Source organism: Toxorhynchites rutilus, chromosome 2 (genome assembly GCF_029784135.1).
Source record: "Toxorhynchites rutilus septentrionalis strain SRP chromosome 2, ASM2978413v1, whole genome shotgun sequence".
In the NCBI taxonomy this organism is placed as follows: Eukaryota; Metazoa; Arthropoda; class Insecta; order Diptera; family Culicidae; genus Toxorhynchites; species Toxorhynchites rutilus.
In genome coordinates, this window is record NC_073745.1 from 139,666,355 (window position 1) to 139,738,443 (window position 72,089).

General features: G+C 39.1%; 3 protein-coding genes and 1 non-coding gene across 5 annotated transcripts; 2 read left to right on the forward strand and 2 right to left on the reverse strand.

Moving 5' to 3' along the window:
* Positions 1–6,768: 6,768 nt before the first annotated feature.
* LOC129764943 (PHD and RING finger domain-containing protein 1-like) lies at positions 6,769–34,193 on the forward strand. 2 transcript variants are annotated; one of them, XR_008741303.1, is made up of 7 exons: positions 6,769–7,440; positions 11,905–14,368; positions 22,968–25,550; positions 25,610–25,668; positions 32,634–32,762; positions 32,822–33,122; positions 33,218–34,193. XR_008741303.1 is itself a non-coding variant. In XM_055764616.1 (6 exons), exons 1-6 carry the CDS (start codon positions 7,189–7,191, stop codon positions 32,987–32,989), a joined length of 5,655 nt encoding a protein of 1,884 aa, XP_055620591.1. In that variant the 5' UTR covers positions 6,769–7,188; the 3' UTR covers positions 32,990–34,193. The 2 variants fall into 2 exon arrangements, 1 of the variants encoding a protein (XP_055620591.1); XM_055764616.1 differs by having other exon boundaries at positions 32,822–34,193.
* Positions 21,377–21,481, forward strand: LOC129772424 (U6 spliceosomal RNA). Its single transcript, XR_008742620.1, has one exon. It is a non-coding gene; the product is annotated as a U6 spliceosomal RNA (small nuclear RNA).
* Positions 34,194–39,898: 5,705 nt separating the features above from the next.
* LOC129764952 (dehydrogenase/reductase SDR family member 7-like) lies at positions 39,899–46,970 on the reverse strand. The gene is made up of 7 exons (XM_055764636.1): positions 46,592–46,970; positions 46,354–46,530; positions 46,131–46,280; positions 45,692–46,047; positions 45,391–45,504; positions 40,447–40,613; positions 39,899–40,387 (listed from the first exon to the last, which is right to left on the reverse strand). The coding sequence occupies exons 2-7, from the start codon at positions 46,478–46,480 to the stop codon at positions 40,333–40,335; spliced, it is 969 nt and encodes a 322-aa protein (XP_055620611.1). The 5' UTR covers positions 46,481–46,530; positions 46,592–46,970; the 3' UTR covers positions 39,899–40,332.
* Positions 46,971–59,612: 12,642 nt separating this feature from the next.
* Positions 59,613–61,947, reverse strand: LOC129764951 (dehydrogenase/reductase SDR family member 7-like). The gene is made up of 6 exons (XM_055764635.1): positions 61,554–61,947; positions 60,994–61,499; positions 60,616–60,729; positions 60,390–60,556; positions 60,248–60,322; positions 59,613–60,043 (listed from the first exon to the last, which is right to left on the reverse strand). Exons 1-5 carry the CDS (start codon positions 61,696–61,698, stop codon positions 60,253–60,255), a joined length of 1,002 nt encoding a protein of 333 aa, XP_055620610.1. The 5' UTR covers positions 61,699–61,947; the 3' UTR covers positions 59,613–60,043; positions 60,248–60,252.
* Between the last annotated feature and the right edge of the window lie 10,142 nt (positions 61,948–72,089).

Below are 72,089 nucleotides of genomic sequence, written 5' to 3' on the forward strand. Positions count from 1 at the left end.
ATTGTTCCGAATCTGCCAGGCCAAACATATTTAATGTTTAATACTTCCTGCGATTCACGAAGTTCGCGAAGAAGTTCAAAAGAAAGCGGAGTTAATTCATCACGAATGGAAACAGAAGTTGGTCTACCATTCAACAGTAAGGATGAATCAATTTCTGTTGACAATAGTTTACCTTTCTGTTTCTTTCTTTCAAGCACCATTTCTTTATCGGCTACATCATTGAAAACCACTTTGATGGGAATCAACGCTGTATTATTGTTCTTTTTTGTATGAAGCCTGGTGGCTGATATTATGGATCCTGTTTTCAAAGTTACGCCAAGAGACTGTATTGATTTATCAATTAGTTGAACTGCGTTTTCATTGTGTGTTGTAGGTATGCCCATAAACAAAGCATTTTTTTCGTTCATTACCCGATTTGTTTTATCCGTGTACAACTCAAGTTTATGGACCGTCTCAATTAATGCAGATTGCGATTTCCTCAAACTGAGAAGCTCCAGCTTTAGCTCGTCATTTTCTACCTTTAATTTATTGAAATCATTTACAATAGCATCAAATTTGGCCGATAGGAATTCCTGGGAATTCTCTATAGCAGTGGTTATCAGTTTAACTTCCGATCTGACATTTTGCATTTCAGTGGACACTGCGTTCTCGATTGTTGTTTTTAATTCAGTCGCGAGCGTTGCAATTAATGCTTCTTTGTTATTGGACATCTCGACAATACGCTGGTATATTTTCGCACAGTCGGGAGTACAAAAATGCGGCTTTTCACGCGCACGACGAACCGCATTTCCGATTATGTTTTTACATTTCAAATGTGCACTAGAGAAACAGTACAAACATGTGATAATTTTATTTGAGTCAAGTTCTTTCCGTTCACAAATCACACATATAATTTCGTCATCCATGTTAAAAATCACAAAAGAAAAAATAAATAAAAAATAAAATAAATAAATAAATCACAGGTCAGTTAACATAGGACAGAGGGAGTATGATGGAAAAACAAATATAGCCTTGCGATGGCTTCAATGCTTTCCCATTGCTGTATGCAAAACCAAGAATGAGTCCAGCTGAGTTTGCGAGCGAGCTATTGTGAAACACGCTGTAATTGATTCGATCAAAGGACAGACAGCACCTACCTTGTACTACACAAGTGTTTTTTATTTTTTTTTCCACATCAAAGCGACGTACAGAGACTCACACTGTGATATTCATTATTGTCTAGACTGGACTATATCGGACAAACTATTAGTTACTTACTTCCTTGTCGAATTGCATGCAAGTCAGAGGCCGCACGCTTGCACACAATCTATTAGGTGTATAGTTGTATGCAGCAGCGCTGGACTCTGACACTTATAATCGGAAGGTAAACTAGGGCGATCTGTAGCAGCCCAACACAATCATGAAGCACACAAGCAGAGCCAATGTAAGAACACTCTTCCAACACAATTACAAGAGGCACGACAATATTTGATCTACACTAATACAAGAGCACTATTCAAAGTTCAAACGATGAACAATTTGCTCGATGCTGTTTTTCTGTTTTGTCAATTTCACTCTAAATAATGCACGAATTCACCTAAACTCAGGTCTCACAGCAAACTCAGACTCTTAAATTAGGAAAAAACCACACCACATCGGAAGGAAATACACTTATACACATATATTTTAAGAAACTTTATGACGAAGACAAGAAGAGCCGTATCAACCACAACAATTGAAAGCAAGTTAGCCTGACGGGGCCGAGAGTCCAATATTTTGACAATTTTTGTCTTACAACTATGTTAGTAATATGTAACCGATTACTCGCGGTTGGCTCGAGGTTAGTATTACAAAGATCTCATAATTGGGATGTTGCAGTCTCCAGTACTATGTATGGCCGTGGCCGACACGGGATACTTCCTATTGAGGTGTAACTGACCATTGATCAGCGACGCACCCCAGGAGAGAATGTTTATGATTATATATGATTTATCGTACGATTTAATTGAATGCATAAAAGTTGTCAACAAAACTGGAGTTAAGCACATTTTTAAATTTGAACAAATATTGATAAGAGATTCCCAGCCATTCTTGATGTTTATAAAGTTTAAAGTCTCTATAATACAAGACCTTCCTTGACCTTGATGTTTATTGCGTGATTTGGTAACTGTATAAGTTCTTTGAAATGAAGGTTTAGTGTAATTATTTTATTTTGAGGATTATATTCACAAACATACAAGTATGATTAATATATATTGCATGTATATGATGCGCCTAGCCAGCCCATACATGCAAACGTAGAGGCGATATACATACATCCTAGAAAATAATAAATCGTATAATTATCGTTTATATTACATCATATACCCCATATACATGGATATGGCCTCCAATTTCATATGCATATGCCAGTTAAACACATCATACTAGTAATCTGTCAAAGATGTATGTATATCGCCTCCAATTTTAGATTTTTGACGTAGGACTACGTCTTACATTAAGGGTGCCAAATCAGAAAACAGGTCACTTTTTTATGAAATAAAGTTAACGTTAATAACTATTTTTTGCTACGAACGGATTTAAACGTTTTGTATACCAATCGAATTGGAAATTTTTCTAAGATTTTTTTTGTTTGATATGCTATACATTACAATCCCATAGTCTGTATATGGTTTGAATTGATGAAAAATGGAAGCATTCCCATTTTTCCATACATTTGTTCTGTCCATTTGTGTGCTTTCCCGAACAGAACTGTCAATAACGGGTAACTTTTTCCGCTAGAACAGAAACAACGAAGGGGGATAGCGAAAAGAAAAAAATTGCGAAGTAAACTCTACCCTTGCATAGTATGTAAGCTGTCGCTAGTGTATAAGTACTGCATCTCCTCTGAGGAAAATTCTCAGAATATTTCTGTGCCCGAAACAACAAAGGTCGCTTATTCTGCTCGTTTTGTGTTTAATGTATCCCTTCGAGCTGTGAACGCTAGTGAATATTTCACTTGAGGGTGCATCTGGCATTGCAATTAACACAACCATCCGAGGCATGGCAAAGCAGGCGAAAAAAGAGAAGAGTACAAATGATTTTAGGTCGCTTCTAAACATCAGTGTTTGGTTTTTTTGTGTGTAGCTTGCTTTCATTACGCAAAACATAGAACTTAGAAACTTTGTTGACGGTATCGACCGAGAGTCGAGAAACGATTTTTCATAAACGGTCATTCTTGCGATGTTTCATTTTTATCACTGCAACTGTATGCATCTGTTAGACGCGTGTTTGATGCTTGTTGAATGGCGATACACTTCTTCTTCTTCTTTTGAATTATCGACACTTGAAGCTCAGAAAGTTCATTCGTCTTCGATGGCGATGCACGGAAGATACCACTCGTTAATATTCAGTGCAATGCGTGCATTGATATAAAGAAACGAATTGCGACATATGACCATAGCGTATTGTTCTCGCAAGGGCAAAAAATGATCGTTACTTCTCGAAATGAGTCTACAAAACTACGCAAGCCATTAAACATTTTCAGGGTCCCCGGAACTTTTTACTAAAGAGTTATTTATGAAATTTCGACGTATTCGCAAATAATATTCGAAATGATAAACCATCAAATTTCAAAAGAAAAAAGATTGCGTAGTCCTGCGTTCTAAGCGGTCGTGTCTCTGATACAACCCCTCGAATTTTTTTTACGATTTAATGTTTGCTGGGCAGGCCCGAAGGCAGTTTTAAATTGTTAAAATATGAATGAAATTTTTTACTTCATGTTATTTGATTACTTGAAACATGTAGTACAGAATTTTATTTAACCATTTCTATATAAATTTAGCCACATTTCCACTAAAGCACAATGAACTATCAGGAATGAAGTATCCGAGTGCAACTCTTTCGTATCATATGCAAGAATTTTAATTGCCCTAGAATCATACGTCAGGTAGCCATACGAGATAGCTGCGGCATGATAATCCAAACAATCGGAGTTCAAATCCCATCGGAGCAATTTTATAAGCGTGGCCCCACTCATATCAAACATTTATATCCCTGAAAGTTAATTGATTAGTTCCTGTTTGTACAAACATAATGTTTATAAAGGTTCTATATACATACAAAAATGGTAATTCCCTGAGCCGAACATTTTACTTTAATATTTTCCGCCATTTTATGGCAGTGATGAATCGTATATTCGTATGACAACAGACTTATTATGTTATTAGGTATTGCCTAATTAACTTGCATGTACAATAAGTTACCTCTAATTCGACATTTAGTTAATTGGACAGACCTGTAATGGGATACAAATAATAGGACTTTTCCATCTCTAATTGGATATTTTGTAAACATCGAGTTTGGTACCCGAAGTATGGCCCCAGATTGGAAGTCGCCACAAGACGTCGACATTGTACCACTATCATTGTGAATGTCCAATTACAGGCCAATCACCTCTAATGCGACACTGAGTAGTGCCTCGGTATGTCGAGGATTAGAGGTAACTTACTGTATATGCTATTTGGGCGCATCATATACCACCCAAAATATCAGATATTCGATGCTCAATATACGATAGTAATACGATTTAATGTTTGCTGGGTTGGAATACTTGGCAGCTTGGTTTGTCAAGTTCATAATCTCATGTCTACAGTTTCGAGTTAAGTGCAATTGAATGACGAAGTTGAACTAATTTATTTTTGTCACTATGTTTATCAGAACTCAAAAGACCGGCAAACAGATAATCTTTCGTTCTTAAAAGTTAAAAATAAAAAAAAGCAACTTTAACTTTTTAAGCACTCGCCGTACTTCCTTGAGAGAATACGAGAAATTTTGAGTGCTTTATCCAGACGCTGTTATGTCATTACCTTTGTCTGGGTCCCTTCACATTGCTCAATTCCGGGTAATCAGAGGGCTGACTCATTGGCAAAGGTAGGTGCAATTGAAGGCGATATATACCAGCGTCAAATCGCCTTCAATGAAATTTATTCTTTAGTCCACAAAAATACCATCGCTAACTGGCAACGCAAGTGGAATGAAGATGAATTGGGCCGGTGGTTTCACTCGATTATCCCAAAGGTTAGCCTCAAACCGTGGTTCAAAAGTTGGGACTTGAGTCGGGACTTTATTCGCACTTTCTCCCGACTCATGTCCAATCACTGTTCGTTAGATGCACTACTCTTCCGTTTCAATCTTGCCAGCAGCAATCTCTGCGTTTGTGGCCATGGTTATCACGACATCGAGCACGTTGTTTGGTCGTGCGAGGTGTATCTGGTCGCCAGATCGAATTTAGAAAACTCCCTTCGGGCCCGAGGAAGACAGCCCAATGTGCCGGTGAGAGATATGTTGGCTCGGTTAGACCTTGATTACATGTCCCATATATATGTTTTCCTTAAAGCTATAGATCTTCGTGTGTGATTGCCCCTACATCCTTATACCCTCCTTTCCTTCCTTTGCGGGTAATTCGTCCCCTTGCTATAAATAGTAGAATAAGTTGAAATGTAAATAAACTATAGATATACGAATAGATTTAAGAATTGAGTGCTCATCAACATTGTTACAATTTCCTTATATCCCATCCTTCTCCTAAAAATATGTCACCCTTCTAAACTCGAGTACACCGCGAGTAATCGGTTTTCCACCTTACTAACCATAGATGTAAGAAAATTGTTTATATATATATAAAGTTTTAAAAATATATTTAAGAATTCGGCTCCTTCAAACTTAAGTAACTGAGCCTGTAAAAATAAACGAATTAATTAAAAAAAAAAAACTTTAACTTTCACTTTTCATAAAACCGGAAATATTCTGACTTAAAAATAATTTTTAACGTAATATTCCAAACATACATGTATTGACCAGAATCTATAATAATTATCATAATTATCAAGAACGCTTTCCGCCATTCGTTTTTGGGTTGTCTGTAGTAAATCGTATATACGCATGACAATAGTCGTACTAGATGCATGTAGGAGTCGTATATCCATCCATCTAATCATCGTGAATACTGTTGCAAGTGGAAAATAAATGTGTGTTCATTGCTTATGACATTATGCATTATGACATAAATAACAACATAATACAGTAATTTGAATTTAATACGACATGTCGAGGCATCACTCAGTGTCGCTTTGGAGGCGATTTTGGCCTGTAATTGAACATTGGCGATGTGAGTGGTACAGTGTCGACGTCTGGTGGCAACTTTAATGTGGCGCCATAATTTGGTCCCCGAACTCGATGTTTACAAAAATGTCCAATTAAACGTGTCACATTACAGGTCTGTTCAACAATCTAAACGTCGCATTAAATGTAACTTACTGTATATAAATAATATTTATTCCCAGCTGTTTTGAGGCATTTCGCACAAATTGACAATATCTTTCAGTTGTCAGTGCAAGTCGGTTCGATTTTTAGAGTGTAAAAAAAAGTTCAATGTTTACATAAAAGCAATCTCGAATCGGTCCCACTTTTTTGCTTGAAGTTACTATCCCCTGATAGAAGTACTAAATATTTGCTCGTCGTGTTTTGTGTCGAAAATATTTGATCAGTACACATTGACCAAATTTTATCTGTTAAAAAAAGTGAAATATTTGGCTTCGGTCAAACAGTGTATGAGCACCCTATGTATTAAATATATGATAACGCATTGCATCGTATCGGAATGACGTATTATAAATCAGTGAACGTACCCCACTGGTACTTAACGTTAAAAAGAGACACCGCTATCACATAAGCCGGTCGTGTGAGTGAGATGACGTAGCAGATTCGTCTCTGACTCGCCTTCATCCTAGATGTTATTTGGTTTATCGTTTCGAACGAACTCTCTCAAAGTCGCCATTTTTGTCCTGCCTCTCCGGTGTACGTCAAGCCTTTCTTTCTGGAATTGCCTAGGGTTTTTCAAATGTGAATTCCTGTTGAAAAAGTGAAAACTGGCCGGCAAAAAGTCCTCTAAACGGAAGTCTACATTGGGGAGCAGTGTTTGGCGATAGCTGACGGTTCGAGCGCGGCTAGTGCGGAGCGTTTAATTGGTTTGGAAAGTTGATTTTTTTTTCTTCCGTCCCAACCGATTGGAGAGTGGGTGACGAAGAGAAGAAAAAAAAATCGAGTGTTTATTAAGCGCAAGCGATGGTGGCCGACAGCAGCGGCTAAGCGCGGACGGCAGCCAGCTCCAGCATTTCCTGTGAGAAGCATCTCTGTGACTGTGGCTGTGGATTACGAAGCACGACAACAATGAGCGATTCTGAGGATGAAATTCTAGCCGGGAGGAACAGCAATGGCCGGCGACTGAGACGTAGGATGGGTGCACGCAACGCAGTTGTCAGATCCGGTGCACGATTACGGGATGGTAGCAGCGAATCGGCGGAAAGTAACGGAAGCGATAGCGGCAGCGAAATAGAGCAGCCTGTGCGAAAAAGGAAAACCAACAAGGCGATGGTGGAGGAGGATGATGAAGCAGGACCAAGCGGATTACAACAGCAGCAGGTACCGGAGCAGGAAAGAGAACAAGGCTGAAATCTTGTTTCGCCATTTGTACTCGCAATTCAGTGATTTTTACGATGTCTGTATCTTAAAAGTGTATATTGGTCGCTTTGCAATTTATTGGTGATACAGATTTTTAATATTGTTTGAGTGTATGTGTGTGTGTGTGTGTGTTATGCTCCTGCGAATTTAAATACCCTTTGATGACTTGTGATTTGCGATACAGATATGCGTTTATGTAAATTATATTCCTTCAAGCATTTATATAAATAATAATGAAATAATTTTAGTCCTGAAGGACATGTTTGACATGTATTCGGATTAACGGAAGTGTGTTGGTCCTGGTGCTCTCTTTGGGTTTCAGTAAATCCGCTTTGTCACTGATGGCACTGCTCCCATTCCATTACGGGATATATTGGTGTCGGATGATAATTGTTAGGGGTTTAATTGAATACCCCGACGATAACGGAGCCTGAGGGGTACCAAGGCGCCCCCACACTACTTTCTGTTAATTTAAGCCGGTCTCTGATGTAGCGGGACTCGTTGGACTTTTGTAAACAATTCTATCAAGATTTTCGTGTTTCGGCGGCCTCTCTCTGAAGAATGGAGACGAACGAAATGCTGTATAAAATAATGTTTATTCAGGTGAACCTTCATCACGCTAATGGAGCAATCAGTGTCCTATGCAGGAGATTCACTCTCGAAACTCTAGGTGTGGCTTTTATTTAAGCACCTTGGTTCAATAATTTTAGGATTCAAGCAATTTCTACACAAAAATGTAAGCACAATTGAAGGTTCCAACGACCCGAGGGAAAACCATTATCGTCGCTTCGGCTTACTTTCCAGTAGACAACGTTAAAGTTTCTTCATTTGAAATTGCTACGCTGATCCAACACTTCAGATACAGTTCATCATAGGATGCGACGCCAATACCCACCATACTATCTAGGGTAGCAGCGACACCCATCAGGGTGGTCAACTATTCGGGAAATCCGGGAAAGTGTCGGGAATCAAAATCCATCGGGGAAAAATCCGGAATTGCTTCCCGAAATTGGGATTTTTTGTTCGGTGTTTTTTTTTTGACGATCTAAAATGTTACTGTATGTGTTTTAGCGTGTTACGTCCTGCTAAGCAGCGTGAATCTGTGTTTCCAAAAAAATCCTGCTCTTTTGAAGGAAGTAATTCAATGTTCCACGGATGGACCAGCAGTAAACTGGGAAATGTTTAAATTTTTACAAGCGAGGATCAAGAATTTACATCAATCCCGTCGTACGATATTCTCAACATTGGAAGCTTCCAAGCAGAGGCTGAGAAAAAACCGAATCGAATTTGGACGACTTTTTGAGAGCATTGTACAGTCTTGTTTAAAATTGTTTAAAAACATTCCTCTGAGATGGTCGTAACTTGTTCAACTGTATTTCCGTTAAAGCTTTGTTATGTCCGTTGGGTGGAGAACGACCGTGTTGCTGTACGTGCAGTTCAAATGCTACCCCACCTCAGACGGTTTGTCGGTGAGGCGAAGAAACAAGAAGAGAATACGTTTAAGGATGGCCATCCAAACTTTAAACGGAGTTTTACATCAGTTTTCCGGTCAAAGGTATTCGAGAATGTCGCCAATGATGTGAATGACAGGCTGCTGGGTCCGATATTTACATTTTGTACTACGGCAGAATCGACAGTAATATCGTTTTTGCATGAATGTCAGACAGAGGCACCGATGGCTCCCTACTTTTCGATGGCCTAACTTGTTAATGAAATAATTGAGATTGGATTCAAGTAACCTAATCACTCAATTATATTACATTAATTGTAGAGTTACGATTGCATAGTAGCGTCGTATTATGGATTTTTAGTTCACCTCAGAAACTGATCATAGAGGATAACCGAAAATGCTCGTAAAATGTTTGGATTAAATCAATGAGTTCAGTTATTCTAAAAAATGAAACTTTTTGAATTACGAGTAAGTTATATTATTCAATATTATTAAATTTTCATTTTGGAGAGTTATGCATCCTCAAGTGGAATAACACATTTCTTTTCATTTATTATTATAGAGACTTAAAATTACGAAGTTCATTCGGCTTTAACCTTGAAAAAGACTAGTTAGACGATCAATCATTGAATAGTTCTGGGATCAAACCCACGAACAAGCGTTTAATTAGAAATGTGAATGTTCAAATGTATTCATGTAAAAAATTTTGGACGGGACGAGGTTCGCCGGATCAATTAGTATAATTGCTTTTGTTTACGTGTTCCGTTTTCAATCATGAACAATTTGGTCAGCCTAGTGTTGAAGAGTGAGGTGAAGAAATGGGCTGTACAACTCAACCAGTCAAATAAATTTATCATGCCGAGTTTTAAAATTGATTTAAAAAAACCTCAGCACATTAACTGGTCTCATAACAGGACACTGTCCAAGCAAATATCATCTTTGAAACATAGGCTTCGTGCGATATGATATTTGTCGGTTTTTGAATGCCGAAAGCGAAACCTCGGAACATTTGCTCTGCAATTGAACCGCTCTAACAAGACGGTCTCCTCCGTCTTGCACTATGGTAACGCGTATTCTAGAGCTTGCCGCTCAGAATGCATTCAAGGCGTGTTATTTGTAGAGATGGGCAAACCGTTCATGAACTGATCAAAAGAACTAGTTCACCAAAAAGTGTAAACGAATTGCCGTTCTTTTTTGCTGGGCAACAGTTCATATGAACTGTATACCCAGTTCAGAACGAACTGTGTACGGTGAACGATGAACTGATAATACAGTTCAGAACAAATTGACCGCTGACTGAACTGTGTATACAGTTCAGAACGAATTGCGTATGCAGTTCAGAACGAACTGTATATACAGTTCAGAACGAACTGTTTGCGATGACCGCCGAATGAACTGTGTATGCAGTTCAGAACGAACTGACCGCTGGTTGAACTGTGCATGCAGTTCAGAACGAACTGTGTACGGTAAGCGGTGCATAATAGGGATTAGAACAAACGAGTGATAGATGAATGGTGCTGCAAGGTGAATAGTTCTCAAATTAACGAATGGAAACAAACGTTAGCCTCATGAAACAACAAAAATTATATGTCGGTATTTTCGCTTTCATAAAAAACGCAACATTTCAGAATATGATGGTTTTAAATTGGATTGTTAAATTATTTATCAAATAAAATTTAAATTTCATATTTTGGAGTTCAGGGTAAATATTTCAGTAAGTTGAAATCTACCTCACTTAGAAAATATATTTGAAAGCGGAAAGATTTAAACAGTCTTGTTAAACAGTAAAATTCGCGTCGCTAATATGAAATTCTGAAATTGTGTTCGATAATTTAGAGATGGACGTTCGCGGTTTGGGTACAGTTTTGCTGTAGCATTTATTGCAATACATCGTAAGCACAATGCTAGTTTATGCTGAAAATAATGAATAACGACTCAAACAAAATCAAAATTTCAAAACCAAAGTTTGATTTTCTATTGTGCTAAGTTATTTCTAACAAAAATCGGACGAATAATGATTAAAATGACATTTTATGAATAATCAGTCCTACATCCCACACTTTTTATACTTGCTTTGACATATCCCTTCACTGTACAAAAGAGTGAGTGAACTGCTCAAAAGAACTAGTCCACTTACGTGAACGGTTGGTCACTGAACGGTTCATTAAAGTGTTATTTGGCATAGAAATAAGCAAGGTGCTTATATCAATGTATAACAGGTGAAGCAACATCATCACTTCAATAAGAAGGTGATTACGGTTTGTGGAGCGGGGGTTGTTTGTTTTGTCATTGCTAGGATACACTATTTTTGCATTTTCACATGCGAGAGTAGTGGAAATGAGAATGAAATTCTACAAAATCATCCCTTCTTTTTCACATAAATTCGCGAAAGTCGAACATAGTAGGCATCGTTCGAATAAGCATCGTAGCAGTTTGTAGCGAGCCGCCGGCAGCGTTCTGATGCTGTTTGTAAACAATACCGACAGCAATTCCAATATGGCTGAAAGTGCATTTCATATGATTGTTTCACCTGGTATATATAGAGGCGCCTTGGAAATAAGTACTAACAAAAATGACGCAAGCAAGGTGCCTCTATATATACCAGATGAAACAATCATATGAAATGCACTTTCAGCCATTTCAGGAGAAAACAGGCCAATCAGCTCAAAGGGAACTTAGTTTCCATAGCATCTCACACGCCTTAATAAGGATTCTTCTAGCACAGTTGGATTTTGATAGAACTGCAGTTTTTATCTTGCGAGTGCAATTAAAATCGGACCACTAAGCACCTCTTTAAATCAATAAAAGAACGGCAGAACTTCGAACACAATCCCTTTTTGGGTTTGAATCACTGCTTCCATTATTTTGAACTATTGTGGTATGAACACAATAATCGGAGTGCCAATAAAAATATAAATTCTCCATGCCTCATTCCGTAAAATCACTCACGACTAAATTTATTCTTTCGTTTGCAGCCCGCCGTCGTGGACAGTTCCGAGTGGGAATCGGACTGGAACAGCGCCGAGGAGGAACAGATGCTCATAGACGGGGGCCAGAAGGCGGCGGTAGTTCTCGCCAACAAGCTTGGCTACGCGTCGGACTCTTCCAGCAGCAGTAGCGACAGCGAAAAGTGCCCTATATGTTTGCTTTCGCTCAACGACCAGGAGATTGGAGTGCCGGAGGTCTGCGAGCATATCTTCTGTGCGCCCTGCATCGAAGAATGGTCCAAGAACGTAACGACCTGTCCAATCGATCGCAAAAACTTTGACGTGATCAACATCTACAAAGACGTGGATCGGAAGCATTTGCTGCGTAAAAACCAGGTACAGAAGAAAGCCGCTTCGGACGTTCCAGCGCTAGAGGATCATGAATTGACTTACTGCGAAGTTTGTCGTAGACCGGATCGCGAGGAGACAATGTTGTTGTGCGATTCATGCAATCTGGGTTATCACATGGAATGTTTAAGTCCTCCACTGGAGGAAATTCCCACCGGGTCTTGGTATTGTGATTGCTGCTTTGCGTCCGGTTCCGAGGAGGATGACAATGAAGTACAAGATCTGTTGAATGACCTTGATGAAATGGGGGGAATGCGACCTACACGAATGCGTCAGCGCATGAGCAGTCCGCCGAGAATTGTCCGCACCCGACAAAGCGAGCGAATTCGCGAGGCAATCCTAACGCGCACATCAACCCGTGTTCGGCTCAATGTTGTCGAAAATCCCAATCAACCTGGACCGTCGTCCAGGAGGGCGGCCGATGCTTCTACTTCAGCCATTCCGGCGAGGGCGAGAGCAGTACGGAAGCATCGGAAGCGTCGTACTCGACGAAAGATTCTGCGTATGATCATATCTGAATACGATGTGGATAATGACAACGAAAAGTTTGCTATTAAGCGCAAAAAGATCTACAAAACCCTCAAAAGATTGAGCAAGAAACGATCAGCTCGTAAGCGAACTAGGAAGAGTAAAAATCCCGAATTGACGCCTGGCTTGACACAAGGAGGTGCAGATTTGCAGAGGCAACGTTTCAGTACTGGAATCCCTTCTCTGAAACTATTCGGAGGAGGAGATTACGATTTGGAATATTTCTCGGATGAAGGACCAATGGAATCGGATATTTCAATCGGTGGTCGGGGAGAAACAGCAGTTCAAAGCGTTCGCTCGACTTTCAGAAATCCGCTCGGCCAACGCCGAGCATTGAAGACTGGGTTTGAACCGAGTTCCAGCAGTGGACCCGTTGATATACTTGGCAGCATTATGGAAAGTCAGCAGCGCTGGCATTCTAAACAGGGGTTGAAAGATGTCAAAATTGATAATGGCAAAATTGTGTTTCAAAACGATAGCCCACGGAAAGCATGCAATCCACCACCAGGTGCGAACCAAGCCGGAGTAGGACAGAACACCCAAAACAACGTCAGTCTTTCAAATTCAAGTGCTGGTGCGGCAGACTCGACAAGCTCCGATCGTGGCACCAGCAACAACCAATCGGATACTTCATTCGGTAGAGTAGGTTCTGGTTCTGCCGTAGGAGGGAGTGGATCTGGTGGGCAGAATAATGACGATAGCGTGCCGGATCCTTCTGACATGTCCATTTTCGTAGACCTCCCGCCACCGAAGAATTCCCGTGACGACGAAGAGGAAAAGAAAAAGAAGAAAGCTGAGGTGGATATGTTCGACAGCAAAAGCCCAATACCACTGCCATCAGCACCAAGTTCAACAAATCCGGCTCCAGAGAGCACCACCTCTGACGACGCTCTTGGTCCAGGCACTTCAAAAGGCTTCGGAAAATTTAAGTTCACAATGACCGCAGAATCGAACAATTGTCCCAATTTCTCCGTTTATTCTTCGGAAACACTACAGTACGCAAAAACAGGCGGAGAAGAACCATACGATCCACTTGATAGCGAACAGAAAACCGACGATGAGTATGAAGAACGAGACGAGGATTTAGTTCAATTGGATGACGAAGAGCCAGTGGTACCGAAACCAACAGTTTCGGCTGATGATAATGATCAGGAAAATATTCCAAACGGCACAGACAAACTACCCACTGGAGAACTCGATCATGATGCATTCGAGTCGGACTCCGATGATGAACTGAAAAAGATTGAAGAAACTGACACTTCTGTCGGTCCCGAACCTCAGCCCACCAACGAAATGGAAGCTCTGACACCACCGCTTACTACGACCGTTGCTGCTGCACTTGCATCTTCCGTAGCTGCAGTCACCACCATGGCGGGCTCCCAACTGGGGACGGTGGTTTACGGTGAAGCGAGCACTACTACAACCCCGGCTATCACCTCGACTGCTGCCGCCAACTCTGCACAAGGGGAGGAGGATCGAAGCTACACTCCGTGTCTAGACGAAAAATATCAGGAAGCTCGTCGTGAGCAGGACAGAAGTGGAATGACTCCAACGCTGCCGCCCCCATCAAAAGAGGGTAAGTTTTGTCAGTTCTGTAGTACTGTCCTGTACTGTTCTTGTTTTTAAGGGACTTTAACCCGAAGGTCATTTGACCCTGTTGGAATCTTTAGATCTTTTCGAACAGGTCGGTTTCTTTCAGAATTCGTAACAATTCATTCTCGAAGGGTCAGGAGAGTATCAACTCCGGGGAAAGGATTCGATGATGTCGTGGAAGTTGGTCAAAGATTGAAATAATTGCTTTACTCTCAGTACTAGGGGGACATCTTCGAATGTTTTGAGGCTAAGCCATCGCACAGTCTTAGTAATCAACTTAGTAGCTGGCCACATACGAAAAATGAAAATTCAGAATGGTGGCCGCTACAAAATGGCAGACTATATTTTTTAGAACCCCATCAATATGGATATTAAATGAAAATGCAACACATTTATGCAAATCCGAAATGGCCGCCACCAAAAAATGGCGCCATATACACTTTTTTCAAAACCCCATCAATATGGGTATTAACTAAGATAAGATCAGACAACTGGCCTCTTACTCTTCTTCGTTGTCCAAAAACGAAGCCATGACATGAAGATGTCAGAGTTGCGAAATATTATATAATGTCTTTTTTTTTATTTCTTTTGTTATGAATCGTAACATTTGGTTGGTGCGAATTTAATGATTTTGCATATTTTCATTTAGACAATCTCAAAAATATGTTTTAAAAGGATAAAATAAATCTTTCCCATATCTATAATATTAGGCTGTCAAAAAAGTCCTGCGGTATTTTTTTTGAATTTTCATTTGTTCATAAAATTAGTTACAATCATCTGTTTTAAGTCAAATATGCGCCGTTTTGTTCGATGACTAATTCCCAACGAGATGACAACTTCATAATACCCCTGTTATAGAAGCTCGCTTCCTTATTGGCAAAAAACTCGGATAGCCAATTTTCACAGGCCTCTTTTGTGGCTAACTTTTGACTACCTAGCTCGTTCGCCATGGACAAAAACAGGTGGTAGTCACTTGGTGCAAGGTCCGGACTATACGGCGGATGCAAAAGAACCTCCCATCCGAGCTCTCGGAGCTTCTGGCGCGTCACCAAAGAAGTGTGTGGTCTGGCGTTGTCCCGATGGAAGACAATGCGGCCTCTGTTTATCAAAGATGGCCTCAGTACAGGTCCGAATTGAGCGTTTGGCCATAGGGAAGCAGCTCATAATAGATTATTCCTTGACAATCCCACCAAACACACAGCAGAACCTTCCTGGCAGTTAATGAGGGCTTGGCCACCGTCTGAGCCGCTTCAGCGGGCTTCGACCACGACCGTTTGCGCTTCACGTTGTCGTAAGTGACCCACTTTTCATCGCCAGTCACCATCCGCTTCAGAAACGGGTCGATTTTGTTGCGATTCAGCAGCGATTCACATGCGTCGATACGGTTAAAGATGTTTTTTTTGCATCAACGTGTGTGGCACCCATACATCGAGCTTCTTTGTGAATCCAAGTTTCTTCAAATGGTTAATAACGGTTTGATGACTTATCCCCAGCTCTTGGCCGATGCTACGGCTGCTACTATGCCGGTCTTTCTCGGCTAATTCAGCGATTTTCGACGACAGGCCTTCCGGAGCGTGGCGCGTCTTCGACGACCTCTACACCAGAACGAAAACGTTGAAACCATCGTTGTGCGGTGGAAATGGAAACTGTATCGGGTCCATAAACTGCACAAATTTTATTGCCAGCTTGAGATGCATTTTTGCCTTTGTCATAGTAGTACTGTAAAATATGTCGGATTTTCTCTTTATTTTGCTCCATATTTGCGACACTAAAACTCACGAACGATTTAACCAAACAAAACACTGTCAAGGACTATATTATAGCGCGCAAAAATACCTTTCCAACAAGCTATAGTATGACTCGATACAATGAATACAACTAGAACTACGCGCTTACAACGACACCTCGCGGAAATACCGCAGGACTTTTTTGACAGCCTAATATAATAATGATATCCATAACAATTCGTCCAAGATTGTCTGGAGAGTCTTTTCTCGTTGATTCGTGCAAAACAACGGCGCTCAACTCCATTGCAATTCAGGGACAACTTGAAAATTGTGACTCTTTCGCAATACATGACCGTAGTACCGAGTGCTTCGTATATAGCCGATACACAAGAACACCTTGTTGGATTGATGGATTTGCTATTAAAGCGGCGAGAAGAATTTTCAGCCCAGAAATTGATGGACAGTGCAGCAGCATCGACATCATATCGAATTTCAGCTTCATCTAATTTTAGTGAGAATGTGGATGATATGAATATTGAATTCGACTATGAGTACAGGGTAACTTCGATATAACGTACATTTTACTTTCCAAATTGTACGATGTATCGAAATGTACGTTATATCGAAGCATAATAAAGAACTCAGAAACTTAGCCTTTATTACTTTAATGTGTTGCTGTTTGAGTAAGATTCAACTAGAAGACGAAGCTCATCTTTCTCATGATGTTACCCTTCGTACTGTTAACTAAAATTTGATTCATTTAGAATCTGGAATCACAAAACAGTTGTACTTCGGGATTGGTTAAGAGTACAAATCAAACTTTAGAATCAAAATACAGTTAATTTATTGTTCTTTCAGAAAAACTATATTTAAAAAAATATTCCTTTGGACTTTGAAAATGTGTACGTTATATCGAGTGACGTTATGTCGAAGGTACGTTATATCGAAGTTTCCCTGTACACCGTCGATGACGCGAAAACTTTCCTCGAAAGAACAGAACAAAATTCGTTGTTCTATATAGCTGCTCTTGTCAGCGGTGTAACAAGAGATGGTAGTCAGAAAAACACAATTTGGATTGTATTAATCATCTCTTTTTTCATATTTACGAGCTAGAGCTAACAATTCTCCCATCTGCACAGTGAATGATGAGACTTTCCATTTCTTCTTAGCCATGGAAATTATATTCCGAAATATGAAATCGCATTAGGAACCTATCGAAGCTAAATTGACGAATCAGTGTTTTGTCGTTCACTTTATTCCATTGTGAAAAAAACATACATAAACTTGTATATAAGTCCCTCACATTTCCTTTAAACTAAATATCGTAATAGTCATTAAATTCACTGTTTCTAAATTCAGTACAAGTCCAATGCTATTTATTTTTATTGGCAATACTGAAAAAATCGACTTTGTTTACAAAATTTATCGAAATCAGCCAATGAGCGACTAACAGAAATTTGGTCCGTAAAATACCCCCTATTGTCTGACTTTACCTTAGGGTATTAAATAAAAGTATTAGACTAGTACACAGTTCTTTATGAAAAATGCAAATCCAAAATGGCGGTTTACATATTTTCTCATTCTCATTATTGCATTATTGGCTCTATCGGCCAATAATGTCAATTTCCAATTTCCATTGCTCGATGGGACTTGGTACAGCTCTGCTACGATCAGCACATTCCATTTTGTTTCTGCTGCAGCCTGCCATAGCAGTTGATGTGCCGAGTTACAGTGGTTTATTCGTGATATCTCCCTTTGACCATTGCCGCCATCGCTCCTCCAAAGATCGGGCATCTAGGGTTTTCTGATGCAGCTTATATGTTACTCAGTCGGATATTCAGCGAGAAATCGCTCAGCTGGAACTGTTCGTCAAGGGCTTCCCTCAATTCTTCTGTCGTGAACTCATTCAAGTTCCTGCATTCGATCACTGCCTCTTGGGATAGAGCCCTCACTTGCGCTGTTTCCTTACAACTTTTTGCCACTTATTATTGCCACCGCCCTTTCTGCTCTCACGTTTCAAAATTGTTGTTGGCTTCCGCAAACGCGGACTTGATTTTTATCGTGAGGGTTCGTTACACGGCGTGAATCATTACGAGACTTGATGTACTCGTAGAGTTTCTCACTTGGCTTCTCTGCTTCTCCATTGTTTTTAATGCTTGTGATTGGTCCTGCACCAGAGGTCCAGAGAGAGACCTTTAGACTAAATGCGTCGATTATTGACTTGAGAACCACAGAATCTCACGCTTCGGCCGAGTTCGGCAGAGTAGACGAGGCGAAGTCATTTACTTCTAAAATGTAAGTGGCTTTTTTATTCGAGTTTCGGGGTTTTATACACAGATAACCCAAAACTACCTCCTAAGGCGAAGTGGGAATATCTTTCCGATAACCAATATCGCGTTGGTGGTCGCCTACTCGACTAGCGAGAAAACTTCTTTTCTTACCGCAAGAAGAAAAAATATATTTATTGGTAGCCATTTACACACGCACGGCCGATGAGCGACCGGTTCCGCCTAACGTACTTGTTCTTAGCCCTAGTCGTAAATTATTATAATATAATAATACTATCTGACCCGGCAAACGTTGTTCTGCCAATTACTTCTAGTGAATATTTTGACTGTTGAATAAAAAATAACTAATGTATTGCAATACATGTACATACATGTATTGCAATACATGTGTGTTCAAATGTTTCAACGATCTATAAAATTAATTGATTATGATCGATGAAGGATAGATTCCACATGGATATCGAGCAGATACGTGAAGATTTGACCGTGTATTGCATTGGACCGTGGGAATTTCCCGAACCTGAGTGTGATGTGGAGATGGAGATGAGATCTATGATCTCTGATCTGAAATCTGATCATTTGTGCTATGAAATGTTGTAACCTTGCCTCGGCGCAAAATAAACTTCAAAATAAGTTATCCGTATTCGTGGAGCAATTTAATCTGTATCAGATTAGCAGACACGAAAATAATTTTGAATTGCTTAAATTTGGATGAAAATTATTACTCGATGTTGTTTAAATACTTAGAACACAGTCCGAACTTAACGATTCTTCTATAAATCTTGTATACATCCAGCAACATGTTGGACGAAATACGTGTAATTTTGTAATAGAGCCCATTATAGACTGCATTTCTTTTGTTTGAACACACGTGCTGTCGTTTGAACAAAGGCTGTGTAGGTGTGACTCATGATAGCGTCTCGCTCGCCTCGAACCACTTCTGTTGATTGTCTCATAGGAATCGCAGTCGTTCGCTCTCTACCTTTGCGAATATGTTGACCATGGATTATTGACACAGCTCAAGACATCCTAGAATGACGTTGCCCTGACTGCGCCAATTCATCAAACGACACACATAAGAATCCATCGAGGGCACTCTTTTGTTTGTTTCGTCTCCTCCAACCACATAATATTAAAATATTAATAATATTAATATATAAATATTAAGAGAACGAAGTGCCATCTGGCATTAAACAACGTAAATAAATTCGTCCTGTTTAAAAAACGAACGACGAATCAATTATTTGGTATCGTTTATATAAAAATACATATATCGCGATAAAAAAAGGAGATGAGGGTGAAAATTGGTTATATATGGTTATAAGTTTTTTTTCAAGTCAAATTTATGCTTGAAAACAAAGTTATTCAGATTTTATTTGCATGGGACCACGCTAATCGGTATCAAATATAAAATAATAGGTATCCTTGCGGTATCATATATAGTTTACGACCTATTCTCAAGCCTACCAAGTTTTTTGAGTACAATATCATTAAAATCGGTCGAGCCGTTTCGGAGGAGTATGACCACGAACATCGTGACACGAGAATTTCATATTAAATTAAAATATTATTCTATAATATTTTATATTATATTAAAATATTATTCTATAATATTTTATATTATATTAACATATTATTCTATGATTAGTACCCGGCGCAGCATGTTTCTATTGTCCTTTTTTTTTCTATTTAAGGGAACATAAACATTGTTTTTTATCGCTCCTTCTTGTGGGAAATTTAGATTACAGTGGCGATAGTTTTCTATTTCCCTTCAGGTCGTAAATCAATGACATTCTTGAGACATTCTCTGTTCCTACGCAGGAAAGCCCTATCTCCTAAGTGAAAGGCGTTAATTGACTAAAAATAAACATTAAACGTCGACGACATTAAACAAGTGCAATCCTAGATCTCCGCTGTATACGGCGCGTGAGGGGAATTCTATCTGCATGTTTCAATTTTGAGGTCAATGAGCTTGAGATGTCTCCTACAGGTCCTGATTCGGACTTTCCATCCGTGACAGTCCTTCATGGTGCCCTGTGCTCAGAGCCATTCCAGTGCTTGTCAGGAATGCTACATCTGAGCATCAACGGGTGTTGATCCTACCGGAAGGCCTGCCAAGGTTTTATCGGGACAGAGACAGCCACACCATTAACATTAGCCGTTTCAGGAAGAAGTCATCTAGCTCTACTAGAGTAACGGATCCTAATATGCCCGTTGGCATTTCTTCCACTGAATTTGCAACCTTTTCTTTTTTTTAAAAGTGTTTTTTTCAAATGAGAATCTCTCGAAATCAACTCTCAGTAGCCCCAAAAAGCACTTCAGAACAACTCTTTTTTTCGCTTTACTGTTGATGATTCGATGCTACAATCAGCTTTTGACGAACTGAAATTCTTGGTTTCCTTTGCTGACGATTTGAAGCCGTTTTTCCACGCAAAGTCTGAGGTTGACGCATTATTTCTCCAGTGGCAATTGGATTTTTTTAGAAATGGTGCATGGACAATCGTATGACACTGAAATCCAAATAAGTGCTTCACGATCACTTTCTTTAGAAGAAAAAAATCCACATATAATCATAATGGCTATCCCCAGTCAACTGTATCAAGAATCTAGGTGTTAATTGAACTATAAGCTCGGTTTTTAAGCTCATCTCAACTACATCAACAATGCAGTCAACACGAATTGAGCTTCGTTTGCGAGTTTGGGGGAGCGTAGAAGATGATAATTCTTTTAAGGCGGAGTGAATTTTTTTTTTGATTCCAGATAGCTTTCTAGCAAATGAGAAGTATTAGTCTAACTAATTATTTCTCTCAGTGTGACGATTAATCGAATAATCGATTGTTTGGGGCGATTAATCGTATCGAATAACAAACTGCTGAAAAGTATTCGATTAGCTGATGAACGATTAATTTCAAAAATCGGGGATCACTATGTATGACGTCTTGACGTCTGCTCAGAATACTCAGTGATACTAGAAAACCTAGCTTCGGATGGACGTATACTAAAATTGGAACGATAAGGAGAAGATTAGCATGGCCCCTGCGCAAGGATGACACGCAAAATCATGAAGCGTTCCAAATTTTTGTCAGTCAAAGCTAGTTTGGGAATGTATTCTATCCTTGAAACAACTAGCTGCTACTAACGAAGTTAATCTATACTGGGTGCCTGCTCACTGCGGTATAGAAAGTAATGAAAAAGCCGATCTCCTAGCAAGATTAAGATCTTCCGCTAAATTCGTCGGGCCTGTACAATTTTGTGGATTATCTGCATCATGCATGAAATCTGAGCTCAAAACCTGAGCAATATCAATGATTGAAGCCAACTGTAGGGCTCTATCAACATCAAGACAATGCAAATTATTCATTACACCTTGTAACAGAATAACACGCAACCTACCCTTCGAATCTGTTCAAATGAGAATTATCTGTTTTCGAGATTCATATGTAGCATGATGTCTAACATTCTTATGCAAACATCTGCGTTATTGGTTAGCGTTATCTATATAAATCAAAATGGAACGCCAAATGTGTTGTAAGAGCAAAACCCGAGTATGAAATGGTCCGATTTGAGCCGTTTTTTTGTTTGATTCGTCTCTGCCCGTAGAATATTTTTTAAACTTTGAGGGAAAGTTCGAATGAAATTAATTATATGTTCTTGAATGACATCGTTGTTAGTTCAATTGAATTTTGCGTTTGCATTTTCCGTTGGTGTGAAACGAAAATAGCAATGGATTCTCAGGTAAAATAACGCGCTTTGAAAATAAAAATTATGAATGAAAACTTACTTTTCTGTATCAAACATGTATTTCATGTAACGGAGAAACATGTTATTTGCAAGTTAATCAAGAATCTTGAGCGAAAATTGTGTCTGAAAACAAATTTATATTATAATGAAGAATTTTGATAGAAGTACTAGGAAATTTCTAGTAAAAGAAAAATTTTAATAGACCAATTAGAAGTCCAATCAATGAAGAGTTCTGCGAAATATAATATATAATGCGAAATATTCTCTGATTAAGAAAACGTGAATGTTCGAAATAATTCATATCAAAAAATCAGATTTGGGCGGGACGAAATTCGCCTGGTCAGTATTAATAAATAAATAACACTGCTTAGCTTTTTCTTACTATAGCACAGAGAATGTGAAATACAAAAGTGTGCTCATACTCACGTGAAATTTCATTTGTTTTCAAAGTTTTTTAAATATTAAGAAAAAAAATCTAAAAGAAAGATCGAGACGTTTCGACAGGATTACGTTTTCGATGTAAAAAATTGTCAAATTTTGTGTTTTTTATGATCGGACATTTCATGATGGTTTTTTGATTCATGGTGTTTTTGTACCAATCGATTTGGATTCTCCTTAACAATCTTTTACCACAACCAATTTAAGTCAATCTAACACTTTAAGAAACCACATAATTATTTTGAAAAAGGCGGTTGTTTCGGAGTAATTTGAATCGAATGATAGTGGCTATCATGAAAGCGGTCAAAAAACGAAAGAGTGTGTAGTACTGATCCTCGAACAATTAGTACAAACACATATTTAGCCACACAATTCCCTATTGTTTCAGGTATTGATGGCATGGATACCGAACTGATCTCCGAGGAAGACGAAGACACGTTTAAGGAAGACGAAGCGAGACCGTCATCGTCTGCAGCGAAGCCGTCGTCATCGGGAACGAAGAAGAAAGATCTCACCTTCAAGAAGGTGAACAAGAAGGGTAAAGAACGTAACTATCGCGATAAAGAGCACAAGCGGAAGGATCGCAACGAGGATAAGGAAAACGAAAGTCGTCGGTCCCGTGAACGTGAGCGTCCGCGTCGACCAAAGCGAAAGGAGCTGCAGCGATACGACGTTCGGACCGTGATAGCCGAAAAACGACCAAAAGTCTACAAGGATCCATTTGGTAGAGATGTGACGCCAAAGCCACGCTCCAAAACCCGCAGTCGTAGTCGCAGTCGCAGTCGAACCCGTGAACGCAGTCCCGAACGCAGACGAGAACTGTCAATTTCGTTGAGTCCAGAACCGCCACGACGTTTTAACAGAAGACGATCTTTTTCTCCCAGATTCAGGGCAAGAAATAGAACACCACCACAATTCCGTAGAAATGTCTCCAGGTCCCCATCGAGAGGGCCCAGAATACGGTCGATCAGTAGGTCACGCTCGCGATCGCCGGTAAATGCGCGAACGCGTCCACTATCCAGATCTATATCTCGATCGTTCACGCCTCGTGCTCGAATTCCCAGGTCTCTCACAAGATCCCCGAAATCGCGATCGCCGGAAATTCGTGGCGCAAAAGCAAAGAAACCCAAGAAAAAGAAACGTCCCACTTCGATAAGTCGAAGTGCCAGTCCGAGTGAGGGACGAGGCAGAAAGAAAACCAAAAAGGGACGCAAGAAAAAGAACAAGCATCGCGGTACATCACCAAACAAAAAGAAGAAAAATAGAAGGAGATCTTCTTCACCAATGATGTCACGTTCTCGCTCAAGATCACCCTCGGCTCTTCCTGTTCCAACGACTGGAGTTCTAACGGAACGCTTCACCAAGGTTCGCCAGCAGAATTCTTGGACGCCCCCACCGCCTGCCCGGCCAAAAACAAACGGAACAAATTTGACGGTTATTCTAACTAACGAAGAAGCGCTCGCTAAACAAGCGAAGGATCGCGAGCGTAAACGGAAAGAGGCAAGACGCCGCGATAGAGCGCGAGACAAAAATTTACCCTCAAAGGAAGTATTTACATCAGGTGATAATATATTAGTTAGTGTTAGTTTTAATGACAAAAATTTGAATAAGGAGAACCAGGAGGTCGCAGATGGGGAAGCGCAGAAGAGATTAAAAGACATGGCGAAAAAGCGGGCGGAGGCGGAAAAGGCAAAACGCAGGCGACTGGAACGCCTTAAGAAGACTCGCGGTGAAGCTCCGAAACCGGTAGTCATAATCGACCTGGATCGTTCGCCGTTCCGTGTTCTAACACCTTCCCCGCGGGCCGTTATTGTGCTCAGCGACAGCGACGGTGAGAAAGACAAAGATCGCAGAGAAGCTGAAGCGAATCGAGTTAGCGCTGTCAATACTCAACAAGCTAGTGCTGATTCCGGAGCAGTTGGATCGGCTTCCTCCCAGCGCAAATCACCTCTCGAACGACATGAAGAAGACATGTTTGGTCCTAAAACTCCTCCTGGTTTTCCCAGCCAACCACAGCCCTCGCAAAACAAGTCTCAGGCGCCAAAGTTCACGATGCAAGTGAAATCGAAGCAATCGAATATTCGTCCTACGAATCTGCTGTACGAACCGGGCGAGTTGGACGAAGGCAAAACACCCGAACGGATGGATAATGCCGAAAGTTCCAGTATGAACTACAACATGGTTGGTCCGAATACACCACCGGAACCGGCTCCACAGTCACCATCCCCTGATGTTTACGATCCTTTTGAACCAACGAAATCACCTTCCCCTTCACCATCGCGGCGAGATAACGCATCGATTGAGCGTTTATCCGATCTGGACGATGCGGTACTTCCATCTAGTAGTGGCAAAGTGGACGGACCAGACTCGGGCACAAGTGGTGATCCCAAGGTGGATTCGCAAAACCAAGATGAATTAGTAAATGGAGAAACGGAACCTCCCCGCGCTAACAAGATCACAATCTTGAGCAACATAGTCATCAGTCAACCAACCAACAGTAACCAGGGAGTGGTGAGTGGCTCGGGCGTTTCCGCCAGTCAGAACACTAACGGGGACGATTCGGATGTCATTTTTGACGATTTCGTCTCCTCTTCGGCTCCGGCGCCGAGCAACAATATTGGCTACAGCACTTCCTCCTCGAACCCTATCAAGTCTTACAGTACGGCTGCGAACTCGTCCAGTTTGATCTCGAAACTACCACTGCCACCGGGAGCCAACGCCGGACAGAAGTTCAATGACTTCATAAACCCAACCGATTCGCCCTACTCACCGGGTGCGAGCGATTTTGATGACCTGTTCGAACCGGGCGGTGGAGGAGATATGGATTCGCCGCCAGCTCCACCCGTCAAGCAGTCATACAAGCCCACGAAAATAAACCCCAAGGGGGGAAAGAAGACATTTGATAATTTGTTCGGTAGCTCGCCGAATAACAACTTCAAACGCGGGAAGAAAGCATCGCACAAGAAGAGAGGTAATTTAAAGTTTTAAAATGTTTTACGAGTCGTTATAAATATTTTTTTTGTATTTTAGCCAAACCTAAAGTAGGGGACGATGACGAGGATCTTTCAAAATTATCCACGAAGGAAAGGGTAGGATACTGTTTCATTTTAATCAGTGGCGTCTCGTGAGTAAATAGACTAGTTGTGCACCTGCATGGTGACCTCGAAATTGCAAAATGGGGGTCAATTAGTGCTCATATATTGTTTTCTTTATGCAAGAAAATTAATGGGTTGGCTGATCTATCTCGTGTATCATCGTATTTCAAGCATTTCTGAGTCTAATTCTATTTTTGGACATTTCTTAAATATAACTTTACAGTATTGTTTTCGGGAACAAATTATTTTTTAATTAAATTTCTTCTAGCGATACAGTAATGAAATTATTCGTTTTGTGCCGTTCTACTCGGCAAATTCTGACTTCGTATAGATCACTCGCAGTTCATTTCCATATTTCACTTTGTCAAAATTAGAGAATCGACCACAAAGATCATCTATCAGCCGTTTGGGAAACTCCGTGCTGAAGAGTTCAAATTTCAAATAAAATTCGCCGAGGATGCGGTCGATAACTGACATGTAAACTTTAGCATGTTGTTCAATTTAATCTCCGCTACTGCTGCAACCTGTCGCATCCAAGCATGTTTCCCAAATAGCATTGAATCTTTGTTCGTCTTTCAACGCTTTTATACTCATGCTTGTGTTCCTGATACTCTCATCACATTCAACGTAGTCCAGTGCTCGTTGTTTTAGTGTATGGTACAGAATGTCGGCAAATGAGAAATTTTGAGTGATTGAAGAAAATTGTATCAATTGTATTGTGAAATCGTATCACCATCCCACTTGGTTTCACCTAGATACATTTCTCCCAGACAATTAGATTTTTTTGTTATATGTTTCAAGTATATTGATCATCCTAAAGTTGTAGGCCCGCTGGACTTTGCACACGTTCGGAATCTTTCGCTGCATAAATTTCTTCAACTCACAATCGCGCTTTGGGGTTTGGATGAAGAAAAAAATATTTCCTTGTTTTTGAATTTTTCGCGCAAGAGTGCAGCAAAACAATATTGAGAACATGCGCCTTACATATAGCAATATAATCAGCGTTTGGAAACGACCTCTTTGCGATCGCCTGGATTCCTCCTTTATCTCCTGACATCACTCCAGCAAGTGACGCTAAATTGCTGCAGTGAACTGAGGATGCTCATTAGAGTGCCAATGGATGTATAGGAAAAAAGTGACTCGAATTTTCAAAGCGAACTTGATTAAAAATGTTGATTCCCACGAAAAACTATCCTATGTAAAATATCAGCTCAATCGGACTTCATTTACTAGTGTCGCACAGCGGTCAAAGTTTGAGTTTTTTGAAAACCGAAAAATCAACCAAACCCCCCCCCCTTTGGGTGATTTTTCGGTTTTCAAAAAGGAAATCGGGGTTTTCGAAAAAAAAAATTTGATGTCAAATGTCTTCAAATTGCATGAAACGTCGAGATCTACTGTCATCATGTTTTACTTCCCGCGTGATCTGCATGGTGGATCCTACAATTACCACCAACTCATTTTAAATTGTGACCGATGTTCCAGAAAACACTGCCGTGGCATTTATGAAGTTAGAAAACGATATATCTTTCGTAGCCAAACAAATACACATGTCCTTATAGTTTCCTCTATTTACAGACATTATGCTTTTTTCGTGACCTCAGAAGCTCAGCCCATGTGAACTGAGAAGACAAACTAATTCAATGAGGATTTTCATGCCTTTTTTTCACAATTGAATTATGCTTGTTTCTTGCGACTTCATAAGCATGGTATAAGGCATCTTCAATACGAGTTTTCTAAACTGCGGCATGTCATGCTGTTGTTGATGTGGTATTTGGTAGATGAATGTGTTGGTGTTGTGCCAACGGAATAATTTTCACTTTTGGTAAATAGTCTCTGAAAGGATTATACTCATTGGAAAAAAAAACTACACAAGATGAGCTCTACTAAGATTAGGATTTTATTCGGTTTGTGAATTTCACTTGGGATATGTATCACTCATGGAATCTAAAACTCGAATTGTTGGAGAAACACTGCATCGTAATCTATGCGCTCGTACTTCAAATGCGAAGTATTCAAATTTGCATATCCATTAAAGTTCCGTGTAACTATTTTACCGTTTTACCTTTATACACACACTTATCTTTGTTTTGCGGTCTTCTCAACAAAAGCCCTTTTTGTTAATATTGCCGGTCTAGATCAGCTTAGCTATCATCCTTTGTGGAGTTTTGCTACGGTCATGCGAAATCAAATCATAGACAAAACTCCAGAAAATTTATTTTCTTGATGAGCTGAGGATAGCCTAGCTTGATGATTTCCGACACAATTGTGTAGCTCAGAACCTCAATGCAATGGCGTCAGTTTGCAATGATGCAATGATTGCAATGCTAGAGACATCAGCGAGTGAGTTATTTGTTCGCGTCCACAGCTGAATTCGAAACCGAAGACATGTGAGATTTTCAACTTCTTCATTCATTCGTCTCTAACTAGAGATGTGCCATCCGCTCAAGAGCTGTTCATTTGAATCGCTTCATCATATTGAGCGGATTCGGATCGGCTCGCAATCTAAACAACGCAGCTCTTCAGCTCATTACGGAGCTGGAGAGCTGATGAGCTGCTGAGCTGCTGAGCTGCTGAGCTGTTGAGCTGATGAGCCGCTGAGCTGATGAGCAGCTGAGTTGATGAGCTGTTGAGCTGTTGAGCTGCTGAGCTATTGAGTTGAAGAGCTACATAGCTGTGGATCGCAAAAGCTGCAGAGAGTGTGAATTGAGAAACGCGAAAGAATTTTTCATCTCCCGTGCTTTATGATATGACGTCAGTTTGTTTTCGTGTGTCCCTCTTCGTTCTTTAGCTTTAGCAGAGATGCCAGATAGGAAAAAAGTTTTTGTTTTGAAGATATTCAATCGTTCGTTACTTCATTAAATTTTTCTTACATTGCCAAACAAAATAATACACATTATTATATGCTTGTAAATAAAATTACTATAGTATATTGTTATTTAAGCATGACTGTGGAAACACATAAATTTATTTCCGCGTGCTGAACCAAAACAATTCAGAAAACAATCCGGCATAAATGCAGATTATTGATAATGGTCCTTTTGTTACCTTTTCCATCGCGAATAATTATTTCGTCGCGCCTATTATTGGATTTATTTTATTTTATCCTTGGATGCAAAAAAATATATCGGTAGTTTTATCAAAAAATTTTGTCTCGGCCAATATTTCTGAAGGCATTTGATTTGGCTACTTCTGGTTCTAAGCATCTTCTATGTTGGATTTCGGCATTCAATATTTGTTGTATATTATATTATTAGAATTCATATTAGTTTTAGTTTGTGTACAATTACAAATTAAATTCGTTTATTTTTTTGCTTTCCGTCTATTAAGAAAATGCACACTATAAAATGTCCCATGGTAGTTACGTTTCACATGGAATTGTGTGGACAACCGCAAATTTCAACTGAGCTGAAGAGCTGTTCCAAATGACCAGCTCACTTGCATGAGCTGAATGGCTCTGAGCCGCTCACCATGATGAGCTGATTTGCCCATCTCTATCTCTAACCTTCCAAAAGGCCCTTGGAAAACTTTACTTTTTCCTCGTATTACTCCCCCAGCCCCATTGCCTTGAGAAAAGCATTCGATCCCTTAGCAACGATCGCCCAGCAACGATGTTGTTCAGTCGGTGTCCTCACGAAGAATGAAAGTTTGCCTCAGCGAGATCCACTGTTTATACTCTAAGCAAATATTCCCCTTCGTTCTTCTTCTTTTTTTTATTTAAATCGTTTATTTTTACAGGCTCAGTTCAGGTTTAAAGGAGCCGAACTCCTTACTGTATTGTTTCTAGTATATATACATTTTTCCTTAATTCTAATGTTAATAATATAGGAAACCGATTACTCGCGGTCGACTCGAGTTTAGAAGGGTGACATATTTTCTTCAGGAAAAGGAGGAGATATGAGCTTCTTTTTTTTTTGATCATGGAGACTTCGTTGCTCGTCGATAAGTTGCTCGTTATTGACGGGACGGACAGAAAAGCTACCAATCAGGAGAACAAATGTATGGGAAAATGAAAACGTTTATAGTTTTCATGAATTTTAACTATTTACGCACCAGGGAATTGTAATGTATAGAATATCAAACAAATCATAGGGAATTTCCGATTCGTTTGGTACGTAAATCGCCAAATTCCGTTCGCGGCAAAAATAGTTATTAACGTTAACTTTATTTCATAAAAATGTGACCTGTGTTCTGATTTGGCACCCTTAATGAAAGACGTAGTTCTACGTCAAAATTCATACAAATTTTAAACCAACACCAACAACCAAACATAATTTTACTCGCTGCGCCAGCTGGTTGTAAATGTAACGTGAATTCGTCGATTGCGAAACTGAAGCAAGAATCTCCTATCCGTGCAAGCAAAGATATGCACGAAACATACACTAATACATTGGCATTTTACTAGAGTGTGTGCGCACCGCTTTATCTAAACTTGAATATACAGCCTGTGCATAGGAAAAGTGCAGACTGATGTCGATGACGTAATAAATCATCTGTGCCAAGCAAGCTTTCAGAGAGCCGCTATATAAAAGCACCCTACGCAAAGCGCGCCGATTGCTTATCTGGAGCGTGTTTAGTTGTCTAAGTTCGGGTTGCGATAGAATCGAGAGAGAGACTATCGATGAGGAGATCTGATTGAACCCACAACCGTTCTCTTCTCTTGTGCACATCTTCCACAGCACGAAATTGTTGCCAACACATTGGCAGTTTAGTTAACCAAAGCTTCAATACAATTTTATCAATCTATGTGAAATCAGGGAAAAACCGACACTGTGGGTGAAAATGACACTCTCTGAATTTTTCAGTTAGAAGCAATTTTCAAAAGTTTCTGATGTCCCTTGTACATATTTGTCATTTCTTACGTTTCGAGTCACCCCACATAGAGGCGAATGAACTGCAAAGTTTAAAGCCTCTTAAAAACAAAGAATCAATCAATCACCCCACAGCTGCGGAAGTCGCTTCGCTGTCAAAACAAACAATAAAACAGAACCGGTTAGCAAACAGGAGACAATCCATGTAAAATTTCGCCCGTGGAATTTAAGTGTTTAAGTCGGAAAATTTTGGAAAATTCGATACTTTTATGAGCTCGACTAATCGTAGATCATTGTTCAGTGCAGTTTGTGAGACGGTAGATTGTGGTGTTGCTTATTAATGCTCGAAAACAGTGTTTTGAAATTTACAGTCCCTTCGGGGACTCCCACCGACACCTTCAGTCGGGGTAAAACCGACACCTGGTATGTGTTTCACAGACAGGAAAAATGTGTTCTTACTTTTTGTATGCCTTATGCCTCGTATTTATATTCGAAAGACAAAACGGTTGAGCTGAACTGATAAAACAGCCAAAACCAACGTTGAATCCGGCATGTCAACAAAAAAAAGCCTGGCACAGCTCATGGTATCCCTTCGTTCAACGTTCATCGGCACATTTCACATGGATGTTCACCTAAGCTGGGATCTTAAAGTGTCCACATATCCACAAAGTATATAGACCTCTTAATAATTTGAAATTATTGTAACAAATTTTGATTCTTTCTTTCAAAGGTGTCGATCTCATCCGCACTCCCATTTATTTCACCTGAAAACATCAATTTTTGCTTTCTATCAAAATTCGAGTTCTATTCAAAAAATGATCAACAGATACTATAGAATGGTTTATAAACAGTTGAAGAGAGGTTCTGTAACGATTTGAAGGTGAAGACACATGGTAGATCTTGGAAATGTGTGATAATTCTTAGGGTGTTCCTGATATCCCCTAATTCTCGTGCACAAATGAAAGTGCGCTAGCTGGGAGAGCGTAGAATATGTGATAGAAATAGAAACCAATACAGTAATCGCTCACTAACTGGTCCTGGTTTAACCGGTCCTTGGACCAGTTAAAAAGCCGATTTTCGTAAACAATTGACGCCATTTTCAAATGGAAAAAAACATTGATTAAATTACAGTAAAATCATTTCTTCAAATTATGTTTCATACTTGTTGTCGCACTCAATGCGAATCTTCCATTGGAATCCTTTTGTTCCTCCAATTTCATGATCAACGCGAATCAAACAATTAATTGAAGTTCCCCTCGATTTTATTTGACGTTTTACACGCTGGACCAGTTAAAACACGAATATCAATAACTGGTCTTCCCTTTTCGCCCAGTGAGCGAATGTTTACTGTATTTTGCATCCTCGTTTCATGCCGTTCGTTTCTCTTTACTCTCAAGAACGCTTGTGTACACGGGGTAGCCAAGTTCCTTATGATTTCCATACTTTCCATACGTTTCATTAATTGAACTATAGTCTGTGCTAAGAAGCATAGTAGGGGCGCTACATTTTTTTTTATCTCATTTATTTATTTGTTAGGCTCATTAGCATTTCAGCTGTAACAGAGCCGAGTTTTAATCGTGTACATGTACATATGTTTATGTTTCTATAAATTGTAAATTACACAGTAATAAGGTAGTAGCCATTTAGGCGTTAAGTTTTTCTGTTCCATTACATTATGGTAAATTACACAGTAGTAGCCATTTAGGCGTAAGAGTTTTCTATCTGTTCTTCCATTGTTCAGCAGACCGGACAGCGGAGACAGTTGATATTGATCATTGCTGAGTTATTTATAGAACAGCAGCGCGATGTTTCTTGCAGAGCAGAGCAGTTGTATGGATGAATCGATCTTATTTCGACCGTGGATCGATTTCCATCGCTGATGATGGTTGCGTGGACGTAGTTATTCTATAACAACACAAAGATGGTCAATTGAGGGCCCTGAGTTTGAACTCACGATCGATCGCTTGGTAAGCGAACGCGTAACCAAGTGGCTACGAAGACCCCCATGGGCGCTACATTGTTTTTTTCTTTTTGAAATATTAGGTTGTGCAGTGCACGAGATGCACATATGGACGAGACACCACTGCATTCAAAAGTTTTCTTCAATTACATTTCAAGGGTGCTAACAAACGTTTTCGTGTTTCTCAACAGTTCATGAGGAAACTCAATCGGTTGGAAAGAGTAGTGGAAGAGGTCAAACTTGTTATTAAACCCTTCTACAACAAGAAACAGATCAACAAGGAAGAATACAAAGATATCTTAAGACGTGCTGTTCCGAAGGTATGGAATCGACTCGTCACCAATATTCGGTGTGCTTACGAATGTTTCCCTCTTTTCAGATTTGCCACAGCAGAACTGGCGAGATCAATCCGATCAAGATCCAAAAGCTGATCAAAGCGTATGTGCGCAAGGTGCGCGCGAGGCGACGTGGCACAAAGAAAGGCAATCTTGGCGGAGCTGCCACAATCAATGCACCCGGTACCAACAGCAATCCACTAGTGATCTAATTGCGTGATCCTCATGATTGCATGAGACAGAAATGGCAAACACACACACACACGCATCCTTTCCCGTGGAACATATTTGGGTGTGGGCTGGTTTGATTCCCTTTTCTATCGTGTTTCATACCACCATTTTAAGGTAGGTGACTAAAGTAAATACGCGCATGAGAAGCTTTCTCATGAATTACGTATAACTTTAGCGTGGAATCAATATGGTATAAACTTTCTTTCCAGTTTCAATTATTATTGTCAAATGCTGATGAGTGAAAAGCTTTTGATAGTAACAGTAATTTTGGTTAAGAAGATCGACAAAAATGGGATATTGAAATTAACAAAAGTGTAAGCATATTCTACGGGCGGAAACGCAACGAATTCCTTACCGAGTGGAACGAACCGTTTCGTTGCTAGCATTAAATCACAATAGGCTCGCGAAAAGATGCATCAATTTAACTCATAATTGTGGTAGAAAGTTTCTACACAGAAAAGTCTATTAGAAAAAAGGGTATTTATAGTAATTATCATGATAAAATATTTATTGAATATACACAATTATTAGAGCTAAAGTAAGTTAATTAGATTGTGCTAATTGTAGAGACTAATCTCTAAGATAAATTATCAGTGTAAAGTTTGTCCAACCTACAATCTAACTATTGACGACACAACATTCGAGAATTGATGCTTTCTCCGCTGTCAAACAACACACACTTGGGCTTACTGGTGGATGAGCAAGCCCAATTCCCTGGATTTAACGTACTCTTTCTGAAACAATCTGTGCAAATATAGATCTTTTACAAGCTTACATATAGTTCAAAATGCAATGAACCTATTTTTTTCTTAACGAACTCCGAGCAGTTGTGCTCGGTGAGACGGGATTTGGAATTATATGGTATATACTGCTGAGCGTGATTGTACTGATTGTTGGTCCTGTTAAATTACTGAACTGCAATTCAAATCATGGAAAATAATAATACATTGTGAGTTTGCGCATGTGGGTCGAGAAATATTCTATCTATAGTAGTAAAATAACAATCTGAAAAAAATAGAAATGCACCGAGCATTGATTGCTAGGTTCACTAAATGTAGAAACACAATTCATTTGGATAAAGTAAGTAATTTGAGTTATTTTAAATTTGTAGTACTTCGCCTACAAGAATCATATGAATACAATTGATACAGACAAAAAGCTAATAAAAATAATTAGTTTAAGAAACTTGCTGCCGCTTCATTGCGAAAGAAATGTTCCCAAGTCTTGACGTAGAGTGTTGTGAGTCTACATGTCTTTGGTAGGCAGCAAATCTGTATTAGTATAATGAATCAGAATAGCATACAGACTTGTGCTCGGAGGACTCTTCTGTCTGCTCTTGTGTTATGCGGAGAGCGGGCTTCAACATGCCGCCCACAATTTTCAACAAGTCTAGTCAGTTTATCTGCTTCACCGATGACATAATCGGAAGAACACCTGCGACGGTAGCGAACTCGTATACCCGACTGCAACACGCAGCAGGGCTGATTAGCCTTGTCATCAACGCGTAGTGTTGTGATCGACGGCGGTGAGCTCGAAGTAGTTTAGAACAAACAATAACAGCCGTGAAATTCGAAGACCCATTTTCAACGAATGTCGCGCCTACTATGGGATCCCCAAATTCTTAAGGTCCAACAAACTCCGACCCCTTACGAAGTATACCGTGTACAAATCACTGATTCGCTCTATGGGCACGAAGCATCGACGATGCCCTGAGAGGACTTATAAGCAATACAAAAATATACGGCGCACAAGAAAACGGAGTATGGAGAAGGAGGATGAACCATGAACTGACGCAACTCAACGACGTACTCAACATCCAGAAAGTCGCCAAGGCAGCACGAGTGCGATGGGCAGGGCATGTTGCAAGATTGCCGAATAGCAGCCCTGATGACGGTGAGAACCGGTGAGAACGAGAAGAAGCGAAGCCCTATGGGAGATGGTTGGGCCAGGTTAACAAGACTTGACAAGAATAGAGGCAGCCGGGAGTTAGAGAACTGCAGCTATGGACCGGGTTCATTGGCGGAACAACGTTGTGAATAAGGTCAAATCTCTTAATGGGATGTAGCGTAATTATAAATAAATAATTAAGGCAAACTCATGACATAGGCAAAAAATACAACTCTAATCAAAGTACCATCCGGAGAATCCGTATGCGAGAAGATTATTGTAAATTCCGTATCTGTAACCAAACCAACAACCAAACAGGACGCTGAAGCAAAATCTGGTGGCCAAAAGACGCACTCGAAGGTAGTACAATAAAGTTTTGACGAAGTGCGTAGGATGCATGATGATGGATGACTAAACATATGTGAAAATGGATTTTGGACAGCTCCCAGGCCTGAAATTCCATTAGATCACTCAGCAGAAAAGTCTCCTTCTGTTTATCAAGGCTCACAAAGGTCCAGCGAAGTTTTGGCCAGATTTGGCAAGCTGCCACTACAGTCGAGAGGTGCTTCAGTGGTACCGCGAGATTGGGGTTGATTGCCTTTAAACAGACCTCTATCTTCCCAATTGTCCTCAATTCAACTCGACTCGAGATGCTGCAAACATGAAGAGATCGTGGGATTAAATGGCCACAGAGAATCCAAATTTTGATGGAGGATATCCGAAGAAAAGTACGAAAATTCATTCACGAACCGTACGAAAGAACTAGTTCGCAAAAAGAATGAACGAATGGTCCGTTCTTTTTTAAAGAACGGTAGTTCGCCCCACGAACTGATCGCGAGCGAATGGTTTGTGAACGAACTGATAAACATAAAATCTTCTGGTGAGGGAAAGTTGAGAAATTTTTTTTTCATTGCTTTCAATCCGTTGTTTGATATATTACGTGTACGTGCTATCGTGATTGTTTGTATTATTGATTGTTAGTGAAAATCGCTACTGGGTTTTGACGTAGGATTACGTCTTTCATTTCTATACCGGGGTGTAAAATCGAAGTTTCGAAAACGAAAGCGTTACGCCGGAGACCGAGATTTTGAGCGTTAAAAGCTTCTAAACAACTGAATGAAATGGTATGATAAACACTTCTTTCGAAAGATAAAATGTCTACGCGTTATATACTCGTTACTTTTGGATTGAAAAATTTGTTTAAAATTGCTTTCAAAACAGGCTATTGAAATCCCCAATATAAGCGAGCGCCGCTCGGAAATCCACTCAGTTATAATTAAACAGCGATTGGAGCATGTTGTCGCTGTTGTGGGGAAGCTAACATGAAAGCGCTGATGATCGGTGTCACCAAGAGCCAGGAGAGTGATGCCACTGAAAAGGCGACCAAGAGAATATCAGCATCGACAAACGGGTTCGCTTGAGACATTGGAGCAGCCGCCACACACACATACACGCGTGGAACTCTTTTCGTTTGGTTGCCATCCAGCATCGAGAAGATCTAGGAAAGATTTCATCGTTGCTGAAAAACAATCTGCCAGTTCCCCTTGGAATTGAATAATACATTCAAGCGAAAGAGTATATTTTAATGTTTTCTATCCATATAATACTGCGACCAAATACATTTGGTTTTGTGATTTTTCAATCAAGCGCGATCAACGTAAGACCACGACTCTCTGCAATTTATAAGAGGTGCAATGAATCTTAAGAAGGAATTCCCGCTCTACGCGCACAGGCAAACGATGTTTACTCAACAATTTCTCAAACGAGAAATGGGTGTTATGAGAAAGGATGAGTGAACGCAAAAATTATGTAGACTGATTTGATGCAACAGATATTTTGTCTATTGGAAATGGAATACAATTCATATCACAATAAAAATAATGTATTATGTATTATACAACTTTTGTGTGATTGCTTCTTTTGCTGAATATTGTCCCTCCAACGTAACGCACTCGTTTTCGAAGTCCCCCAAATATTCATTTATTCATTCATTCACAATTGATTCAGATGCAAATAAAAACAAATGATCACTAAATCAACGATAGTCGTACGTTACCCCTGCGGTTATAGCACAGATATAACCCACTTCTTGTTTTTTCTTTGAATGAACCATTTTTTTTTATCCAAAATATATATTTTTATTAAGGCTCATACGGCGTCAACCTGACGGGGCCGAGAGTTCAATATTTCGACAATGTTTGCCTTATAACTATGTTAGTAATATGTAACCGATTACTCGCGGTTGGCTCGAGGTTAGTATTACAAGTGTTTTCGTAACTGTGATGTTGCTGTCTCCAATGCTCTGTACCTGTGCCCGACACGGGATACTTCCTATTGGGATGCAGCTGACCATGAATCAGCAACGCCCCCCTAGTCTGTACCCCATATCTAGCGTGGTGCGTCTTCTCGACTCGAGGAATCCAGGATAGAATGGAACCATTATTAAACATGATCTTACATGGAACCTGTGTATTGTCCAAACAGAAAATATGAAAATTTGCACATATGTTGTGCGCATCAAATTATTACATATACTATTATCGGCCGATAAACATATTTTCATATACAGTTTTCGACGTTTAAAGAAGAAGCACTTTATCTTTCCCAACTGAATTTCAAAAATATAAATTCCATACGAATAAAAAAAATCTCCTATCCAATCTAACGATATTAATGAATAGCTATCTATTGATGTTGGATTCCAGCTAACATTCTATGTTGTTCTTAACCCCTTCCCGTATTATTTAATACGTCACACATCAAGTGATTTCACTACTCTGCTGAGCGTTCTAGTGCCTTATGTTATGCAAGTACACCACAAGTGAGACTGGATGTCGATGATAACTCGAGAACTAATCAAGCAAATGGAGCCAAATTTGGCATGTGGAGGTTTTAGGGATCGATAAACGTTTGTATGGTGGTTCGACACTCCACCATACGAAGTTTGCCGGGTCAGCTAGTGCTATATAAAATGAATAGAAGGTGCGTATAAAATATTGCAAATCGCGATACTAGAATGATCGTTATACCGATATACGACTTAATCCATCAATGATATAGAAAATCGTGTTTTTGCATTTTATACAATTTCGGATATTTCGAATTCGATTGATATTATATTTTATACGATTGTAATTTGATGTGAATTTAAGAATTTTCTCAAAAAGTCCTGGTTCAGATTGCATACCATTTACACGAATGAACAGTCAGAAGTGCAACGAAGTACTCCAGAATCATACTGCTGTTTTTGCATCAAAAACAATTGGATAATTGAGAATGGATTGGGTAATTTGTGCATCAATTCATAAAATCCGGAAAGTCATGGCATGAATAGGGACTTCAGATTCTGGACTGGTCAGCTTGTTAACTAGATCAAAATTCTATCATGAACTAATGAGGAATGATCCTACGAATAGGAGATGCAGCTTACAAGCAGTATGAGTGATTTGAAGAGCTTAAACAAGCAGTATCCTCTGCGTAGAACGAGATACACACTACAACATTAGAAACTTATTGTAATTCATGTTAAATTGGCGTTAATTTTGTTAAGGAATGAGAGTTTTTCCATCTGGTGTTATAGTTATGAAACACTGGAATTTTAGCTTTTTGAATGCTTCGCGTATGAACGCAACAATAAAGTTGAAATGGTCTTATAAGACTGTAGATAGTTATTGCATTCTACATTATATACTTCAATTCAACCGACTTCTTACATATCTCTGGAAACTCAAAAAAATAGTGGTTCTATAGTTGTGAAACGCAGTGTATTACATAAGTTGATACTGTTTGTGAGTCAACTAAAGCCAAATAAACAACAACAATCTTGATGTGTGTGTGCTCCTGCGACCGAATGGTTAGCATTACACATATCATGCCAGATGTTCAGATTCGTTTTCCTTTCTAGTCGAACGGATCTTTCTTTCTTCAAAGAAGATTCTTCCGACTTGCACTGCAATCACGCGTATTCTAGAGCTTCCCACTCATAATATGCTCAAGGTGTGTTATTTGGCATAGAAATATCTACAACGTTGAAACGGCCTAGTATCCCTAGAAACGTCAGTACCATTAGAGAAGAAGAAGAATCTTGATGTGTCAAATTCATAATATGTTATGATCCATTAAGATCTAATATTACTTACCGTTGAATGATTTTCCACAGCATGTAACACGTTTTCTCGCAGTACTACATTGATTTAGAATATACGTTTATGTGGCTCACGAACTGCATCTGCGTGATATAAATGATGCTGATTAGACTGGTTTTACGATAGAGTGTGTCAGAGAACCGATGCTTGTTATATCGAGTAACGACTAATCTGTCGTGAAAATTAGAATCGTGTTTTTCGCGTTTTATGCGATTGTAGATATACACGATGTATACTTTGATCGACATTATATACGACTGTGATTCGACACAGTCGATATACGACTATACCATTTGAGGGGCTCAGAATGCAAGGGGTGTAAGTGACTTGATCGTTTTCTCTTCATCAACTTTTTATTTAGTTAATAACTCAACTGCAAAAACTTTCCAATTTAAGTTTGCTATAGAATCCGATAGATGAAGTTCTGACCTATTTTCCACGTTGGTAAATACAGCTGGGAATGTATTTGCAGCTAAGTTATGACCAAAAGAAAGAGTCGATGTAGAGTAATCGATCAAATCACTTACACCCCTTTCATTCTAAGCCCCTCAATTTTATATATGACTTAGAACATGCCAAGTTATACGATTTTATGTTTGCTGGGCACGCTTTTGAAGCAATGTTTGGAATAATTGAATGTATCCATTGCCCAAGACTTCCAGTATCCCAATTGGAATCCCAAAAATTCTATCACTATCACTTTCCTGGACACCTTTTCTTTGCTAGAAATTGAGCAATGTTACGGAACTCATACAATCTTGTGAGATCTTTAGATTAGTACACTCATTTGCGTATTCACGAATTGAATTGACCTAACTTAGGAAAGAATTTCGGGAGAATTGCATAAATAAATATTTTCTTACACATTTTATTTCATTTTTCAATCTCTCACAAATTTAAGTAAATGCATTTTATCAAAGTGTTTTTGTGTAGTCTTTCCTGATTTAGTTTCACAAAAATGGCATCTTATTTCTTTCAACACTGCAATTAGCTACTGGTAAAGTTTGATTTTCTTCTAAGTTAATAAATAAACATATTGAACGGTGTAATCGATAACAACGGAAATAATCTTGAACTTGAACTTGAACTAGAGTGCACTTCTTTGTGCTGGAAGTGCATTGCAACTTAGTCCTAATGCGTTCTAACATCTACATTCGCGTTCAGCATACGGAATGAACAATGTTTTTGAACCTAATTATCATTCTTCATTAGACTAGCGAGTTCCGGTGTTTGTGTGTGTGTGTGTGTGTGTGTGTGTGTGTGTGCAGTCGAAGCATACGCGAAGTTTTTTCTCACTGACTATCTCGTACTTGTCTGAGACGCTGCATGCCAACAATTTTCAACATCCTGCAAATTAAGTGATAATTAAATTACGTCAATTACGTCCAGTTATGGTCTATAGTTACAATTTTTTAATGTTCGGGTAATAGCAGCCTATGTAGAGTATCGCGTTGATGGGAAAGTTACCAACCCAGCTGAGCTGGGTCTTGTTGGCCAGGGCCAGCGCGTACAGATGCCCGCAGCGTTCACTCGTCATGCGTTTGTCCTCCGGGCGTACGGATTGATTGTATTTCTGAGAGAAAGAAAGAAAGAAGAATGTAAGAAACTTGAATTATGTCTGAATTTTTCTGAAAAAAATATCAAATTATTTATTTATTTATTCTTTGTCTTCGATATGAAATCGTACAGACTTAAAGTCCCTAATTCTGTTAACGAACACATCCTTTCTGATTCAGAAATCAAAATTTTCATAAACCCTGCGCACCCCTTGGCGATAAATGGCCATGGCTTTTGAGACATCCAGATCGTTTAGCGCTTCGAAAACGTCTCTGGCAGAAAAACGGAAATGACGAAGATGCACATCATACGAAGGTGTGAGACGGAATGTTTCCGTATTGGATGCCGGAGATATGAATCGGAAAACACTTTGAAAGAATTCAGCAAACAGGTTTGGCGGCTTCTTTGGCTGTGCTTGCAGGGCGTCCTTTATATTCAACATTGCATGGAATGCGTTTTGATCATTTTTGAGCCCTAACAAAAGCCCAAAATGATGAAGGATTCAACTTCGAATCTGATTGGAGCTTATCTACGTACGCTGCGTATGTTGTCTTAAGCAGAACATGATGCGAGGTACGGTAGATAGGGGCAATATGACCAGGCGGGGCGTAATGAGCCACACTTCGTTTGGGCTTGTTATTGAACCAATAACACTTATTTTCCATGAATTGTGTTAGAAGTATACTTATTGAGTATCTTCGTGAAAACCGTATTCAAATTAAATTGTTTTATAAAGATATTGAAAGAAATCTCACACTGACTGATTATCACGAAAAACAAAAGAAGCAGTGAACAAAATAAGCATTGTACGCTTTATACTGAAATGTATGACTTATTTCTGAACATTTTCACTGATGTAGAAGAACTTCACTTCAAGACTTCATGTAGAAGATCAGTTAATTTTTATTGAGCGTGAATGTATGGCGCGGAATGGACCCGAAGCACACCAAGCAACAATTGCATGTGCTTACTTTTCCGCTCTTTGCTGTTAGCAGTCTTCAGAATGCAACTCGGTGCTGATGCGCCACAAGAGTTGAGCTCCCACTCCTTGCGCACACATGTGCTCTGGCGAATGAGCATGCTCCGAAACACAGATGAATTCGTATAAAAGTGCATTCGTGTAAAAGTGTGAATAAGAACTGTCAGTGAATTAAACTATAAAACAATGTACAAAGTATAAATAGTACCCAACCACCATGTTTACACTTCGCACTATTCAATCCCTTTTCCGAAGCACATCCTGAAAAGGTCAGGCCTTTTACAGTACGGATCGGAGCCACGAGGGTTCCTTCCACGCACCCGTTGCCTCCATGAGTGGAGCAACATAAAAAATACAGTCCACCCCACAGTTACCAACAGACAGAACAAATTTATTACGTTATTTCCTAACGATTCAATTATTGAATCAATTAATATGGTCATATTGCCCAGCATGGTGGCTCATTGTGCCCCGTAGTGTTTTTGATCAACGGGAATGGAACAAATCTTTAAAAGTGTAATTTTTCCACATAAATCTTTTTAAAAGCATATTCATACAATGTACATAGATCAAAAAGGTTTCAAATCGTCAAATGTAGCACCTATATATATATATATATATATATATATATATATATATATATATATATATATATATATATATATATAAATGGATTTTTGTCTATCTGTCTGTCTGTCTGATTCTTATGGACTCGGAAACTACTGAGCCGATCAACATGAAAATTGGTATGTAGGGGTTTTTGGAGCCGGGAAAGGTATTCGTGATAGTTTGAGACCCCTCCCCCCTCTCTAAAGGGGGCTGCCATACAAATTAAACACAAACATTACTCGGTAATTAATCAAGCAAATGAAACAAAATTAGGCATATTGAGGATTTAGGGTACAATAAATGTTTCTATGATAGTTAGACTCTCAACCCCCTTCTCGAAGGGGGGGGGCTGTCATACAAATGAAACATAAATTTCTGCATTGCTCGAGAATTAATCAAGCAAATGGTGAATACACTCCTCCCCCCTTCTCTAAGGCAGGCTGCCAGACAAACGAAACACAAACTTCTGCATAACTCGAGGTTGTTGGGTATGAGGAGGGAGGGGTATCTTACCAATGGTAAGATACCCCTCCCTCCTCTGGAATGGAGAGGGGGTTCCATAAAAATATTACACTTATTCCAACCAAAAATATTCCAGCTGTACATGACAATTGAAAATTTCCGGAGAACTCTGAAGGAAAAAGGGAAAATTCGGAAAATTAAATTCCCATATGTTTTACAATTACATAGTGACAAGTGCTGTTAGTCCATTTGATTTTTGCGCTAGCGAAATTGATATTTGTTCGAAACTGGAAATGGATTTCAATGTGATGAAACGCAATCCTATATCTTATTCTATCTATACTAAAAAACAGGATCGCCGTATGTGTTGATAACAGCAGAACTCGAGGAAGGAATTGTCCGATTTAGAGCTGTCTTTATTCTATCATATTTTCTGTATAAAACATTTATTCCATGTAACGGAGAAACATGTTATTTGCAAGTGGTTGAAAAATCTTGAACGAGAATTATGTCTGAAAATAATCTGATATTATAATGATGAGTTTTGTTAGAAATACTAGGAATTTTATAATAAAAGGTAAATTCAACGGAGTCGAATAGAAGATCAATCAATGAATAATTCTGCTATTGGAACCATGAACTTGCTCATAGTAAGAAAACGTGAATGTTTGAAGGTATTGATAACAAAAAACGAATTTTGGGCGGGACGAAGTTTGCCGCTAGTCTATAGTCTATAAAAATCTAGTCTATAAATAAAAATGGAAGGCCAAATGTATTGGTAAGCGCAAAACTCGAGGAAGGAATGATTCAATTTGAGTCATCTATATTTCGTTGTATTCGTCTCTTCCTGTAGATTAATATAGCGGAAAATTCGGAAAATTGAATTCCCATATGTTCTACAATTAGCTAAGCGTTGTTAGTCCATTTGATGTTGGCGCTAACGATATTGATTTTTGTTCGAATGTGGAAAAGGATTTTCAGACGGAATAACGCATTCCCATATCTTCTATCTATATAAACAAAAATGGAAGGCCAAATGTGTTGGTGTGCCCTAAACCCGAGGAAGGAATGGTCCGATTTGAGCTGTCTTTATTTTGTAATATTCTCTGTATCAAACATGTATTCCATGCAACGGAGAAACATGTTATTCCCAAATGCTTGAAGAATCTTGAACGAGAATTGTGTCAGAAAATAATTTTATATTATAAGGACGAATTTTTGTAGAAGTACTAGACAATATATAGTAAAAGGAAATTGTAAAGGGTTAAAGGGTAATCAATCGATGAAGAGTTCAGTGATTGGACTCACTAACGTTCACTTAGTAAGAAAACGTGGATGTTTGAAAGTATTCAAATTAAAAAATCTATTTTGTACGGGACGAAGTTCGTCGGGTCAACTAGTTATTATATTAAATATCTCACAATTCAACTGTTTACAGAATGAAGCTGTGTTATCATATCTGGCATCCTTAAGTTGGCTTATTTACATGTATTTATTTCATTTATTCGATTATCGATGATTAATCGTCGGGACAGTTTTCAATATTCGGTTCATTCGAATAATTGTCTTTCAATATTTGATTAATCGAGCAAACATTTATTTCTTGTAATAATCACGTATCACGTTGTCATTTTGGTCTCGTGATCTATCGGGTTATCGATGCTAGATGGTTGGATAAAAAAATTATGTAGCCTAATTCTTAACCTAAAAATGCATTAACCTTGAGAAAGGTTCCTTCTTTCATTAATCGCGATTACAGTGACAATTATTCGATGTATTCATATTTCGATTTGAAATTATTGGATACAAAATTACTTGATTATAATTTCAGATATTCGATTATTTGAATTAGAGCTCCCGCATACTACAGACTTTCTGTCAACCAACAGTTTGGTCGGGTCGGCCTTCTGGTGCGAAAACCGACCCAACTGGAATCGGTGTAATGTGCGCACATGCATACCTTTCCGTACTGATTAGGAAGCGTGAGAACAGAATGCCGACCAAACTATCGGCCGACAAATCAGTCTGCAGCATGCGGGGGTTGTTAATCGAACGATTATCCGACGTCTCTAGCGATGAGCTCCAATTAATTGCTTCGCATCGCACCGCACCGCGTTTACTATGTTCTCAGCCTCACCCTCTAACTACCCTGCGATTAGTTCTTCGAGACCAACCCGCCATCTTTCATTTTGAATATGTCATATTAGGTCTTCAATTAACCCTTTCCCGTACAATATCGAGTATCACTCGTGGTGTACTTGCATAACATAGGGCGCTAGAACGCTTAGCAGAGTAGTGAAATCACTTGATGTGTGACGTATTAAATAATACGGGAAGGCGTTAACATGATCAATTAGTTTCCATGATGACGTCATTGTACACAAAACTCAAGATAAAAACATATCACTGTGTTGAACATCGGAGAACTTGCAAACCTATTCCGAGTTCGTTGACCCCAGGCATTTGTTTTTACATTTTGTTTTGCTGTGTTGCATCAAGTGCATTTTTCTTCTTACCAATATTGGCAAAAGAGATTGTTTTTAAAATTGAGAATGGATCGGTTCGAATGCGGACAACAAAATAGAAGATAACATCCATAAGTAATGTCCACTTTCGGAATTGCTATTCGGTGCGACAAATTGCTAGAAATGAAACGTTTGGCGTTTGTGGTATTCCGTGTGATGAAACTGTGATGTTTTCGTAATAGTTGGCGCTAAAATGCATGACATTATTAATTACTTACAATTCCTGGCGTATCGGTGAAACACTCCTGTAGGAAATTGGTGGCGGTAGGTCCAGGGCAAAATATTGTGACATTCACGTCGAATGGTTCGCTCCGAAGCGTTTCGAAATAACCCTGGAAAAGAATTTCACTTTAATGATTGATTGTCACTGTTTGTATCTACGTGCGTAGTGCATGAAAGGCTAAACAACGAAAAACAAAACTATGACTCAGTGATAGCAACGCATTGATTCAACTTTTCTCCCACAACGGCATCAGATAGTTGCATCTCGTTCTCACTCTCACCCACGTGTATACTTACATGCAACGCATGTTTAGCCCCGGTGTAACTCGCCGAGTTCGGTGCCCCAATCAATCCAGCCGTGCTGCTTGTTACCGCGAGGTGACCCTTAATCGAGTTGCGTATAAAAAAGTTGAGGGCAATCCGCGACAGATGGACCACCGCAAAAACATCCAATTCGAACAACTCTCGATCCACTTTCACGTTGATATTGTTCCAGTCGGCTCGCTGCGATCGTCCCGCATTGTTAACTAGGATATCGATGGTCTTAAAGTGGTCAAGAACCATGTTGAAGTAATCATTGTGGTGATTAATATCCAGCATATCCATTTGCAACACGTAGACATCGTTCGGGCCGAGAGCGGTGTTGGATTTCGCTATTGTCGGGGATTATATCAAATTCAGCAGTTTTTTTTTCTCTCATGTAACTTTATGATATCATCTATGCATATTCTCCTACCTATACAATCTTGCTTGACCTTAAGCAGCTCCGATATGTTACGAGCCGATAAGCACAGACGAACACCATGTTTCGCTAGAGCGATTGCTAGATCTCGTCCAATTCCACTCGAGGCTCCAGTAATCCAAACAACTTTTCCTTTGAGCGATGCTGGAAGCGTAAACGCAAAAAATGAGCGAATAAAATTTTGGGAACATATACCGTTAGCAGCTACGCAGCTTACAAATAGGTTTTCCTAATTTGGACAGAATGAAAAGCTCAATATCCGAGTCCAACACCACCCAGAGGATGATCTGCACCAGGAAATAGATGATTGTGCATATCGCAACAAAGTTGAAGAAGAAAGCCATGATCTCCTATCACCAGAGGCACACGCCCCTCTGAACACTAGAAATTCCAGCTAGTCAGCAAACGATATCAATATTAAATAAATACGACAACCAAAAGACGTTCCTACTGACCCAAAACGAAACTACACTATCAACAATACTGTCGCTACTGACGATGCGGTCGCAGCGCTAATGCGTAAATGTGTTGAAGCGATCATCTGTACGCGCCGCGAACACACCTCAAATCGACAGAATAGCGGTTGTATTGTCTCTGCCAGCTTGTCGTACGCCTGTTTAGCTATGTCACTTTCTTCAAAAATGCATCCATGAGTGGCGAAGCCCACGAGCAATTTTTTATTGTATATTGTATTCAACCATAAGCAGAGGATGTCTATAGTTTGGGAGAAACTGGGAGAGCAATTCTCTCTGGCTTTTCTACATGAATCACTACAGCGAGTGCGCAATTGATTTAGCGGTTTGTGTTTTTGCTCACCCACCTGTTGATCTCATTGTCAAGATCGTACCGCACGATTAAAGTTCGATACACATACAACGTAACGGCAACGTAGAAGAACGTAACATCACACAAAAAGTCTTCCATGCAAATTCTTGTGACTGCATTCCAGTACACTATCACTGTCGATGTTGTTAAAGTTGCGCTACGTGTCTGTGTATGTGAGTCGAACTTAAATTTGTAGTCACGGTGATAGTATAAGTGTGATTCCATCCGTATCACTCACTTGTTAAGACCATTTTACAATGCAGTTTTTTTCTTCGGTGCGATATTCGCGTTTTTTTCATGCCGCGCACTAACTTATGTCAAAGATAGGGGTCATCCACATGATACGTGGAAAACTTTAAAGGGGTAGGGGTTACGAAAACGTCCACGCTTGTCCACGATGAGGGGGAGGAGGTATATAATACATCCACGTGGACACAAATAAATATTTTGAAAAAAAATATAAATGTACAACAATATGTGAAAACTATTCTGCATTTCCAAGAAATTTATCCGTATTTATGAATAAAAGACTGTCTAATCGTGCCGCGCGGTAGAACTTCTATATTATTTCATATCGTTGGAGCTCGATGCTGAAATTTGTATTCTGAGAGTATCGCACACGAGCCGAGAGCGATCGAATTATTTTCATTGATTTTAACCCTTTTTGGTCGTATTGAATTTGGGCACGGGTGTCGTACTGGTTGATATTATATTTCCTTGAAAAAGCAGTGATACATGCAAGATTATGATTTTTTTTTGTCAACTATATACAGGCAAACCTGTTTTTGTGGGGGGGGGCTAGAGACCGCACAAAAAATCCCATAAAAAATCGTACCAAACTTCACCAGTAGCTTTAAAAAATAGTGTTCGAAACACAATTTAATTAAAATGTTTTTTAAGAAAATAACTCAAATCCTAATGATTCCAATCGTGATCAATATCCCATTTCCTTTTTCACTTTAATAAGCGGCCTACTCACTTGCGCAGATCATAAAATCAACTCTTTGCTGATGTCAATAAGCTCCTACTGACACCTCAAACAAACAAAACCAAACATGACAATGGGAATTAGCTGACACAATCTTTATGTAGAGCGATGGAATACATTTCAAAGGTAGAAAAACGAAATAAATGACCGATGACTTCATTTTTTCCGAGTACCGCACAAAAAAATTCCGTACAAGAATAGGTTTTACTGTATATGTATTATCTTAACACTAAACCGATGTTTCATGTATACCTATCCCTACCACAGCGGGTCAAGTGACCCTTTATGAATGAAGAATGACTCGATTTATATGGTTTTTGTTGAGAAACGTGACATATCATATTTCGATATTTTTAGGATAACAATTATTAGTAAAATAATGAAATTACAATTTTTGACATGCAAAATAGCACTGTAGCTCAGCCATTCCATGCCAAAACGATATAGATTTGCGTCAAAAGTGGTAATTTTGTTCTTTGTCACAAAACATTAGACCCGTATTTTTTAATTTTTTTTACTACGGCGCCCATTTTTAATTCAGGGTGGTCCGAAAAATCTTTTTTTTTCACTTTTTCCCAAAAAATTTTTTTTTTTAAATTCATAACTTTTGAACCACTGAACAAATTTAGATGATCGATATATCAAATTGAAGCCAATAAACCAGCCTTCATCAAAAAATATTAGACTTGCAAAAGAATGGATTTTATTTTCGTAATTATTGATTGTAGTCGGTTTTTAATGTTTTCATGGTTTTGGACTAGAGGGCACTATATATTTTTATATTTTTTCTTGAAAGCTGAGGATTTTTTACATAACATATCTCGATGTATTTTTTTCGGTTTTGAGTTATTATTTTTCAAATTTAACATGTTTCAAGCCTTCGTTCAAAATTCCTGTGTGACTAGACTAGACCTGTACGACTAGAATTCAATCATTCCGCGAATGTGATATTTTTCAAAGAAGGTTATTGGCTTATTGGCTTCGATTTAATATGTCGATCATCTAAATCGGTTCAGTAGTTCAAATGTTATGAATTTTCGCAAAAAGTCATTTTTGGATAAAGAGAGAAAAATGATTTTTCGAACCACCAACTTTGAAAAATCATACCTCGAAAACGAAAAAGAATAGCATCTCTGATATCGAGATATCTTAAGTAAAAATATAAAAATATAAAAAAATATAGCGCCCTATAGTCCAAAGCCATGAAAACAATAAAAAACGACTACAATCAATAATTACGAAAATAAAATCCATTCTTTTGCAAGTCCAATATTTTTTGATGAAGGTTGGTTTATTGGCTTCAATTTGATATGTTGATCATCTAAATCGGTTCAGTGGTTCAAAAGTTATAAATTTTTGAAAATAGTCATTTTTGAGAAAAAGTGGAAAACATGATTTTTCGGATCTCCCTATAATGGAAATGGGCACCCTAATAAAAAAATAAAAAAAAATATGGGTTTTATGTTTTGCGATAAAGAACAAAATTACCACTATTGACGGAAATCTGAGAACCACTATATCGGTTTGGCATGGAATGGCTGAGCTTGGAATGATTACTGTTAGCCCGCTTGGATAGTTAGCAATACAATTTATTCTAATCATTCACTATTCATTCACAAATTCAACAAAATATATAAAGCAATAGCAGAAATGTGTAATGCAACGGATTTGTATCACAACCACATATACAAATTATTCTGATATCTTATGAATGTTTGCACGGATCAAATGACCCGTTACGGTAGTTAGGACAGATTACAGGAGTAAACGGTGAAAAATACATTCGTTGTATGTTTTAAGAAAAGTAGTGTAGACAAATTATGTTGTGACAATGTAATTTGCTAGAAAATTTTGACTAAAAGCTTAAAATGGGTCATTTGACCCCTCGTGGTAGGTTTAGTGTTAACAATGTATTTCAATGTGTTCTTTTTATATAAAACAGATTTTGACGCTTGAAACACTTATGTGATTATTCAAATGACATGAGGCATTTATGCAAACAGTAGGTCTGATACTTATGAACAATCTTATCCATCACACCAAAGTGTAACAATGGCTAAATTCTGCTGTTATTACTTTTGTCCCACATTCGTATGCATTCAACGCATTGTGCGTTGTCTTGTGTGGGTGACTACTTTGTTTGAAACTGAGTACCGTTATCTATTACTTATAGGAGCACCGTATTGATCCGTGAACAGGTTCACTAGACATCAAGCTTCGTTTAGGAAAATCATGAACTGATACTTGGTTGAGTCAAATATAAGATTAGCATGGTTTCTCGCTGTGGTGGCTGAGAGCAGACAAACGACCACAAAGGGTTAAAAGATCATAATGGTAATATCGAGCAGAATAGAGACGCAATTATCGATAGGATTCAGACGCCACCAAAGCATGTTGGAATGTTGTCATATTCAAAGTACACGACATTATTACTCAGATTCAAATATCGTTCATCAGTCGAATCTTCCTTATAGAGTGAATAACAGTATACCATAATGGACTGCAACAAAAATTTCACGTGTTTTAGACCGTTTCCAAAAAAAGGTAAGAAAAGTTCACCTGAAAAACGTTTCTTAACTGTGTCAGTGATTAAGAAACTTAAGTAACATCTATAAAAAAATTTCGGATCATCACATCAGGATTCATAATTTGTGGCTCAGAATGATTGTCAACATACAAAAATTCGAAGCTTCGAAAATTCATAAAAATTCGATGCTCCACAAAGTTCGTCAAAAATAGTTACGGAATACAAACTTTCATTCGAATCAAAATACTCATCAGTCAGCTCGCGCAGTCCGACGCCGCCGGACGCAAAGTTGTTCGTGTCCGTTATTGTGTTGGAACAATACCGTTATCGGTTTCGCTGAAGTGATTGTGTCGCTCTAACGGTGTTTTCTTTATTGCGAGAGTGAAGTGATAAGTAATCACAACCAGCGGGAGGGAGAAGTCCTCCACTGCGGGCGCTGTGAGCGTGTGCCGTTCCTCGTCATCGTATTGTGGTGCGATACACCATTGCTGTTGTGCCAAGCGATCATCACGTGGTTCGATTGGAGCACCGATACAAATCATCCGCACCGTGCGCTTCAAGTATTTTAGTTTATATATATATTAGGTTAAGGATTTAAAAAAAAAAAGAAAAAGTATAATTGTATATCTGCCATAATGGCAGAGTGCGATCCTCTTGATATGGACATTGAATCTGATGTTTCCTCCTCACTAACTACTGGGAAGTCGCTTAAACGCGTTCCCCCCTCAGACGATGTCTTTTCAGAGGAAGAGTTAATCAACCTCAACAAGCCCCCTTCAAGAAAATTGGCAAACTTTTCCACTTCGCCCCCTCAATCTCCCGCTCCCGCTTCCGATTATCTCCCGAACTTGCCTCCCAGCCCAACTGTTCCCGCTCCCGCTCAACAATCGACCTCGTCCTCCCCCGCAGTTGTCCCCTCTCCGCGTGTCAAGGTCTATCCAGAAGATGCATCTGGATCTGGCCCATGGGTTGTTTTCTTCCGGCCAAAACCCAACGGGAAATCGCTCAACGTCATTCAGATCATGAAAGATCTGACAAAAAATTATTCCTCCGTGGTCGAAATTAGAAAGGTTCGACCGAACAAACTGCGTGTTGTCGTGGCTGATCGGAAGCAAGCTAACGAGATTGTTGTCGACAATAGGTTCGTACTAGAATATCGCGTCTATGTGCCCTGCCATAACGTAGAAATTTCGGGGGTGATCACAGAAACGGGTCTGACGAGCGCATTAATAAAAGAGGGAGATGGCAGATTTAAAAAGCTCCCTTTGACGAAAGTTAAAATTTTGGACTGCCATCAATTAGGAAAAGTGTCCCAGGAAGAGGGAAAAACAAAATTCACGCCGTCCGACTCGTTTCGAGTAACTTTTGCTGGTTCCGCCCTCCCTGACTACGTTATGGTGGACAAATTGAGGCTTCCGCTGCGTCTCTTCGTGCCAAAGCCCATGACTTGCAACAAATGCAAGTCAGTTGGTCACACAGCAGACTACTGCGCCAACAAGGAGCGCTGTGCCACTTGCGGAGAGCAACATGTGGGCAAATCCTGCAGTGCGACTGAGCATAAGTGTCCATATTGCGGGGGGACCCCACATGAGCTCTCAGCTTGTGAAAATTACAAGAGTCGCTGGGAGAAACAGAAGCGCTCTTTAAAGGAACGCTCGAAACGCACTTTTGCGGAAATTTTAAAGGGCGCTTCTCCACAGGCCCAACAACAACAACATCCAATCTCCTCACACAATATCTTTTCCACGTTGCCAGTTGACGAAATGGAAGCGGACACAGCTCACGGGGGTACACCGTTTATTTCCCAAGGGAATCCCCGGCGCAAAAATGTGACCACTCCCAAAATTCAATCACAAGTCCCTCCGGTGATATCCCCTGTTAGCTTGCCTAAAAAAACGAGTGCAGCGGACAAGCAAAATCAGGTTCCTCCTGGCTTCCGTGGGAATAGTTCACCTTCGAACGACCCAGCACTCGAGGGGACATCAAAAACCCCAACTGTCCCTATTTTTCCGTCCAGCTCAACTTCCCAATCGGGATTTATAAAGTTGTCTGACCTTTTGGATCAAATCTTCAAGTGTTTTAACGTTTCCGACTCCATCAGAACCATTGTCATTTCAATGCTTCCAGTATTAAAGACAATTTTGCAGCAATTGATGCAAACATGGCCCCTCCTTGCAATGATTATCTCTCTTGATGTCTAATTCAAATAGAGAGGTCGGAGATATCACTGTTTTACAGTGGAATTGTCGTAGTCTTATCCCTAAATTGGATACATTCAAATTTTTAATTCATAAGTTCAATTGTGATGTTTTTGCTCTGTCCGAAACTTGGCTTTCTTCGCGAGATGATCTCTCTTTCCACGATTTTAATATCATACGCTTGGACCGTGATGACAGATACGGAGGGGTGCTATTGGGGATCAATAAGTGCCACTCATTTTTTCGAATTGACCTTCCACCTATTGGAGGGATTGAAGCTGTTGCTTGTCATGCAAACATCAGAGGCAAAGACCTCTGTATTGTCAGCTTGTATTGGCTTCCGAGAGCTGCGGTTAGCCGCAAGCAACTTGTTGACATGTGCTCACTCGTTCCTGAGCCACGATTGATCTTGGGAGACTTCAACTCTCACGGAACTGCCTGGGGGGAACAGTACGACGACAATCGTTCATTGTTGATATTTGACCTTTGTAACAGCTTCAATATGACCGTTTTGAACACTGGGGAAACAACACGTGTACCTAAACCTCCTGCTAACCCAAGTGCTCTTGACCTCTCGCTTTGCTCGAATTCACTATCGTTAGATTGCAAGTGGGATGTAATCCAGGACCCCAACGGTAGTGATCACTTGCCAATCAAAATTTCCATCACCATTGGGTCGAATTCTTCTGAATCTATAAACATGGCATATGACCTCACAAGACACATTGACTGGAAAAAATATGCGGACGCGATTGCTCTAGCCATCAATTCCAGAGATGGTTTACCTCCATTGGAGGAGTATAACTTCCTTTCTCGTTTGATCTATGACAGCGCGGTTCGCGCTCAAACGAAACCCATCCCAGGTTCCACTATTCGTCGAAGGCCTCCCAATCCATGGTGGGATAGCATATGTTCCAAGCTTTATGTAGAAAAATCGAATGCATTTAAAGCTTTTCGGAAACGTGGAACCCCTGAAAATTTTCAGACGTATTTGGACCTTGAAAATCAATTTAAAAACTTGATCAAAGGGAAAAAACGTGCTTATTGGCGAAATTTCGTGGGAGGTTTGTCACGAGAAACGTCAATGAAAAAATTATGGAAAGTGGCTCGAAACATGAGAAATCGCTCTTCAACGAATGAAAGCGAAGAATATTCACATCGATGGATTTTTAATTTTGCACGGAAGGTTTGTCCTGATTCCGCTCCTGTGCAAAAAATTGTTCGAGATATACCACAAGATAGGTGCGATCTTGATTCCGAGTTTTCGATGGTAGAATTCTCTCTTGCTCTCCTTTCATGTAACAATTCTGCTCCGGGATCGGATAGAATTAAGTTCAACTTGCTGAAAAATCTCCCTGATGTGGCGAAACATCGCTTGTTGAACTTATTCAATCGGTTTCTGGAGCATAATATTGTTCCAGATGATTGGAGACAAGTACGAGTTATAGCTATTCAAAAACCCGGAAAACCCGCGTCCGACTTCAATTCGTACCGCCCAATAGCAATGCTGTCTTGTATACGGAAATTGTTGGCGAAAATGATCTTGTTTCGCCTTGATCGATGGGTTGAAACGAATGGCCTACTCTCAGATACACAATATGGGTTCCGCAGGGGCAAGGGGACGAATGATTGTCTTGCGTTGCTTTCTTCAGAAATTCAATTGGCTTACGCCGAAAAAAAACAAATGGCTTCAGTATTCTTGGACATAAAGGGGGCCTTTGATTCTGTTTCAATAGAGGTCCTGTCAGACAAATTACACTCTCGGGGTCTGCCGCCTCTATTGAATAATATGTTATATAACTTGCTTTGTGAGAAACATTTGAATTTTTCTCACGGGGATTCGACAGTAAGTCGGGTCTCCTACATGGGACTCCCCCAGGGCTCATGTTTAAGCCCCCTTTTGTACAACTTCTATGTAAGCGACATCGACAATTGCCTTACACAAAATTGCAACCTAAGACAACTTGCAGATGATGGAGTGGTGTCTGTCGTAGGATCAAACGAATCCGAACTGCAAGGACCCTTACAAGATACTTTGAACAATTTTTCAACCTGGGCCATTGGGCTAGGGATCGAATTCTCCACGGAGAAAACAGAGATGGTGGTTTTTTCTAGGAAGCATAGACCAGCAAAACCAAAGCTTCAACTTTTGGGTAAACCGATCACTCATGCTATGTCTTTCAAGTATCTTGGGGTCTGGTTCGACTCCAAATGTACATGGGGGGCCCATATTAGGTATCTGAGTAAAAAATGCCAACAAAGAATAAACTTTCTCCGTACAATTACCGGCACCTGGTGGGGAGCCCATCCCGAAGATCTTCTAATGTTGTATCGAACAACTATTCTCTCAGTGATGGAGTATGGCAGTTTCTGTTTTCAATCAGCTGCCAAAACACACCTCATTAAACTCGAGCGAATTCAGTATCTTTGTCTCCGTATTGCGTTGGGATGTATGCCCTCAACGCATACCATGAGTCTCGAGGTTTTGGCAGGCGTACTCCCACTAAAAGATCGCTTCAATTTATTATCTCTTCGGTTCTTCATTCGGTGTAAGGTTATGAACCCATTGGTGATCGGAAATTTTGAGCAGCTGATCGAGCTAAATTTTCATTCTGGATTCATGAGCTCATATCATGAATTCGTCTCCATGCAGGTTGATCCTTCTTCGTATATTCCCAACCGTGTTTGTTTTCCTGACTACATCAATTCCTCTGTGCATTTTGATCTGTCCATGATGCAGGATATCCATGGAATTCCAGATTATCATCGATCGGGGATCGTTCCTACGATTTTCGAAGCAAAGTATGGGCGTGTCAATTGTGATAATATGTACTTTACTGATGGGTCCTCTATGAATGAGTCCACAGGATTTGGAGTGTTCAACAAATTTTTTAGCACCTCACACAGTCTTCAGTATCCTTGCTCAGTGTATATTGCTGAATTGGCAGCAATACACTGGGCGCTGGACAGCGTCGCCTCACGACCTGTTGAACACTATCACATTGTAACGGATAGTCTTAGCTCTGTCGAAGCTATCCGTTCAGTGAGGCCGGAAAAGCACTCGCCGTACTTCCTTGAGAGAATACGAGAAATTTTGAGTGCTTTATCCAGACGCTGTTATGTCATTACCTTTGTCTGGGTCCCTTCACATTGCTCAATTCCGGGTAATGAGAGGGCTGACTCATTAGCAAAGGTAGGTGCAATTGAAGGCGAAATTTATCAGCGTCAAATCGCCTTCAATGAATTTTATTCTTTAGTTCGTAAAAATACCATCGTTAACTGGCAACGCAAATGGAACGAAGATGAATTGGGCCGGTGGCTCCACTCAATTATCCCTAAGGTTAGCCTCAATCCGTGGTTCAAAAGTCTGGAATTGAGTCGGGACTTTATTCGCACCTTCTCCCGACTCATGTCCAATCACTGTTCGTTAGACGCGCTGCTTTTTCGTTTTAATCTTGCCGACAGCAATCTCTGCGGTTGTGGCCATGGTTACCACGATATCGAACACGTTGTTTGGTCGTGCGAGTTGTATCTTGTCGCCAGATCGAATTTAGAAAACTCCCTTCGGGCTGGAGGAAAGCAGTCCAATGTGCCGGTGAGAGATGTGTTGGCTCGGTTAGACCTTGATTACATGTCCCAAATATATGTTTTCCTTAAAGCTATCGATCTTCGAGTGTGATTGTTCATACATCCTTTTTCCCCTCCTTTTCGTCCTTCGCGAGCTATCGGTTCCCTTCCTACTAACATTAGAATAAGTTAAATTGTAAATACATATTAGATGTAAGGATAGTTTTAAGAATTGAGTGTGAAGTGTCAGTGTGAATGAGAATGTGAATGTGAATGTGAGTGCGAGTGTAAACACACATCTCCTTACATCCCATCCTTTTCCTAATGAAAATGTGTCACCCTTCTAAACTCGAGTCGACCGCGAGTAATCGGTTTCCTATTTCATTAACCATAGAATTAAGGAAACAACATGTTGATATATGCTAGTTGAAATATAGTTAAGAGTTTGGCTCCATTAAACTTATGTAACTGAGCCTGTAAAAATAAACGGATTAATAAAAAAAAAAAAAAAAAAAATACTCATATTTTGTCATTTGTCGATTTTATTTGGAATTGCTCTGTAACACAAATCAGCCATTCTATGCCAAACCGATATAGTGGTTCTTAGATTTTCATGAAAAGTGGTAGTTTTGTTCTTTATCGCTAAACATTAGACCCAATTTTTTTTTTAATTTTTTTTATTAGCGTGCTCATTTCCATTTTAGGGTGATCCGGAAAAACATTTTTCCACTTTTCCCAATGCAATGGATTTTATTTTCGTAATTATTGATTGTAGTCGTTTTTTTTATTGTTTTATTTTTTCTTGAAAGTTGAGGGTTTTTTAAAATAACATATCTCGATATCAGAGATGCTATTTTTTAATTTTATATATGATATTTCAAAGTTAACCGATGGTTCGAAAGATCATTATTCCTCCTTTATCCAAAAATTAATTCGCAAAAATTCATAACATTTAAACTACTGAACCGATTTAGATGATCGACATATTCAATTGAAGCCAATAAGCTAACCTTCTTTAAAAAAATATCACGCTTGCGGGAAGATTGGATTCTAGTCGCACAGGTCTAGTCTAGTCACATAGGAATTTTAAACGAAGACTTAAAACATGCTAAATTTATAAAACAATAACTCAAAAACGAAAAAAATGGCACTTCTAATATCGAGATATATTATGTAAAAAATGAAATCGTCTGAAATCTCGAGGCGTTCCATGTAATATTTAAAAAAAAGTCTATTGAAAAAACCGAATTGTTAGTATTTTTGAAGTCCAATTAGTATAAAACACAGGAAAAATATTCAGTTAGGATTCTGGTTGACCGAAACAGATGTTTGGAACATCTTCAGGTTCCACTTGACGATGGCCAAATGCGGATCACTTGCGTGTAATAAGGAATCGCCTGCACTTTGTTGGCGGCATACCACTTCATGACCTTTGTTTCGCGATTGCAGGATGTCAAATCACCATAACATGGAACAATCGTGCTGCATCGGGGAAAATAGCAAACGGTTTTTCAGACATTCGTCCACGTAAGTTTTCTGTTTGACGGTCTCGGTTGCAGTGAAAGTGTCGCTTCTCAAGCCACACATATCGCTAAGGTGTCAAACCATATATTCCATGGCAAATTTCGGAAATTTTCGTGATGAGTGTCGATGTCTGACATATTCCTCCTTTCTATTACCACGTAAAATTCCTACCAAAAATTGGTTGAAGTCTGACTTGACGTAGGTTTTTTCGTTCTAACCACGCATGAACATCCATGAAGTTGCTGGTGCTACGTCGAACAAATCCTAGGACTGAGAACCCTTTGGCGGTGGTTACGTTAATATGTTCGTTGAATCGCATTTTACTGTCGATGATCACACCGAGATCACGAATGGAATCGACACACTCCAGGAGTACGGGTCCGATTGAATACACAAATTCGATCCAAGATTGTCGGCGAGAAAATGCGATAGACTTACACTTTTTCACATGCAGTTTCATACCGTTTTTAAGGCACCATTTTGGCAGTTCGTGGTGGATTTATAAATCTTCAAATCGGCCTAAAGCAGTTTTGGTGACTTCAATCGAAAGCACAGATCGTTCACGAACAGCACGTTGCCTGAATCAGCTTGTCAGCAGTCGTCAGTGCATAATTTTTTTTCACGGTCCAAACAATAGCTAAGGATTTACGTTGTGTCCGCGGATGAACTCTCTTCGTATTAGTGAAATCTTTTGATACGAAACTGATGATGATTGATTTCTTTGAAATATATCTCTGAATTAAAACAGCTCCAAGAAGAACCACGGATGAATAAACGTTTTGTCTGGTCCTTCGGGTTAAAGAACCCTAAATGGAGTACGGTATTCGACAGTTTGTTGAACAGATCATCAAAAGAAGTTTGTTGTTCTACACCAAATGACTTCACTTCCCCTTTATAAACTATTGTGTTAAAATTTATCTCGTGTTGGTGGGATATTATTGATTTTTGACGTAGAACTACGTCTTTCCTTAAGGGTGCCAAATCAGAAAACAGGTCACGTTTTTATGAAATAAAGTTAACGTTAATAACTATTTTTGCCTCGAACGGATTTTGACGGACGATTTACTTACCAAATGAATCGGAAATTCCCTAAGATTTGTTTTTTATGCTATATATTACAATCCCCTGATGGTTACAATGGTTTAAATTGATGAAAACTTGAAGCATTTCTATTCTCCCGTACATTTGTCATTTGTGAGCATCCCTACCCATGCCGTCAATAACGAGCAACTTATTGGCGATCAACGAAGAGGAATGATTTAAAGTCTCCGTGAACAAAGAAAAGAAGAAGAAGAACGAAAGGGAATATTTGCCTGGAGCATAAATATTGGATCTAGCTGAGGCAAACTTTCTGTATCGTTCTAGATACGAAGCAATGTATGGAGAATCATCAGACTAGGCTATTATCGGCTCCCCAAGAAAATAATTGGAATTTTGTGTGTGATTTGGTTTCGCATGACAGTGATAAACTATCTCCACCAAAGATGACAGCTACGCCAATCGAGGCCAGAAATATTAATAGAAAGGGCTTCTGTTGAGAAGAGCGCAAAGCGGAGGACTTGAACAAAATAACAGCGTAGTTCTACGTCAATAATGTGGTCGTGCCTTGGACACAACTTCCTATATTATTTTCCTAATAATCAGCATCCGGCAGGACAGTAAATAATGGTCGGATAGGCCGAATAATGGATACTTAACGGATATCCATTTCATCTCTAGTCATTTTTATTTCTGTAGAAATTTTTCCTTAAAATTTGCAAAGCAAAAGCTTTCGTTTATATACCTTTTTTCAAGAATTTATGAGGACACATGGGATTGTAAAAAGAAATAAAATGTTTGAACAATCATTAGAATACATAGGAAATATATTATTGCTTAAAAGTATCGTATTTTAATTGAAAACCTGGAGAAATATGGATGGCTCCTTATGCTGTTCACTGTATATCGGGAAATTGTCTCTCATGCAACAGATTATGTCTCATGTCCCATAGTGTCGAGGAAGATTAGCAATCGATGAATTGAATCTCTCGTAGTGAAATTGACCCTGGCCCTATCAGCTAAATAACTGTTATAGTCGGCTACTTTTATACAATCACCACTTCGATATTTTAAAATTTTCTGTTGCCAATCGAGGTTCAAAACAACCCGAAAACTTTGTTCGTGATTTGATGGATCATGTAGCGGTTTATACTGGAATATCGTGATTATCTTCGATCGATGGGTAACATAGTTTGTGTTGAGTATAATGTGTGTTTCGGAACAGAAAAAGTTCCGTTTCCTACAAAATAAAAAAGATTTATGGTAAAATTTAACAACAATGTGCAATGACAGCCACATCGAACCTGAATCTAGATAATACATGTATAGTAGAACCCCGAATACTCGCGGAATAAGCCGGCAATGTCACCGTGGATCCCGCGAATAATCGAGGTTTTACTGTAATTGAAATTATTATCTCGTGTATCAAAACGAATATAATTACCTGTTTCAATTGGAACCAAGTGGTTGTCCGTTCCGTAGTTTGTCTAAGTTTGCTATACCAAAAGTTTTGATCAACCTGTGAAACAAAATAGGACATTGTTCATTGCTGATCCAATTAACTCGTTGCAGTGTTCGTAACATACAATCGTTTCACGTTTGGATAGTAACAACCAATGTAATATATGAAATTCATTGGACATCTTCCGGCCCAACTGAGATAGGTTTTATTGGCGAGGGCGATTGCATACAGATGGGCACATCGTTCACTTGTCATGCGCCTGTCGCCTGGATTGGTTCGTTGATTTATTTTCTACAAATTAAAATAGAAGTGAGTCAACTTTAGCCGAAACCAGGTCAAACTCAAAGTACTTCTCCTGGTTTATTGGTAAAACATTCCTGCAAAAAGTTAGTTGCTGTCGGTCCGGGACAAAATATGGTGACATCGACACAAAATCCTTCATTTTGAAGTGTTTCGAAATATCCCTGTTGGAGAAAGGACAACATTCAAATAAAAACCGAAGAAGTTGTTTTTACTGTCGATAATTCGGTGCGATAGAACTGGTTTTAGTCTGTTTCATTTTTAAGAATGTGTACCAAAAGGTGATATGCAAACAATCGACTCAAGTATGGATTCAAGCAACTATAAAAAAGTGTCAACTATTACTGCGAATTTATTTGTGACACATGCACAATCCGATAGCTTTCTCTGCAACAAATATAGAAGCACCAAACGAATAATCAACTTACATGAAGGGCATGCTTGGCAGCGGTGTAGGTGGCAGAGTTCGGGAAACCAACTAGTCCTGTGATGCTGCTCGTCACACCGATTTGACCTTGGACAGAGTTCTTGAGAAAGTAATTTAACGCAATCCGCGACAAATTAACAACGGCAAAAACATCCAGCTCGAACAGCTCTCGGTCCACTTTCAGTTGAATAGTGTGCCATTCAGCCCGCTGGGAACGGCCCGCATTATTTACGAGGATATCTAGTGTTTTGAAATGATCGATAACTTGTTTGAAATATTTGCCATGATGTTCAATATCCAGCATATCCATTTGTAGCACAAACACATCGTTGGCATGTAGATAACCACGGGATGCATCCAAACACTCCTGCTTAACTTTCATCAACTCGGACAGTTTGCGAGACGAGACACATAACCGAACGCCATGTTTCGCTAGGATGATAGCGAGATCGCGTCCAATTCCACTCGATGCCCCGGTGATCCATACTACCTTGCCTCGAAGGGTATCTTAAAAGAAGGATCAAAACACATCAAGACATATAGCACAGGTATTCGACATACCAATAGGTTTGCCTAGTTTCGATAGTATGAACAGTTCAATATCCGAATCCAAGAGGTAGAAAGCGATGAATTGGATTGTGTAGTACAATGCCACGCAAATTCCTATCAACGAAAATAAGAACATATTGGAAAACAACACATTCATTACCCCGACAAGTTAACACTGGCTGGGATTAGAATGCAGGCTATAATATAAGCAGCAAAGTTGTTGAAATACTGGATGCGAAACTGCTTTCTTGTTTGTTCCATTCTGGAATTGAATTCTCACATGTGATTCAGTCGTAGCACGGTGTTTTGATTGTTGAGCATCTTAGAATGATGAAGTCATACGAAGACAAACCAAATAAATTGTTCTTTTCTTGTACGCAACTCGAGCCAATTCTAGATTATATTCATTAGAGAAAAAAACGCATGGTGATAATTGACTTGCTGATAAGCTAGAACTAGTATTGAGCATTTAGTATGCGGCCTGTTCAAACGTTAGAGAATCAACGATCGTCCTCAACATCGATACTTTTAAATATGTGTATGAGGTAGAGGAAAAATATCCATTACGTCTAGGTAATCTTCACGACTTTATTTAGCATAGTTGAACGAACAAATTTAGATCAAACTAGCTGACTCGGCAAACTTCGTCCCGCCAAAATTTAAATTTCGTTATTACATCCACGTTTTCTTACGAAGCGCACGTTCATGGGTTCAATCGCAGAACTGTCCATTGATTCTTCTAATCTACCCTTTAAATATTTTATTACTATAAAATATCAGTACTTCTACCAAAACTCGACATTATAATATCAGATTATTTTCAAATACAATTCCGTGCAAGATTGTTCGTCCATTTGCAATTAACATGTTTCTCCGTTACATGGAATGAATGTTTGATACAAAAAAATATGATAGAATAAAGACAGCCCTAAATCGGACAATTCCTTTCTCGTTTTGCTCTTATCAATCATTCGGCGATCCATTTTTATTTATATATATATATATATATATATATATATATATATATATATATATATATATATATATATATATATATATATATATATATATAGAAGACGATATAGGACAGGGATGGCCAAACGGTAGTCCGCGGTCTATCGGTCGCCCGCGTAGGTATTCCCAGGCGCACGCCAGGCTGCTAGGATAGTGTCACCTCCAACGCTATGGATTAAATATCCTTCCACCGTTTGCGGTGATCCTTTTATTAGGTGTGCTAACCATAATAAAACATATTAGTTGAATGAGTAGATATTTCTTCATTAAAGATTCCGTTTTAATATGTTCATTCAGGTTGTTAGTTATTTAATATTAACACATCCAGTTGTTCGATCATACCTTGTAATAAAGCAAAAATTTGTTAATAGCAAAAATATTTAAACAATGTTTTCTCCAGAAATTTAATTTGTTAAATGAAAACTGGAAACATCCGGAAACAAACACAATTTAGTTTTTATTGATTTTTGAATATTAATATAAACGAAGTTTTTGGAGAAAACTTCGCCTTTGAATACTGCGAATGCAAGTTATAATGAAGTATTGTTACTTTAGTTTTAAAACTATGATAAGAAGCATCCGGCATAATTTTCCGAACTGTTTGGTTTGTTTGTTGCATTCCTTTATTTTGCTGCTGTTTTGTGGTAGTCATAAGGATCGAATCGTCCGTTCGATTCAAATTACATAATAGAGGCCAATGTTTCCGATAGATAGTTTCAGGACTTGCCAACCTTTTTTTTAAACACAGGTTTTTTTTGAGATAGTGAGTTCAAATTTATTCTGGTTGTAGTTCAACTCTTACATTTTAATAATCAAATTGGATTTCGGTCATTTGAGCACCACGGGACCGTTTACAGTGAACCCAGTTGTCCACTACTCGGCCACACATTTCGACCGGAATGTTGTGAATTTCGCATTGAATGTTGTCTCTGAGCTCTTCTGAAGCTGTTGACTTGTCGGCATAGACTAGTGACTTGACATAGCTCCATAAAAAGAAATCCAATGGCGTCAAATCGCATGAACGAGGCGGCCAATCGACAGGTCCATTTCTCAAAATAACACGTTCAACAAACTTACTTTGCAATAGAACCGTTGTAATGAGCGCTGCGTAGCAGGAGGTACCGTCACTAAACTATGCACAGGTTCGGTTCGGACGATTATTACGGTTGAAAATTGGAGTAAGTGCTCGTAAAGTGCAGCCTCCGACTCCGAATTTCGGTAGTAATTTTTAACAATTATTAAGTTTTGTTCGTTTGTGTACTTCACCATGATGAAAATGTTGATTTTGTCCAACGTTTAGTCATTGGTAGATCATTAAAATGTTTTAAGGGTTCGTTCACACAAAAACACAAAACTGTCGATAATTTTTCGATAATTTTAATTTCGATAATTTTTTGTATTTCATAAAATCATTCATCATTTAATATTTATTAGGATGACCTTTGTTTTTCCTTCAATTAACCCTCTCACAGTCTCGGTCTCACAGACCGGGAATCAATAATTGTGTTTTGAGGAGGCTGAATTACATAACTATTGAGTTTTTTTAAAATTAATTATAGCTTTTTTGCATTAAAAAAGTTTGTAATTGCAAAATCACAGAGGCACGCACAGTCTGTGACGTACAACATGTTTTTGCGCGCGAGTACAGGAGGGTAAAAAATTTGTTTTATTTTATAGTTCTACATTCATTTTCGAATGACTTTTTGATACAGTCAACGTTGGTAGACCGCAGCCTAACATTTGAGCAAAAAGTCGCCCGTAATGCCTAACAGTTTGGCCATCCCTGATATAGGAGTACGTTTTGTCACATTAAAATCAATTTCCACTTCCGAACGAAGATCAATTTCGTTACCGCAAACATCAAATGGACTAACAACTCTTGTCAATATGTAATTGTAGAACACATGGAAATTGAATTTTTCGAGTTTTCCCATTTTCCTTCAGAGTTTTTCGAAAATTTTCAATTGCCATGTTTGGTTGGAATATGTTTGGTTGAAATATGTGCATTATTTTTATGGATCCCCTCTCCTTTCCGGAGGAGGAAGGGGTGTCATATCATCATAGAAACATTTCTCGTACCCAAAAACCCTCACATCTCAAATTTAGCTCCGTTTGCTTGATTAGTTCTCGAGTTATGCAGAAGTTTGTGTTTCATTTATAGTGTGAATAGGATTACTGCCCAAAACATGATATAAGGACTGCGACTGAAGCAGTCTGATGTCACCGGAAATTACGTGCATTCGCTCGAAGCTGCGCGCAGTACCACTCGTCAGAACGTGGAGAGAAATCGACAGAAGAAGATACAGCGTACCTAAATCTTCCGGGAGAAAAAGCGCTGCCTATCACCGCTGACTATCACCAATTGCGAACAGATTTGGGGGAAGTTACCAGGCCGGCTTCGTTGAAGGACGGTCAACGACGGACCAAATTTTTATGTTGCGGCAGATCCTCCAAAAAGGCCGTGAATACAGACTCCCGACGCACCATCTGTTCATCGATTTCAAAGCAGCGTATGATACTATCGACCGCGAAGAGCTATGGAAAATTATGGACGAGAACGGCTTTCCCGGGAAGCTGATTTGACTGATTAATGCTACGATGGATGGTACGAAATGCTGTGTGCGGATTTCGGGTGGACTGTCGAGTTTATTCGTATCCCACAGGGGACTTCGGCAAGGTGGTGGCCTCTCTTGCTTGCTTTTTTTTATATATCTGTATTATAGTGATTTTCAACTCATGAGAATTGACTCGTGACCTTTAGCGTGAGAGGCATGGATGTTACCACTACGCCAGATCGCCTCCACGCTCTTTTGCTTGCTATTCAACATAGCGTTACAGGGTGTAATGAACCGAGCGGATATGAACACGAGAGGCACGATTTTCAACAAATCTGATCAACTCCACCCAAACTCCTCTCGCGCAGACTGTATTCCAATGGGTGGTGGGTGGACGAACACTCGTTTGATTGTTGGGTGTGCGGAATTATCGCACAATTCGAAGGATGAAAATGAACCATGAATAAATGACCACGCACTTCATAGCAACAGCACAAACATCGTTTATTTTCAACCACTATTTACATTTATTCTAACATAACACAACAAATTCTACAAGTAATAACACTGATGACTATTAACCTGAACTGACTGGACAATCTTTTCTCTCTACTCTGCCTGTCTATTGCTTCTGTCTTCGAATATACAACAAAAAAATAGAACAAAACTAAACGACCCACAGACATACATGGCTCTCACAGCCGTTACCAATTGTGAACTCTTCTTGTGCTCAGGATCGTTCAATTCTCAGAGTGGTTATAATATCAGTGATGTAGTGTTGGGTGGATGATAGCATTCCAACAAAATCTAATCAGTTCATCTGCTTTGCTGACGACATGGATATTGTCGGCAGAACGTTTGCGGCCGGCTGTTCTCTACGGGCATGAAACGTGGACAATGCTCGAGGAGGACCTGCGAGTGCTCGGAGTTTTCGAAAGACGAGTACTAAGAACGATCTTCGGTGACGTGCAGGAGAACGGAGTATGGAGGCGAAGAATGAACCATGAACTCGCACAGCTCTTCGGCGAACCCAGTATTCAAAAGGTGGTTAAAGCTGGACGGATACGGTGAGCAGGGCATATTACAAGAATGCCGGACAACTATCCTGCGAAGATGGTGTTTGCCTCAAATCCGGTAGGTACAAGATGACCAGGAGCACAGCGAGCTAGATGGTTAGGCCAGGTGGAGCGAGATCTGGCGGCGAGTACGCGATGCCCAAGAAATTGGAGACCAGCAGCCCACAACCGAGGGAATCCAATATATTGTTCATCAGGCCTTGTCAAAAGACGGAAAGCCTGTTAAATAAATAATAACTATTATGCATCTTTCATAGAAACTTTCGTACTTACTGGTAGGGGAACTGGAGGGAATGTGGTCACCATAAGGAACATGTCCATTTATTGTGTCCGTTCTTCGAAGAATATTGTAGTTCAACTTATTGTAGTTCAAGATAGTAAGTGGTTTTTATTATAAAAATTTAAAATAGTACATTTTTCATTATTAGAAAAAAGGTTGAAAAATCGAACACTTTTTTAGTGAGGATTCTTCAAATATAAGATGACTATCAATACGGTGTCAATAGTCAATAGTTATACTACCAAACAAGCTGGTGACCATTTTACCCCACGTGACCACATTACCCTCACTAGTCCTAATAAACTAGGATAATGGATTATCATAAGGTGTGGTTGTACCACGGTGGTACACAAACTACGTAACGCTAAAAATGCGTTTTTGGACATTTGGACATGATTCCTCTGCATACTCAAAATGTTTCGTTTCCAGTTCTGGGTCTTTTGTTTTGGATTTTTCATTCATGTGAAAAGGAGAAACATGGGAAAGTCTGTTCCAGTTAGTATTTGGCCGTTTCTTTCTTCGAAAATATGTATGAACTTTTTAAAACGAGGGTTCTCGTCTGGTCCTCCAACCAAATTAATTATGATTTCATGAAGCTCGCACACCCTTCTAAAATCTAACCTACGAGAAAATGCGTTCGTCTCAGTGTCTCACAGTGTCTCCCTGAACGAACTGTGACGTACATTGTACCACTTTATTGAACTGCTTCAGCATGACCAAGGTGCCCTAGCTTTATCTTACATTCTGCGATAACAGACGGAATAAGCTTATGTTTAGTAGCTACGACAAAACCATGATCCGGTAGATTAATGCGATATTCGAGATCCATTATTCGGTGTCTGCTTACTGGCTGCCGTTAAGCCTATTACAAAACGTGGTTTATCATTTTAGCTCAGGACGCACATCTTTCGGTCCCAAAATCAAAGCTAGCTGCTCAAGCATACAGGGGTGCGTGAATTTATTTAGGAATTATATCGAATGGAGTTTTGTTACGTAGCGATCACGACTACTGCGTTCCCCCTATGTCACATTAAGAGACGCAACCTCGAAACCCCTTCTCGCGTTACGTTAATTGTGCACGACACCTAAGCATTACTTGAAGTGATTTTACACCGCTGAAATCATTCGGCACATATGGGTCGTGGGGGCAAAGTGGTCAGCTGCATGTTTGGTAGTAAAAACTATTGACTATGGATGCCGTATTGATAGTCACCTTATGTTTGAAGATTGTCATCATTCTCAGCAGAGCTGTCGAATGTCAAAATATTAATAACTTTCATATACTCGCGCGAAAAATCGTAACTCGTATACTCACAGACTGTGCGTGTTTCTGTAATATTGCGATTGAGTATTTTTAGGCATTGTTGATATTTATCTAAAGAAAAAGATATGCTTGAATAAAAAAACTCGAGAAAATATATTTCATTTAACTTCATTCGGTTTTAATAGTCATTTGATTCAACCACCTCATCGATTCTCGGCCTGTCAGACCTATGCGCGAGTATAGGAGGGTTAAGAACAGAAATCCCTCTCTCGATAGCCAGACGGTCGCAGTTCTGTGCGCATCGTATCTACGAAATTTCGAAATTTTGGTCAGGCTGACCAAACGTATAGTTTTGAACGGGTCAGTACCGTTTTTTCGGCCATTTTTCATCGTCCCGTCTTGTTACCAATTTGTACCTTATTTTAAGTACAAAGAAAAAAAAATACTTGTAGTATTGTCCATTTGTACTACGATTCATTTGAAAAGCTATGCCTCAAACTATGATTGCTACCATCAGAGATTAGTTAGTAACCTTTCCAACATTTTTGGCCCTGTTTAATCTTTCTCTACTCGCGCATACACTCTGTTCAACTTCTATAATACCACTCTGATTCAATTTCGTTGCAACACAAACAGTTAGAATTTCAACATGATACATTTGTACATTGTTGAATGCTTAGAATAAAGTATATTTAACGTCAATTTCGTTCAAAAGAGTTGTTTTTTATTTATTCTGCTTAAAAATGATAATTTCAGCTATCCAGTTTCTATAAGACCACTTCAAAATTCATAAGGAATCAATGAAAAATTCAAAACGATCGGCTGATTTACATGTCAATAATTGGCAATCTTGCAATTTCGGCTAATAACCTGGAGCACTTGGTATTCCGCGAAGCTATCACCATTGCTCTCACACAAGATCCCACTTTAGAATGTTTTTTTTAATTGAATTTCACTACACTCTGTCCAACTTCTATAAGACCATCCAGATTCTATTTCGTTTCAACACAAACTGTTAGAATTTCAACAAGATACATTCATACATTATGCTTAGAATGCTTAGAATAAAGTATATTTAACGTCAATTACGTTCAAAATAGTTGTTAGTTTATTTATTGTGCTATATGACAATTTCAGCTGTTCAGGATTTTTTACCAAAACTTGACGAATTGTCACCCGAGTAAAATTTAACTAGAAATATTGCTTTGTTTGCATAAGCGATTTTGAGGTATTCGAAGCTGTTTTAGCTATTTCCCGCATATCCCGGTCATAGAGCTTCGATTTACGTGGAGCTCTATCCTTCTTACCGTATCCTTGAGAAATCGTCAAATAATTGTGTGTGTAAATTTCTCTGATACCAACATTTTCTTGATGAAATGCATCGATTTGTCTTTCTTTTCTCTCCATGAACAATTTTCTCTTCGGCATTTTCCAGATTTATTGATCAAATTAACTAAAACAAAAGAAGGTGTAAACTGGTCTTATAGAAACTTGACACTTGGAAAAAAATAAAAACATTCATTTACGCTCAGCGTTTGCACACACACATATGAAAATCATGTAATGTATGGTAGTCACCAATACCTACACACTAGAATATAAATTGAAGCATTGTTTGCTTACAATGACACAAATCACCTGGTCTTATAGAAATTGGACAGAGTGTAGAGCGTTAACACTAACAGGATTTGTTGTTGATTTCTTCGATAACTTTAATCATGTGATTTGCAATAATATTTCCCAGAAGAATATCGTCGAAAAAATGATTTGGATGGAATAGCCTTTTTCGACACAGAAGCATAAAGTGTGCGAAGAATACATTTTTATTTATTTAAAAAAGCGAGTGCTCCGTCAAATATGTTGGCTATGAAAAGTGATAACAGTATTACATTAACCCTTTGCGCTTGGAATTAATTTCCCTTGGAAGAGATCCTTTTATCTTTCCACGCTAATAATATTTTGTTTATTCCGAGTACTGTTACCTACTGTTCATTGCAACTCCGTATACATTCGTGAAAAAGTTCACTAGACATTAAAAATCGCTTAGAAAAAATGATACCAGATATAACAAAGTAGTATTAGTTAAAAACATTTCGAGAGAATCGCTTAAAAAAATAACGGAAAAATTCTCGTAAAAAAACAATCATATTGGGTTCCTTCCTCCTTCGTGACGATTTTTGGGAACAAAAGAAATGAATCTTTACTCATCAAATGTTGAAAGCAGTGGATGAGTTGTTGTTTTTTTTTTAATTTTGATATTACTTGATTCGATTATAAATATATTTACTATATTTTCATTGAAGTTGATTTTACTTCTCTTTCTAGCACATGTATTTTTTATTAGGATATTTGATGTTGGTTTGTCCATTTCTTTTTAATGCTCTAGCTCAGCGCACCTGTGTTAAACCAGGTATTCAAATGTTTCAAAACGTAGAAAAGAAATTGTCCTTTTCACGATTTACAGTAGTTTTATAGTACAGTTTTACGGATTCACATGTTTAAAAGGTTTATAAAGGCCACCTTCCATTGATGTCAATGTCATTTGAGCTAACTTTTAATCAATCACCAGATGATTATTTGGTACGTATTCAAACCTTTTCTGGATTATAACACTTAAAAATATTGTAAACATCATGCGCTGCAGTTCGCTTATGGTGTCCTTTGCGCGCAGCAGAAATAAAGTTTCTCTGTGTTGAGTGCTGTTCATCTTTAAAATGACCATGAAAAGGCAATACAGTAATCGTTCACTAACTGGTCCTGGTTTAACTGGTCTGCTTTTTAACTGGGCGAACGTTCACTGGTCCTTGGATCAGTTAAAAAGCAGAATCGACGCCATATTCAAATGGAAGATTTGCTGTGAGGGGCATTCGAATATAATTTGAAATGTTGTGAAAATTTACATCATTTTTGCATGACAAAAAACATTGATTAAATTACAGAAACATAATTTTCTCAAATTATATTTCATACCTGCTGTCGCACTCAATGCGGAACTTCCATTGGAATCCTTTTGTTTATCCAATTTCATAATCAAAGCGTATCAAACAATTCATCGAAGTTCCCCTCGATTTTTTGACGTTCGACAACCCGGACCAGTTAAAACGCGAATGTCGATAACTGGTCTTCTTTCTTCGCCCAGTTAGCGAATGTTTACTGTATTCTGACAGTAAACTCAAGCAATGAGAAATGCAACATCTACTTGAAAATTCGAATTTCTCCATAAAAAATGGTGATTTCTAAAACCGGAATTCTTGGGGCAAATCATGATTAGAGGTAGACAGACCATGATCATAATTTCTCTCTGAAGACAATCGTTAAAAAAGATGCGACTACCGACTCCGAATTTCGGTAGTAATTTTAATAATTACTAAGCACTAGCTGACCCGGCGAACTTCGACCCGCCCAAAATTATTGTTTTGATATGAATTCTTTAGAACGTTTTTCTAAACTTTTTTCATCATAACATTGTTCTATGGGCGGAATACAATAAATACAACAATGTGAAGACGGCTCAAAAGGAACCTTTCCTTCTTCGGATTTTGCGATTAGCAACACAGTTGGCCTTCCTTTTTTATTTATATAAATGGGAATGCGTTATTCCGCCTGAAAATCCATTTCCACCTTCAAACAAAGATCAATTTCGTTAGCGCAAACATCGATTGGACTAACAATGCTTATCATGATGTAATTTTCGAACATATTCGGTATTCAATTTATCGAATTTTCTGAAAATTTTCCGATTTTTCTATCCGATATATTGATCTATGGACCAAGACAAATACAACAAAATAAAGACGACTCAAATCGGACCATTCCTTCTTCGGGTTTTGCGCTTATCAACATATTTGACCTTTCATTTTTATTTTTATAGATAGAATTTTTTTTTGACGTAGGACTACGTCTAACCGGAAGATATAGGGGGTGAAATGGAAATGTAGGCACTGAACAAGTAGGAAAAAATGCAAGATTTGGAACGCTTATAACTCGAGCATTTCTCAATAGATCGCAAAGGTTTTTGCATCAATTGATAGGAAATATATCTACGCATCTATCATAATGAATAACATTTCATTTTTCTTGAGATAAATAATTCAATAATTGTGAAATATCAAGCATTGTCAAAATGCACTATGTACCCATTTTTGATTGGTCCATTTTATGCTCCTCAAATCGTACCGACCAAAACGGGCAACCAGAGCAGCAGCGAAATAGAATGTAGCACGATTGGAAAGGAAAAAGAAAAAAATGAACGAAACATTGGTCGCAGTCTCACACATGCGTAATTATCGAGCCAGCCAGTCAGCTCAAAAATCCCCGCTCCGCTGCCGTAACGATCCATTATTTGTGTGGACACCGACT

What these genes read in the sequence shown, in the direction of transcription:
- LOC129764943 (XM_055764616.1), top strand. Translation starts at nt 7,189, where the DNA reads ATGAGCGATTCTGAGGATGAAATTCTAGCCGGGAGGAACAGCAATGGC. An exon ending in AGCATCGCACAAGAAGAGAG is followed by an intron (nt 25,551 to 25,609) that starts GTAATTTAAAGT and finishes TTTGTATTTTAG; the next exon opens with CCAAACCTAAAGTAGGGGAC. An exon ending in TAAGACGTGCTGTTCCGAAG is followed by an intron (nt 32,763 to 32,821) that starts GTATGGAATCGA and finishes CCCTCTTTTCAG; the next exon opens with ATTTGCCACAGCAGAACTGG.
- LOC129764952 (XM_055764636.1), bottom strand. Translation starts at nt 46,480, where the DNA reads ATGGCTTTCTTCTTCAACTTTGTTGCGATATGCACAATCATCTATTTC. An exon ending in CAAATTAGGAAAACCTATTT is followed by an intron (nt 46,281 to 46,353) that starts GTAAGCTGCGTA and finishes TTACGCTTCCAG; the next exon opens with CATCGCTCAAAGGAAAAGTT. An exon ending in TACCCGAACATTAAAAAATT is followed by an intron (nt 40,388 to 40,446) that starts GTAACTATAGAC and finishes CTTAATTTGCAG; the next exon opens with GATGTTGAAAATTGTTGGCA.
- LOC129764951 (XM_055764635.1), bottom strand. Translation starts at nt 61,698, where the DNA reads ATGAATGTGTTGTTTTCCAATATGTTCTTATTTTCGTTGATAGGAATT. An exon ending in CTGCCAAGCATGCCCTTCAT is followed by an intron (nt 60,730 to 60,993) that starts GTAAGTTGATTA and finishes TTTCTCCAACAG; the next exon opens with GGATATTTCGAAACACTTCA. An exon ending in TTACCAATAAACCAGGAGAA is followed by an intron (nt 60,557 to 60,615) that starts GTACTTTGAGTT and finishes TTTAATTTGTAG; the next exon opens with AAAATAAATCAACGAACCAA.